Genomic DNA, 72,089 nt, shown 5'->3' on the forward strand with positions numbered 1-72,089 from the left:
AGATACGTCCATTCCTCGTCCCTGACGATCCTTTCCGGTATCCTTCACACTAGAGTCCTCATAGTCCCTGACTACGGACTCATCAACCCTATTGATCATCCACATATGGTAAACGGGAAGCTCTCACGTCCTCTCACGGGTTGGTTACCGGTCTTGAGCGCCCATGAGCCCAAGTCTAACCATATGGAACCCTACCAATAAATGGCCCCCACAATGTGATTCCTGTCCTCTCACGGGTTGGTTACCGGTCTTGAGCGCCCATGAATCCCCATTGCTACCACGGGTCGTTCGGTCTCAATACCCCTCCGATTAGGGTCTGACATAACGGGACATCCTAGCCAAACACTACTAGACAGTCCTAGATATGCCATCCAACAGTTTAGGAAGGTGTCCAGAGGGCATCTCCGGAAACATCCCATAATTTTCCCATAGTAGTCCAAGGACAGAAGTGTCAAAAGGACACCTCTCCTTTCCAAACCATACTTAAGCATACACATGCATCAATTCATATCATCACATATATGGTAAGTTCATATATGGAAAGAAATCAATAATTACAATCACTTTGTATATAATTGGTAAGTAAATCATACATGAGTCAATTCAATATGAATAAGTAATGCTACTGATATCAAGATAGTACCACAGTAGTATAACATTATAAGAATCTAATTAGAGAAATAAATTAACAAGATTCAAATATAGAAACTAAGGTATGCAATTTATGTTGTTAAAGAAGTAACCATCCTTACCTTTTATAACTCGCAAAGGAATCCTAAGAAATCAAGTAAGATCTTGGCAAACTTGAGAAGAAGGTCCTAAACAAGTGTATACAACATATTAGGAAAGATCCCTAACAGAAAAGATACCAAAACATCCAACACAGACCAATTCTGGAGTTGCTGTACTCATTGGTCGAGTGGATTGGTCGACTGGTCCAGTCAACCAATCGATCGACCAATGCGACGAAGAGCCTAAAAAAAACAGAGTTTTAAGATATAAAATCCGAATTTGGTGGTTCAAAAGGGTACTAATCAAGGGGTAAACTACATCAGTAGTATCCTAACATATAGGGGACCTCAAAACACTAATCGAATCAAGCCATCAAGATCCAAATTAGGAAACAAAAAGTTACCATAATTAGATCAACCATGGATCTTGAAGAATTCAAGATAGAAATCAAAGACAAAAACAATAGGAGAATGGATCATTGCTTCAGGTAAAGGTATCATGAAAAGCATACTTAGATCTTCAAGGAAATAGGCTTAAAAGCATAAATCTAAATAAGGAAACAAAACCTACCATATATGTAACCATCATGATTCATGAAGAGAACATGGTATGGTAGAAGAGAAACAACTAGAGATTGATAGATCATGGATCATGAAAAGAAAACACAGCAATTGACTACTAACATGATCAATATAGAAGATCCAAGGAGATCAGAATTCAAATCAGAAGTTAAACAAAGACTAGATCATGGTTTGATCATGATTCCTTCAAAAGCTTGCAATGATTATGGTTAAGATCATTGTTTTAGCCATTAATCCTTAGGATGATCATGAGAGACAAGTTCAGAGATGTTTGCAATAGAGAATGCAGCATCTCCTCTACTGTCTCAACTCAAAAAGGAAAGAAAAACAGAGATGGAGAAGAAGAAGAGAGTGTAGACATACCTTTGATGCAAAAGAAAGAGTTTTGACGAAGATCCGTCAAGAAAATCACCAAGGATGCAAGGGAGATGACTTGCAGAGGTCTTTGGTTCGTTCCAAAGAGTTTGGAGGCAGCAAATACGAAGTAGACTCGAGATTGGACTTAAATAGAGCAAGCAAGACCTAATTGCCAAAGACAGCACCCATTGGTCGAGTGGATTGGTCGACTGGTCCAGTCAACCAATCAGTCGACCAATGCAGACAGCAATTCCAAAACAGGGGATTGAAGGCCCAGATCAAATCCAATCCTAAAGGGGTTTTGCACACATATCAAGTGACTTACCTAATAGGTAGAAATGCCTTCAAACCAAGATAGAGAGCACTCCAAGTCCATCAACTAATCCGATCTTCATCAAGATTCAGTTTCCATAAATAGAACTTCATCATCAACTCTCATGGATTCAAAGCCAGACACCAAGTCCTCCACTGGGATGGCCCAAAGCTGACTTCTCACTTTACTTCGGGTCACTGGACCTACAAATAACAAGGTTTCCGGGTCAAGGTTAGGGCTGGGTTTTACAGGAATTGAGACCGCGTGACCCAAGCAGCAATGAGGATTTGTGAGCACTCAACATCGGTAACCAATCCATGAGAGGATATGAATCACATTATGAGGGGCCATTCATTGGTGGGGTCGCATTTAATAGACTTGGGCATGCAGGCGCTTAAGACTGGTAACCAACCTGTGAGAGGACATGAGAGCTTCCCGTTTATCATTTGTGGATGACCAATAGGGTTAAGAGTCTGTAGTCTGAGTTGGTTGGAGCCATTGGATATGATAACTCTAGGGGGAAGGATACCAAAAAAGATCACGAGAGGCGAGGAATGGAAGTATTTAACCCTAAGTTGATATGACTAAGTAGATGACTTGCATTGGGCTAAGATTTTACCCTGACATGTTACTTAGGCAAATGGTGGTGAGCAATAGTGTTGAGCTAAACCCCAGCCATGGAATGTCCGAGAGGGATGTAGGACCCAATTACCACCGGAGAACCCAAGATACCAAGACTATTGAGGGTGAGTGATTTGAGACTTACCTAGAGGAGTATGGTGTTTTAATTTAAAGCATGTTTTCCAATAGTGACTAGCATATATAGAGTTAGCTGCATATATGCATAACTGTCTCATATCATATTGCATCCTGTATGTTTCTGAAATCATGTATTATGTTGTTTGTGAATGAACTACTTGCTAAGTTCTTTTGAACTCATTCCTTTTTGAACAATGTTTGTTAGATCTTTTTATAGGTACTGATGACTATGAGAACCCGTACTACGAGATTGAGTCGGATGACTCATACAGTTCCCAAGGTGCTGGTTGTTATGACTATGACGGTGAAGACTACCAGTGTGATGTTGGAGCATATTAGGATCAGTCAGATTCTAGTGCTTGTGTGTTTGCGCTGAGATACTAAAGTCTTTACTTTTAGACATACCCTTTTTAGATTTGAAGAGACTTATGTTTAGTCTAGCTTTATTATTAGTTTGATTTAGTTGTAATTCCTTTTGAGATTGATCCACTTTTCCGTTGTTGTTATAGAGTGATTTTCCGCTACACGCTATAATCTAATATTTCTCTTGGTATCTTATTTCCGCACTCTGATTTAATTGTAATCTTTCTAAGAATCTTTATTTGATTACTTCATTAATGATATTTAAATATTGATTTAGTCTCATTCTTAATTATGTTATTGTGAATGTGGGAGGATGATTGCTATGAACTACTCTTCGGGGTTGTGGATCACACACTCGGGTACTAAAACCAGCATGGCACACATAGACTATACCATGAGTTATCAGAGGTAAGGAAGATGACTATTCAAATCAGGTCACCACCACTTGTAGAGTAGTGGTTAAGGGGCTGGGAGCCTCCTAATGGACATATCATAAAGATTAACACTGACGCGTCACTTAAACCTAAGGCCCAAAACGGTTGATTGGGTTGGATTTGTAGAAATAGCTTGGGAGAGTGCGTGCTTGTGGTTTCTAAGCCCAACCAACTTCAATCCATTCTAGAAGGTGAGGCCTTGGCGGTTCGGGATGCACTCCTATGTGCTTAGGAGAGATCTTTGAAGAAATGTAGCTAGAATGTGATAGTTCTAAGGTGGTTAATCTGGTGAATGATCCATCTTGCAATGGGCCTTTTGAAGTGGCAAATATTATTGCGGATGTGTGTTAATTAATGACGATGTTTGTTGGATATTCTATCCATTTTATTTGTAGGGAACAGAACATAGTGGTTGATGATTCCCTAGCTAGGTGGCAGTGTCTTCCCCATGTGAGACATCTTGGCATTTCCACTCCTTGGATCATCAAGTTATGTAACCGGGATCTCTTAGTTTTTCATCATGGTTTAAATGAATAAATCGGCTTTTAACCAAACAAAAAAAGCTAGCTTCACGGAATATTGCAAGCCATCTAAGTTCCCGTCATCCTCCATACACTCACTTCAAATCAGAAACAACTAGTACAATTTTACGGATTCTAAAACATATTAAATATCATGAATCTTATAGAAACCCTTGCATCCCAAGTGGTTCTTGATCACTCGGATTCAAAGCCGTTGATTGAGCTGTCTATTGAGGTTGAGAATGCAAAGCTTCGTTCTTTGTCTTCATGTCAGGCTTCCATAGCCATGCCTAATATAGAAGAATTATTTGTTTTGGGAGAAAAAAAGAGATCTTCAAGTGAAGTTTTCGCTTGTACTGATTCTTCTTCATCTATTTGTGTGTGTGTTTTCCCCCTTCCCAATAGAGATGACACATTGACACAACCTCCAAGAGTGTCTCTTGTTGGGAACTGATATGGAGAAATTATGATCAGACCGGGTTCATACCTGGTTCGACTCTCGACCCCGGTCGAGACAGAGGGAACTGACTCGCTCCCGAGTGAACCGGATCCAGAAGATGGCTTGCTAAGGAAGAAAACTTATTCAGCTACAAGCATGCCCTAATCCTACTTACAGATTAGGTTAATTACCCTAATGATGGCAGACTCGAATTGACGGCTGCGGCTAATCATTATCGAAGGGATAATCATCACATAACCTAAAGGTTATCTCAGGAGTCCTCTACTAGTCCAAACTAGTAGAAGTCTATTGCCTAACGGATCTAACTGTTAAGATCCAACGACTACCCGAAGAAGGCTCAAGTGCATCCAACGAAGGAGATTCGAAGGTGTCACATCCACCCAGCCGGTACCCTATCTGGCATACCCGAGTGTGTGATCCACAGTCCACAAGATCCAGTAGTTAGAGAAATCAACCTCCCACATTCACAACAATATAATCAAGAACAAGACTAAATCAATGTTAACAATATTATTCAAATGAATCAAGGTAAAGTAAAGAGATATTCATCAGAGTGCAGAAAAGATACCAATAGATATATAAATCAAAAGTAGAGTGAGGCGGAATCTCACTCCACGAGTACAGCGGAATGTAGTTCGAAAATCAAATGGGATTACAACCGATTCTAAAGACAAGAAAGAAAGATATAATCTAAACTAGTCTTTTCTACTTTATAAAGGATGTCCTCATAGACATAGACTTCATCGATGATGCTCAAACGCTCCCACTCCACAGTAGGGCTAATCCTGGTAACAAGAGAGACCACTCGAAGGATCCTCACAGTAATCTTCGTAGTCCCCAGCACTTTGCGTATGGTACGCTTCTTCATCTTGCGCTTCCTCATATTGCGCTTCATAGCCATCAAATCCTGTAGGATATTCTAACAAAAGATATTGTACAAAAAGGAATGAGTTTCAAAGAAACTCAGCAAGGCAAGTTATTCCATAATAGCATAAATAACATAGTATCACAAATAAAGCATAAGATGATATGATATGAGGCAACAATGTATGTATGAGTCTAACTCTATGTATGCTGGTCTCTATAGGCAGATATGCTTTAAGTCATAGCACCATACTTCTTTGGGTAGGTCTCATCACACAACGCCGGTTGGTAGTGGGTCCTTCATCCATCTTGGACAATCCATGGTTAGGGGTTAAGTCACCTCTCTCTCACATCACCGTTTGGTCTAAGTATTGGCGCATGTCAAGGTAAAGCCTAGCCAATGCAAGTCTTCTACTTACTCATATCAACTTAGATCCAGATACGTCCATTCCTCCCCTCTCGGGATCCTTTCCGGTATCCTTCACACTAGAGTCAGCATATCCGACTCTCTCAAATACGGACTCATCAACCCTATAGGTCATCCACATATAGTAAACGGGAAGCTCTCATGTCCTCTCACGGGTTGGTTACCGGTCTTGAACGCCCATGAGCCCAAGTCTATCCATATGCAACTCTACCCACAAATGGTCCCCACAATGTGATTCATGTCCCCTCACGGATATAACTCACCGGTCTTGAGCACCCATGAATCCCCATTGCTACCACGGGTCGTTCGGTCTCAATACCCTTCCGATTTGGGTCTGATATAACAGGGGTATAACCTAGCCAAACACTGCTAGACAAGTTCTAGGTATGAAAACCAATAATTCAGGAAAGCGTCAAAGGGCAACATTGGAAAAATATCCCATACTACTCGCAATGAGGTCCAAGGACAGAAATGTCAAAAGGACATTCCCCAATCCCAAATCATACCTAAGCAATCACAATCATAATTCAGTCATATCATCCACGACAAATATCACATCATATGAAAGAGTATAATAAAACAATATTAAATGAATAAGGAAACATACATGAGTAAGTATTCATACATAATCAAGTACATAAAGTAAATAAAGAAATAAGATCCTAATGTACTTGCAACATTCATATCATAATAGAAACTAACATAACAGTAGCAAATCTAAGTAGTTCCCAAATTAGAAACTAAATCTATGCAAATCTATGTTAATATGGTAACAAATTTCCTTACCTTAAATAGATCCGAGAATATTCTGGACGAACAAGAGGATGAATCCAAAGTTAGCAAATAATCCCTAAAATAGCATCACACAATCATTAGGAAGTAGTCCTACAAGAATAAGCATAATTTGAATCAAATCAGACGAAGAAAACAGATTATGCTGTTGCGGGTTGATTGGCTGGTAGCATTGACAGTCGACCCAGGCAGTCTGCCCAAGGGCAAATACGAAAATAAAAAGGGTATCTTGATCCGAAACCTATTCTACACAAACCGGAATGCGACGAAACTTGGAGGGATTGTCTAACACAGTAGTCTAAGCCTAGAAAGCATAATTTAGACATCAAACCACCATTAAAACATTACTTCCTAATTTAGAACGATAGTTTCTATTTTGGTAAAAATCATAGTTTTCATTGGAAACATGATATGAATGAAAGAGATGATTAGATCTCATTCTAGTACAAGAACACAGTAGATCAGAGGTATGAATAATCATAGAGAAGCATCTATAATGCTAGAATGAATCAAAATAGGAAATATTATCATAGTTTAAGAAGAAATCATAAGAATCATGTTAAGAATGAATGAGATGATCATAGTACAAGAGAATGAAAAGAGATTGTAAAGATATGACTACATGGTTGCAGCATCTTCATCATAATCTCAGTTCAGAGATGAGAGTGATCATAGAAAGAATAAATCATTAACATAAAAGATAGATTACTAACCTTTAATTGAAGAACAAGAGAGAGAGTTTGCAAGGTTGCAAGATTAGGTCTTCTTCTTCACGCTTGGAGGCTTGGAGATGGTTTCCCTTCGTTCGCTAGGTGTTATGGAGGCTAAGGATACTAAAATCACGAAGTCATGAGGTATATATAGCAAGATTCTCAAAACAAAAGATTCTGTTCGAGTTCAGCAACACTGGGTCGATTGGCTGGGTAGCATTGAGCACTCGACCCAGGTTGACAGCAAAGCCAAAAATAGGGATTTGAGGGTCTTCCACTACTCGGAATCAAACGAAACTTTAAACACATATTCTATAACATACCTAGCATGGAAAAATGGCTTTAAATCATATCCCACCAAGCTCTAAGGTCATCAACTAATCTTCTCTTCATCAAGGAGGAGTCTCTTCTCTATATCCAACACTGACTTCAAGTATGGGGCATTATCTTCAATCTCCATAGGTTCGGAGTCGAACACTATATCATCTACCAATATGGCCCATAGTTGACTTTCACTTCTACTTCGGGTCTTCAGACCTACAATCAAAGAGTATCCGGGTTAAGGTTAGGGCTGGGTTTCACATTCCCCCCTCCTTAAAAGAAATTTCGTCCTCAAAATTGAAAGTATACCTAAACTTCCAAAAAGATGAAGAAACTTCTCCTTCATATCTTCTTCCTTTTCCCAAGACGCTTCTTCAGGGGTATGGTTCTTCCACTAAATCTTCACCAAAGGGATAGTTCGATTCCTTAACTACTTGTCCTTTCTATCCAAGATTTTAACCGGTTCTTCCTTATAAGATAAATCAGCACAAAGTCCTTCAGGTTCTTGTTGTAGTATGTGATCTGGGTTCTCAACATACTTCCGAAGCATTGAAACATGAAATACATTATGAGTCTCAGCGAGTGACGGAGGTAAAGCCAAACGATAAGCAACTGATCCAATTCTTTCAACAATCTCATAAGGTCCAATATAACGAGGACTAAGCTTTCCTTTCACATTAAACCTCATTACACCCTTCATAGGCGATACCTTTAGAAAAACGTTCTCACCAACTTGAAATTCCAAATCTGACCTTCTTCTATCAACATAAGATTTTTGTCTTAACTGAGCAGTCTTAATCCTTTCTCTTATCATATCTACCATCGCACTGGTAGCTTCAATCATTTCAGGTCCTAACACTTTCCTTTCTCCAGTTTCGGTCCAATACAGAGGTGTTCTACAAGTGTTTCCATATAAAGCTTTAAAAGGAGCCATGCCTATTGTAGACTGATAACTATTGTTATAGGCAAACTCAACCAAAGCTAAATGTTCATCCCAATTACCACTCATATCAACAGCACACGATCTAAGCATATCTTCCAAAATCTGAATTGTCTGCTCAGACTGTCCATCAGACTGAGGGTGGTGAGCAGTACTCAAATTCAACTGGGTTCCCAAAGCTTTCTGCAAACTATTCCAAAATCTTGAAGTAAATCTAGGTCACGATCAGACACAATACTCACAGGCACTCCATGCAGACGAACAACATTGTCCACATAAAGTCTAGCTAACTTATCCATAGTGTGAGTGATCTTCATAGGAATAAAATGGGCTGATTTGGTCAATCTATCAACAATTACCCACATAGTGTCATTACCTTTACTTGTTCGGGGCAAACTAGTCACGAAGTCCATAGTAATGTTCTCCCATTTCCAACCAGGCAAGGGTAAGGGCTGCAATAATCCAAATGGAGGTTGTCGAACAGCTTTAACCCGTTGACAAGTCTCGCACTTAGCTACAAAATCTTCCACATCAGACTTCAATCCAATCCACCAAAAATGTTCTTTCAAATCCTTATACATTTTTGTACCTCCTGGATGTACGGTAAAGATTGACTGGTGTGCTTCCTTCAAAATTTTCTTTTTAACTTCTTCAACTGCCGGCACACAAAGTATTCCTCTAAACAATTACGCACCATCCATAGATATACTAAAATCAGGGTCCAAATCAGAATTTAAAGAAATCTTCTCTATCTTCTCTTTCAATTCGATCCCTAAGGGTGGATCTTGCTGTCATGGCTGAAAGCACAACATCTGAACTTTGCGAAACAACTTCCAATTCAAAATCTGAAATTGACTTCAACAACGACTTGCTCATAGCATTCAAATCTAAATCCTTCTTGTTACTTTTCCTACTAAGAGCGTCCATAACGACATTTGCTTTACCAGGATGATCTTGGATATCACAATCATAGTCAGAGACTAATTCCAACCATCTTCTTTGTCTCATATTTAACTCTTTTTGGGTAAAGAAATACTTTAAGCTCTTATGATCTGTGAAAATCGCAATCTTCTCACCATACAAGTAATGTCTCCAAATCTTTAGGGCGAAAACAACGGTTGCAAGTCCAAAATCATGAGTGGGATAATTCCGCTCATAAACCTTCAATTGTCTTGAAGCATAAGCTATCACCTTCCCATGCTGCATTAAAACACAACCCAAACCAATCTTAGACGCATCAGTATAGACTGTCAGACCACCGGAATTATCGGGTATAGTCAAAGCCGGGGCACTTGTCAATCTATCCTTCAATTCTTAAAATTTCTTCTCACATGTGTCAGACCAAACAAACATCTCTTCTTTCCTAGTTAGCTTAGTCATAGGAGCAGCCAACTTGGAAAAGTTCTCAATAAATCTCCTGTAATAACCAGCCAAACCTAAGAAACTTCTTATTTCAGACACCGTCTTCGGTCTTTCCCACTCGGCAACTGTCTTAACCTTGTCGGGATCGACACGAATACCTTCGGCTGAAACAACATGACCAAGAAATACCACTCTTGGAAGCCAGAAATCACACTTACTAAACTTGGCATACAACTTCTTATCTCTTAGTCTTTGCAAAGTAATACCAAGATGCTTCCAATGCTCTTCTTCGCTCTTTGAGTAAATCAAAATGTCATCGATAAAGACAATAACGAACTTATCTAACACATCATGAAATACTCGATTCATCAAGTCCATAAACATTGCAGGAGCATTAGTCAAACCGAAAGGCATAACTCTAAACTCAAAATGACCACATCTTGTCCTAAAAGCTGTCTTACAAATGTCACTAGCTTTTACCTTCAACTGATGATATCCGGATCTCAAATCAATCTTCGAGAACACTGCTACACCTCTTAACTGGTCAAAAAGATCATCAATCTGAGGCAGCGGATACCTATTCTTAATGGTCAATTTGTTCAACTCACGGTAATCAATGCACATACGCATACTACCATCCTTCTTCTTAACAAACAAAACCGGGGCTCCCCAAGGCGATACACTAGGCTGTATATAACCTTTATCTGAGAGTTCATTCAGCTTGTCTTGTAGTTCTTTCAACTCGGTAGGCGCCATTCTATATGGAGCTTTAGATACTGGAGCGGCTCCAAGAATTAATTCAATCGAAAATTCCAACTCTCTATCCGGAGGTAATCCTGATAAATCATCCGGAAAGACATCCTTGAAATCACAAACAACTTCAACTTCTTCAAGCTTCTTTTTCACTTCCTTGACTTCACTTTCAGCTGCAGCACTTTCCACTAATGCACAGACTTGCATCAAAGCAGAAAAAGTCTTCTTACTAATTCTTCCTTTATCAACTTGAAATTCAAAGGCTGAATTTCTACTAATCTGAAATTGAATTTTCCTCAAAGAACAAACAATTACAGCCTTATGGGCTGTCAACCAATCAATTCCAAGAATTACATCAAAATCTTTCATGTCAAGAATCACTAAATTGGCTTTCAAATTCTTCTCACAAATCATAACGGGACAATCTTCTATCACTTTATCTAGTTTCACAACTGATCTAGTAGGAGTACTAATCATTAAACAACTAGACAAATTCTTAGGTATCAGGTCAGTCTTCCTAATGAATGCAGACGAAATGAACGAATGAGATGCACCCGTATCAAACAATACAAATGCAGGAATAGAAGCGATTAACAAAGTACCTGTCACAAATTTATGACTTGCATCTTGTTCAGTACTAGATATACTAAACATTTTTCCAGGCACAGGGGCAGATACACTCTTTGCTACAGGAACATAGGGCTGATTAGGCTTCTTGGGACAAGTACAAGCAAAATGACCGGGCTACTTACAAAAGAAACAAACTGGCGGTCCAACTGAAGGTACTACTACTGGAGACTTCGGACCCATAGGTCGAGGATTCACATTCACTGACATGGCACTTGGAATATTCGCAATTTGTCTGTTCCCACTGAATTGACGCTGCTGTCCAGCTGGTGAAAAACTAGCATTTTGGCTCACACTTCTAGGCTGAAAACTACGAGTAGGATACGGAGTAGGCCTAACGAATCTTCTTTTTGAATGGTCAACCAAACCATTATTCCTTGGCTGCCACGTCCTTTGCACACGTGCACTCTCTTTTTCAGTTTCTTCAATCTTCTTCGAAACTTGAACTACCTGAGCGTAACTCTCAATCGGAATCACAGTCAAATAAGCCTTGATTGCAGGACGCAATCCCTTGAAAAACTTCTTTGCCTTGGCACGATCAGGTCTTACAGATTCAGTGGCTAAGTAAAATAATTCCTCAAACTTCGTTGATATTCCAAAACAGAGACAAAAGTCCTTGAGTAAGGGCCATGAACTCGGCTTCCTTTGCATCAGTCCATCGCTCGGGGAAATAGTTCTTACAAAATGCATCCTTGAAAATTTCCCAGGTTATTCCACCAACATGCAAGGTTTCCAAAATAGGACGAGTGGAGGTCCACCAAGCATCTGCTTCTTGCTGAAGCTTCTGTTCGGCAAACAAGATCATCTGTGCTTCAGAACACTACAAGTGACGGAATGCCTTCTTTAATTCCCTCAGCCACTTGTTAGGAAACAAAGTGTCCTTAGTAACACCAATGAAAGAAGGCACTTGCATCTTCAGGAAACTTTCCATCAGACGAGCATGAGGAGTTCCAGCTAACCTTTCTGCATTAGGAAATGCGGTAAGAGGAGTCCCATTCACACCAGTACGAGTCTCAGTATGAAGAGTCATGAAACCCGTCATCATCTGGTTGAACTGATTCGACTGCTGCTGCATGATGTTGCCCATGATGTTGGCAATATCACGAAAACTGTTCACTTCCGGAGCATTAGTTATACCGGTCGTATTGTCACCATCCACATTAGTGTGCTGACCAGTACTGTCACACCCACCCAGCTGGTACCCTATCTGGCATACCCGAGTGTGTGATCCACAGTCCACAAGATCCAGTAGTTAGAGAAATCAACCTCCCACATTCACAACAATATAATCAAGAACAAGACTAAATCAATGTTAACAATATTATTCAATGAATCAAGGTAAAGTGACGAGATATTCATCAGAGTGCGGAAAAGATACCAATAGATATATAAATCAAAAGTAGAGTGAGGCGGAATCTCACTCCACGAGTACAGTGGAATTAGTTCGAAAATCAAATGGGATTACAACTGATTCAAAAGACAAGAAAGAAAGATATAATCTAAACTAGAGTCTTCTCTACTTTATAAAGGATGTCCTCATAGACATAGACTTCATTGATGATGCTCAAACGCTCCCACTTCACAGTAGGGCTAATCCTGGTAACCAGAGAGACCACTCGAGGAATCCTCACAGTATTCTTCGTAGTCGCCAGCACTTTGCGTATGGTACGCTTCTTCATCTTGCGCTTCCTCATATTGCGCTTCATAGCCATCAAATCCAGTAGAATAGTCTAACAAAAGATATTGTACAAAAAGGAATGAGTTTCAAAGAAACTCAACAAGGCAAGTTATTCCATAATAGCATAAATAACATAGTATCACAAACAAAGCATAAGATGATATGATATGAGGCAACAATGTATGTATGAGTCTAACTCTATGTATGCTGGTCTCTATAGGCAGACATGCTTTAAGTCATAGCACCATACTTCTTTGGGTAGGTCTCATCACACAACGCCGGTTGGTAGTGGGTCCTTCATCCATCTCGGACAATCCATGGTTAGGGGTTAAGTCACCTCTCTCTCACATCACCGTTTGGTCTAAGTATTGGCGCATGTCAAGGTAAAGCCTAGCCCAATGCAAGTCTTCTACTTAGTCATATCAACTCAGATCCAGATACGTCCATTCCTCCCCTCTCGGGATCCTTTCCGGTATCCTTCACACTAGAGTCAGCGTATCCGACTCTCTCAAATACGGACTCATCAACCCTATAGGTCATCCACATATAGTAAACGGGAAGCTCTCATGTCCTCTCACGGGTTGGTTACCGGTCTTGAAAGCCCATGAGCCCAAGTCTATCCATAAGCAACTCTACGTACAAATGGTCTCCACAATGTGATTCATGTCCCCTCACGGATATAACTCACCGGTCTTGAGTACCCATGAATCCCCATTGCTACCACGGGTCGTTGGGTCTCAATACCCTTCCGATTCGGGTCTGATATAACAGGGGTATAACCTAGCCAAACATTGCTAGACAAGTCCTAGGTATGAAAACCAATAATCCGGGAAAGCGTCAAAGGGCAACATTGGAAATATCCCATACTACTCCCAATGAGGTCCAAGGACAGAAATGTCAAAAGGACATTCCCCAATCCCAAATCATACCTAAGCAATCACAATCATAATTCAGTCATATCATCCACGACAAATATCACATCATATGAAAGAGTATAATAAAACAAGATTAAATAAATAAGGAAACATACATGAGTAAGTATTCATACAAAATCAAGTATATAAAGTAAATCAAGAAATAAGATCCTAATGTACTTGCAGCATTCATATCATAATAGAAACTAACATAACAATAGCAAATCTAAGTAGTTCCCAAATTAGAAACTAAATCTATGCAAATCTATGTTAATATGGTACAACTTTCCTTACCTTAAATAAATCCGAGAATATTCCGGACGAACAAGAGGATGAATCCAAAGTTAGCAAATAATCCCTAAAATAGCATCACACAATCATTAGGAAGTAGTCCTAAAAGAATAAGCATGATTCGAATCAAATCGGACGAAGAAAATAGATTCTGCTATTGCGGGTTGATTGGCTGGGTAGCATTGGCAGTCGACCCAGGCAGTCTACCCAAAGGCAAATCCGAAAATAAAAAAGGTATTTTGATCCGAAACCTATGCTACACAAACCGGAATGCGACGAAACTTTGAGGGATTGTCTAACACAGTAGTCTAAGCCTAGAAAGCATAATTTAGACATCAAACCACCATTAAAACATTACTTCCTAATTTAGAACCATAGTTTCTATTTTGGTAAAAATCATAGTTTTCATTGGAAACATACTATGAATGAAAGAGATGAACTAGAGATGATTAGATCTCATTCTAGTACAAGAACACAGTAGATCAGAGGTATGAATAATCATAGAGAAGAATCTATAATGCTAGAATGAATCAAAATAGGAAAATTTATCATAGTTTAAGAAGAAATCATAAGAATCATGTTAAGAATGAATGAGATGATCATAGTACAAGAGAATGAAAAGAGATTGTAAAGATATGACTACATGGTTGCAGCATCTTCATCATAATCTCAGTTCAGAGATGAGAGTGATCATAGAAAGAATAAATCATTAACATAAAAGATAGATTACTAACCTTTAATTGAAGAACAACAGAGAGAGTTTGCAAGGTTGCAAGATTAGGTCTTCTTCTTCACTCTTGGAGGCTTGGAGATGGTTTCCCTTCGTTCTCTAGGTGTTATGGAGGCTAGGGATACTAAAATCACGAAGTCATGAGGTATATATAGCAAGATTCTCAAAACAGAAGATTTTGTTCGAGTTCAACAACACTGGGTCGATTGGCTGGGTAGCATTGAGCACTCGACCCAAGCTGACGGTAAAGCCAAAAATAGGGATTTGAGGGTCTTCCACTACTCGGAATCAAACGAAACTTTAAACACATATTCTATAACATACCTAGCATGGAAAAATGGCTTTAAATCATATCCCACCAAGCTCTAAGGTCATCAACTAATCTTCTCTTCATCAAGGTGCAGTCTTTTCTATATCCAACACTGACTTCAAGTATGGGGCATTATCTTCAATCTCCATAGGTTCGAAGTCGAACACTATATCATCTACCAGTATGGCCCATAGTTGACTTTCACTTCTACTTCGGGTCTTCGGACCTACAATCAAAGAGTATCTGGGTTAAGGTTAGGGCCGGGTTTCACATTCCCCCCTCCTTAAATAAAATTTCGTCCTCGAAATTGAAAGTATACCTGAACTTCCAAAAAGATGAGGAAACTTCTCTTTCATATCTTCTTCCTTTTCCCAAGACGCTTCTTCAGGGGTATGGTTCTTCCACTGAATTTTCACCAAAGGGATGGTTCGATTCCTTAACTGCTTGTCCTTTCTATCCAAGATTTTAACCGTTTCTTCCTTATAAGATAAATCAGCACAAAGTCCTTCAGGTTCTTGTTGTAGTATGTGATCTGGGTTCTCAACATACTTCCGAAGCATTGAAACATGAAATACATTATGAATATAACGAGGACTAAGCTTTCCTTTCACATTAAACCTCATTACACCCTTCATAGGCGATACCTTTAGAAAAATGTTCTCACCAACTTGAAATTCCAAATCTGACCTTCTTCTATTAGCATAAGATTTTTGTCTTGACTGAGCAGTCTTAATCCTTTCTCTTATCATATCTACCATCGCATTGGTAGCTTCAATCATTTCAGGTCCTAACACTTTCCTTTCTCTAGTTTCGGTCCAATACAGAGGTGTTCTACAAGTGTTTCCATATAAAGCTTTAAAAGGAGCCATGCCTATTGTAGACTGATAATTATTGTTATAGGCAAACTCAACCAAAGCTAAATGTTCATCCCAATTACCACTCATATCAACAACACACGATCTAAGCATATCTTCCAAAATCTAAATTGTCCGCTCAGACTGTCCATCGGACTGCGTATGGTGTGCAGTACTCAAATTCAACTGGGTTCCCAAGGCTTTCTGCAAACTATTCCAAAATCTCGAAGTAAATCTAGGGCACGATCAGACACAATACTCACAGGCACTCCATGCAGACGAACAACATTGTCCACATAAAGCCTAGCTAACTTATCCATAGTGTGAGTAATCTTCATAGGAATAAAATGGGCTGATTTGGTCAATCTATCAACAATTACCCACACATTGTCATTACCTTTACTTGTTCGGGGCAAACTAGTCACGAAGTCCATAGTAATGTTCTCCCATTTCCAACCAGGCAAGGGTAAGGGCTGCAATAATCCAGATGGAGGTTGTCGAACAGCTTTAACACGTTGACAAGTCTCGCACTTAGCTACAAAATCTTCCACATCAGACTTCAATCCAATCCACCAAAAATGTTCTTTCAAATCCTTATACATTTTTGTACCTCCTGGATGTACGGTAAAGATTGACTGGTGTTCTTCTTTCAAAATTTCCTTTTTAACTTCTTCAATTGCAGGCACACAAAGTCTTCCTCTAAACAATAACGCACCATCCATAGATATACTAAAATCAGGGTCCAAATAAAAATTTAAAGAAATCTTCTCTATCTTCTCTTTCAATTCCGGATCCGAATCTTGCAAGCAAAAATTCGATCCCTAAGGGTGGATCTTGCTGTCATGGCTGAAAGAACAACATCTGAACCTTGCGAAACAACTTCCAATTCAAAATCTGAAATTGACTTCAACAACGACTTGCTCATAGCATTCAAATCTAAACCCTTCTTGTTACTTTTCCTACTAAGAGCGTCCGCAACGACATTTGCTTTACCAGGATGATACTGGATATCACAATCATAGTCAGAGACTAATTCCAACCATCTTCTTTGTCTCATATTTAACTCCTTTTGGGTAAAGAAATACTTTAAGCTCTTATGATCCGTGAAAATCGCAATCTTCTCACCATACAAGTAATGTCTCCAAATCTTTAGGGCAAAAACAACGGCTGTAAGTTCCAAATCATGAGTGGGATAATTCTGCTCATAAACATTCAATTGTCTTGAAGCATAAGCTATCAGCTTCCCATGTTGCATTAAAACACAACCCAAACCAATCTTAGACGCATCAGTATAGACTGTCAGACCACCGGAATTATCGGATATAGTCAAAACCGGAACACTTGTCAATCTATCCTTCAATTCTTGAAAATTCTTCTCACATGCGTCAGACCAAACAAACTTCTCTTCTTTCCTAGTTAGCTTAGTCATAGGAGCAGCCAACTTAGAAAAGTTCTCAATAAATCTCCTATAATAACCAGCCAAACCTAATAAACTTCTTATTTCAGACACCGTCTTCGGTCTTTCCCACTCGGCAACTGTCTTAACCTTGTCGGGATCGACACGAATACCTTCGGCTGAAACAACATGACCAAGAAATACCACTCTTGGAAGCCAGAATCACACTTACTAAACTTGGCATACAACTTCTTATATCTTAGTCTTTGCAAAGTAATACAAAGATGCTTCCGATGCTCTTCTTCGCTCTTTGAGTAAATCAAAATGTCATCGATAAATACAATAACGAACTTATCTAATACATCATGAAATACTCGATTCATCAAGTCCATAAACACTACAGGAGCATTAGTCAAACCGAAAGGCATAACTCTAAACTCAAAATGACCATATCTTGTCCTGAAAGCTGTCTTACAAATGTCACTAGCTTTTACCTTCAACTGAAGATATCCGGATCTCAAATCAATCTTCGAGAACACCACTGCATCTCTTAACTGGTCAAAAAGATCATCAATCCGAGGCAGCGGATACCTATTTTTAATGGTCAATTTGTTCAACTCACGGTAATCAATGCACATACGCATACTACCATCCTTCTTCTAACAAACAAAACCGGGGCTCCCCAAGGCGATACACTAGGCTGTATATAACCTTTATCTGAGAGTTCATTCAGCTGGTCTTGTAGTTCTTTCAACTCGGTAGGCGCCATTCTATATGGAGCTTTAGATACCGGAGCGGCTCCTGGAATTAATTCAATCGAAAATTCCAACTCTCTATCCGGAGGTAATCCTGATAAATCATCCGGAAAGACATCCTTGAAATCACAAACAACTTCAACTTCTTCAAGCTTCTTTTTCACTTCCTTGACATCACTTTCAGCTACAGCACTTTCCACTAATGCACAAACTTGCATCAAAGCAGACAAAGTCTTCTTACTAATTCTTCCTTTATCACCTTGAAATTCGAAGGCTGAATTTCTACTAATCTGAAATTGAATTTTCCTCAAAGAACAAACAATTACAGCCTTATGGGCTGTCAACCAATCAATTCCAAGAATTACATCAAAGTCTTTCATGTCAAGAATCACTAAATTGGCTTTCAATTTCTTCTCACAAATCATAACGGGACAATCTTCTATCACTTTATCTAGTTTCACAACTGATCTAGTAGGAGTACTAATCATTAAATAACTAGACAAATTCTTAGGTATCAAGTCAGTCTTCCTAATGAATGCAGACGAAATGAATGAATGAGATGCACCCATATCAAACAATACAAATGCAGGAATAGAAGCGATTAACAAAGTACCTGTCACAACTTCATGACTTGCATCTTGTTCAGTACTAGATATACTAAAAACCTTTCCAGGCACAGGGGCAGATACACTCTTCGCTACAGGAACATAGGGCTGATTAGGCTTCTTGGGACAAGTACGAGCAAAATGACCGGGCTGCTTACAAAAGAAACAAACTGGCGGTCCAACTGAAGGTACTACTACTAAAGACTTTGGACGCATAGGTCGAGGATTCACATTCACTGACTTCGCTCTTGGAACATTCGCAATTTGTCTGTTCCCACTGAATTGACGCTGCTGTCCAGCTGGTGAAAAACTAGCATTTTGGCTCACACTTCTAGGCTGAAAACTAGGAGTAGGATACGGAGTAGGCCTAACGAATCTTCTTTCCGAACGGTCAATCAAACCATTATTCCTTGGCTGCCACGTCCTTTGCACACGTGCACTCTCTTTTTCAGTTTCTTCAATCTTCTTCGAAACTTGAACTACCTGAGCGTAGCTCTCAATTGGAATCACAGTCAAATAAGCCTTGATTGCAGGACGCAATCCTTTGAAAAACTTCTTTGCCTTGGCACGATCAGGTCTTACAGATTCAGGGGCTAAGTAAAATAATTCCTCAAACTTCTGTTGATATTCCAAAACAAACAAAAGTCCTTGAGTAAGGGCCATGAACTCAGCTTCCTTTGCATCAGTCACTACTTCAGGGAAATAGTTCTTACAAAATGCATCCTTCAGGTTATTCCACCAACATGCAAGGTTTCAAAAATAGGACGAGTGGAGGTCCACCAAGCATCTGCTTCTTGCTGAAGCTTCTGTTTGGCAAACAAGATCTTCTATGCTTCAGAACACTGCAAGTGACGGAATGCCTTCTCTAATTCCCTCAGCCACTTGTTAGGAAACAAAGTGTCCTTAGTAACACCAGTGAAAGAAGGCACTTACATCTTCAGAAAACTTTCCATCAGACGAGTATGAGGAGTTCCAGCTAACCTTTCCGCATTAGGAACTGCGGTAAGAGGAGTCCCATTCACACCAGTACTAGTCTCAGTATGCAGAGTCATGAAACCCATCATCATTTGGTTCAATTGATTCGACTGCTGCTGCATGATGTTGGCAATATCACGAATACTGTTCACTTCCGGAGCATTAGGTATACCGGTCGTATTGTCACCATCCACATTATTGTGCTGACAAGTACTACCATTAGGAGTATCTCCATGAAGTATTTCTTCCTCGTTTCCAGTACTATTAGAACCAATATTGCGATTCCTTAGTACAACCATTCTGCAAAATCAACGTAAGTCAAAAACATCGAAAATTTCCAACATACCATCAATAACCACTTAACCTTAGTCTTAGCATATCCAAATAAGACTAAAAATCATCATTTTAATCATTAAAAAGTCACCCAAGAATTATATATCAAAATCCCAAAATTATCCCAAATTTCCAAAAATTTTCACCTTGGGTCGAGTGGCTGGGTCAAGTCTTCAATCCGACCCAAGCAGTCGACCGACGCAAACAGTGCGCGAAAAACACCTTAAAAATCACATTTTTCATTTCATTCTCACTTCAAAACACCAAGCTTCGTGGGAGAGCTCTAGGGCTAGGTTCTCTAAAATCTTCAAGAGTCATTCTAGGCCATCTAACTTCAAGAACAAGTCTTCAACATTCTTACAACACCATCTAAGGTAAAATCTCTCATTTCCTTGCTTTACAACTTCTAAACTGAGATGCATTCTTCCAAATATCATGATTTACTTGTTAGGATTGCTAGGAAACATGTCTAGGAATGTATAGGAATGTGTTCTAGGTGATCTTAATACAATGCCATGTCTTTACAACGCTTGCTATCGATCTCATGGTTTCTTGCTAACGATTTCTCAATCGAAAACCCTCTTTTGAAAATCTTCTTTCATTTTCAAACCACAAAGAGTTTCGCCTTCAAATCAATTCCTACATTCTTGCTATGATATGATGAACATGCGTATCTAAATCGATTAAGCCAATTCCAAACTTCAAAAATCGCATTTTGACCTAATTTGAGAATTTCCCCCCTTTCTATGCTTGCTGAATTTTGTCCTTTAGATCATCAAATTGATAAGTTTTTCTCCAATAAAACATGCTGACCTACTATTCTAAGTATCATGCACATGCTAGCATGCTCAAACTGAAATTTCGCCAAAATCGAAAATTTCCAAAAAATTACGAAAATACCCTTCATGCTGAAATTTTGAAATTCTACTAATGTCAATTCTCTTCTTGTCTTCTTTACAGCTATATTGACATCATGCCTCCTCGCGGACGACAGGGTGGGAGGAGAGGCAGAGCTAGAGGTCAGGTTCCACTTTTGGAGCCGAGAGACGAAGTTAACCGCATAGATCTATTCAGTACACCCCGAGCGGAGTACTTATTTGAGGCCTTCTTCGAGCGGTGCCGCATTGAGTATGGCAGATTACTCAGGCTACGACAGCTTACCACATTTCGGATCCGTCAAGGATTCGATACGATGGAGTGGACGCATCTTTTCACTGAGGATCTTCCAGTTTATCCAGATTTAGTGAAGTTGTTCTATTGTGCAACCTTACATCAGTCGAGGAGGGTCGGAGACAAGGTCCATTCGAGTTGATCTTTGAGAGTCGAGTTCGACAGACACGGATTCGATTTTCTACTAGCACATTGGCCGAGATCTTCAGAGTACCACACTATCCTCATGAGTGTGTATGGATACTGGCAGGGGCAGAGATAGATGGTTTCTTACTACCACATGGGCTTCATGAGATTTGCACCACACTCTGGAGAGATGACAGATGCTATATGCCACGGACCAGTGCACATATGACTGATTAGGGTAGAATCATCGGTCGCATTGTAGGCCGCAACATCATCCCAAAGGCAGGGCATCACGAGAGAGTATCAATGATGGATGCTCTACTGATTTACCGCATATATCAGGGTTTCGAGATTGATCTTTCCTTCATCATCCAGAACGTCCTACTAGAGGTCATGATGTCACCAGGTGTAAGGAACCTTTGCTTCGGTCGTCTACTCACACTTGTCTTCCGGCATTTCGGTGTGAGGCTGGAGGATACACCGATGCAGAGACACCTACTTGGCTATGCCATCGGAACCAGGACTATTCGGCAGATGCAGAATACTCAGACCGAGAGGTTAGATGATGATGATGGTCTTGAGACTGATGAGGATGATGATGAGTGAAATGATGGTGATCAGGATACAGGTCCAGATACAGATGACCAGGCAGAAGATGACATTGAGATGCGTGAGGCAGATCAGGGTCATCAGAATATTCCCACATCATCACACTTTGAGACCGGAGGCCCTTCGCTAGCAGTTCCAGAGACTGTAGAGCTGTGTGCACAGATGCGCTCTATGACTTCCATGTTAGAGAGGATGGAGTCACAGTTGACTCAGGTTGTAGAGGATGTTAGAGCACTGAGAGAGCAGAGACTGTAGTCTTAGATAGATTGTACTAGGATTTCCTTTTATGTTTCTCAAATGTAACTTGTTGTAGAACTTTCCTAAAATTAATGAAGTTCACTTTTGTTTCACCATCTTATTGTACATTATGCATTTCCTTTGTTGTATTAAGTGATGTTTGTTAAATCAGAATTATTGTGTATTATTTAGAGTATATTATTCTTCACTTTTAAGTTTCTAATTCAAGTGGTCTATTATTCAATTCTAAGAATACTTGAGTCACTTTTGGATTTATGACTCGGGAATGTTCTATCATTGTTTCTGTGGTTAGGATTTCGCTTGGAACTGTGGGCTCTGATACCACTCTGTCACATCCACCCAGCCGGTACCCTATCTGGCATACCCGAGTGTGTGATCCACAGTCCACAAGATCCAGTAGTTAGAGAAATCAACCTCCCACATTCACAACAATATAATCAAGAACAAGACTAAATCAATGTTAACAATATTATTCAATGAATCAAGGTAAAGTAACGAGACATTCATTAGAGTACGGAAAAGATACCAATAGATATATAAATCAAAAGTAGAGTGAGGCGGAATCTCACTCCACGAGTACAGCGGAATGTAGTTCGAAAATCAAATGGGATTACAACCGATTCTAAAGACAAGAAAGAAAGATATAATCTAAACTAGAGTCTTTTCTACTTTATAAAGGATGTCCTCATAGACGTAGACTTCATCGATGATGCTCAAATGCTCCCACTCCATAGTAGGGCTAATCCTGGTAACCAGAGAGACCACTCGAGGGATCCTCACAGTAATCTTCGTAGTCGCCAACACTTTGCGTATGGTACGCTTCTTCATCTTGCGCTTCCTCATATTGCGCTTCATAGCCATCAAATCCTGTAGGATATTCTAACAAAAGATATTGTACAAAAAGGAATGAGTTTCAAAGAAACTCAGCAAGGCAAGTTATTCCATAATAGCATAAATAACATAGTATCACAAACAAAGCATAAGATGATATGATATGAGGCAACAATGTATGTATGAGTCTAACTCTATGTATGTGGTCTCTATAGGCAGACATGCTTTAAGTCATAGCACCATACTTCTTTGGGTAGGTCTCATCACACAACGCCGGTTGGTAGTGGGTCCTTCATCCATCTCGGACAATCCATGGTTAGGGGTTAAGTCACCGCTCTCTCACATCACCGTTTGGTCTAAGTATTGGCGCATTACAAGGTAAAGCCTAGCCCAATGCAAGTCTTCTACTTAGTCATATCAACTCAGATCCAGATACGTCCATTCCTCCCCTCTCGGGATCCTTTCCAGTATCCTTCACACTAGAGTCAGCATATCCGACTCTCTCAAATACGGACTCATCAACCCTATAGGTCATCCACATATAGTAAACGGGAAGCTCTCATGTCCTCTCACGGGTTGGTTACCGGTCTTGAACGCCCATGAGCCCAAGTCTACCCATATGCAACTCTACCCACAAATGGTCCCCACAATGTGATTCATGTCCCCTCACGGATATAACTCACCGGTCTTGAGCACCCATGAATCCCCATTGCTACCACGGGTCGTTCGGTCTCAATACCCTTCCGATTCGGGTCTGATATAACAGGGGTATAACCTAGCCAAACACTGCTAGACAAGTCCTAGGTATGAAAACCAATAATCTGGGAAAGCGTCAAAGGGCAACAATGAAAATATCCCATACTACTCCCAATGAGGTCCTAGGACAGAAATGTCAAAAGGACATTCCCCAATCCCAAATCATACCTAAGCAATCACAATCATAATTCAGTCATATCATCCACGACAAATATCACATCATATGAAAGAGTATAATAAAACAAGATTAAATGAATAAGGAAACATACATGAGTAAGTATTCATACAAAATCAAGTACATAAAGTAAATAAAGAAATAAGATCCTAATGTACTTACAGCATTCATATCATAATAGAAACTAACATAACAGTAGCAAATCTAAGTAGTTCCCAAATTAGAAACTAAATCTATGCAAATCTATGTTAATATGGTAACAACTTTCCTTACCTTAAATAGATCCGAGAATATTCCGGACGAACAAGAGGATGAATCCAAAGTTAGCAAATAATCCCTAAAATAACATCACACATTCATTAGGAAGTAGTCCTAAAAGAATAAACATGATTCGAATCAAATTGGACGAAGAAAACAGATTCTGCTGTTGCGGGTTGATTGGTGGGTAGCATTGGCGATCGACCAGGCGATCTGCCCAAGGGCAAATCCGAAAATAAAAAGGGTATCTTGATCCGAAACCTATGCTACACAAACCCGAATGCGACAAAACTTGGAGGGATTGTCTAACACAGTAGTCTAAGCCTAGAAAGCATAATTTAGACATCAAACCACCATTAAAACATTACTTCCTAATTTAGAACCATAGTTTCTATTTTGGTAAAAATCATAGTTTTCATTGGAAACATGCTATGAATGAAAGAGATGAACTAGACATGATTAGATCTCGTTCTAGTACAAGAACACAGTAGATTAGAGGTATGAATAATCATAGAGAAGCATCTATAATGCTAGAATGAATCAAAATAGGAAATATTATCATAGTTTAAGAAGAAATCAAAAGAATCATGTTAAGAATGAATAAGATGATCATACTACAAGAGATTGTAAAGATATGACTACATGGTTGCAGCATCTTCATCATAATCTCAGTTCAGAGATGAGAGTGATCATAGAAAGAATAAATCATTAACATAAAAGATAGATTACTAACCTTTAATTGAAGAACAAGAGAGAGAGTTTGCAAGATTGCAAGATTAGGTCTTCTTCTTCACTCTTGGAGGCTTGGAGATGGTTTCCCTTTGTTCTCTAGGTGTTATGGAGGCTAGGGATACTAAAATCACGAAGTCATGGGGTATATATAGCAAGATTCTCAAAACAGAAGATTCTGTTCGAGTTCAGCAACACTAGGTCGATTGGCTGGGTAGCATTGAGCACTCGACCCAAGCACTCGACCCAGGCTGACAGCAAAGCCAAAAATAGGGATTTGATGGTCTTCCACTACTCGGAATCAAACGAAACTTTAAACACATATTCTATAACATACCTAGCATGGGAAAATGGCTTTAAATCATATCCCACCAAGCTCTAAGGTCATCAACTAATCTTCTCTTCATCAAGGTGCAGTCTCTTCTCTATAGCCAACACTGACTTCAAGTATGGGGCATTATCTTCAATCTCCATAGGTTCGGAGTCGAACACTATATCATCTACCAATATGGCCCATAGTTGACTTTCACTTCTACTTCGGGTCTTCGGACCTACAATCAAAGAGTATCCGGGTTTAGGTTAGGGCCGGGTTTCACAAATACTACCATTAGGAGTATCTCCATGAAGTATTTCTTCCTCATTTCCAGTACTATTAGAACCAATATTGCGATTTCTTAGTACAACCATTCTGCAAAAATCAAAGTAAGTCCAAAAAAACATCGAAATTTTCCAAATAAGACTAAAAATAATCATTTTAATCATTAAAAGGTCACCCAAGAATTATATATCAAAATCCCAAATTAATCCCAAATTTCCAAAATTTTTCATCTTGGGTCAAGTGGCTGGGTCGAGTCTTCAATCCGACCCAAGCAGTCGACCCACGCAAACAGTGCGCGAAAAACACCTTAAAAATCACATTTTTCATTTCATTCTCACTTCATAACACCAAGCTTCGTGCGAGAGCTCTAGGGCAAGGTTCTCTAAAGTCTTCAAGAGTCATTCTAGGCCATCTAACTTCAAGAACAAGTCTTCAACATTCTTACAACACCATCTAAGGTAAAATCTCTCATTTCCTTGCTTTACAACTTCTAAACTGAGATGCATTCTTCCAAATATCATGATTTACTTGTTAGGATTGCTAGGAAACATGCCTAGGAATGTATAGGAATGTGTTCTAGGTGATCTTAATACAATGCCATGTCTTTACAACGCTTGCGATCGATCTCATGGTTTCTTGCTAACGATTTCTCAACCGAAAACCCTCTTTTGAAAATCTTCTTTCATTTTCAAACCACAAAGAGTTTCGCCTTCAAATCAATTCCTACATTCTTGCAATGATATGATGAACATGCGTATCTAAATCGATTAAGCCAATTCCAAACTTCAAAAATCGCATTTTGACCTAATTTGAGAATTTTCCCTCTTTCTATGCTTGCTGAATTTTGTCCTTTAGATCATCAAATTGATAAGTTTTTCTCCAATAAAACATGCTAACCTACTATTCTAAGTATCATGCACATGCTAGCATGCTCAAACTGAAATTTCGCCAAAATCGAAAATTTCCGAAAAATTACGAAAATACCCTTCATGCTGAAATTTTGAAATTCTACTAATGTCAATTCTCTTCTTGTCTTCTTTACAGCTATATTGACATCATGCCTCCTCGCGGACGATAGGGTGGGAGGAGAGGCAGAGCTAGAGGTCAGATCCACTTTTGGAGCCGAGAGACGAAGTTAACCGCAGAGATCTATTCAGTACACTCCGAGCGGAGTACTTATATGAGGCCTTCTTCGAGCGGTGCCGCATTGAGTATGGCAGATTACTCAGGCTACGGCAGCTTACCACATTTCGGATCCGTCAGAGATTCGATACGATGGAGTGGACGCATCTTTTCACTGAGGATCTTCCAGTTTATCCGGATTTAGTGAAGTTGTTCTATAGCAACCTTACATCAGTCGAGGAGGGTCGGAGACGAGGTCCATTCGAGTTGATCTTAGAGAGTCGAGTTCTAGACACACGGATTCGATTTTCTACTAGCACATTGGCCGAGATCTTCCGAGTACCACACTATCCTCATGAGTGTGTATGGATACCGGCAGGGGCAGAGATAGATGCTTTCTTACTACCACATGAGCTTCATGAGATTTGCACCACACTCTGGAGAGATGACAGATGCTATATGCCACGGACTAGTGCACAGATGACTGATTCGGCTAGAATCATCGGTCGCATTGTAGGCCGCAAATCATCCCAAAGGCAGGGCATCACTAGAGAGTATCAGTGATGGATGCTCTACTGATTTACCGCATATATCAGGGTTTCGAGATTGATCTTTCCTTCATCATCCAGAACGTCATGCTAGAGGTCGTGACGTCACCGAGCGGAAGGAACCTTTGCTTCAGTCGTCTACTCACACTTGTCTTTCGGCATTTCGGTGTGAGGCTAGAGGATGCACCGACGCAGAGACGACTGCTTGGTTATGCCATCGGAACGAGGACTATTCGGCAAATGCAGATTACTCAGACCGAGATGTCAGATCATGATGATGGTCTTGAGACTGATGAGGATGATGATGAGTCAGATGATGGTGATCAGGATGCAGGTCCAGATACAGATGACCAGGCAAGAGATGACATCGAGATGCGTGAGGCAGATCAGGGTCATCAGAATATTCCCACATCATCACACTTTGAGACCGGAGGCCCTTCGCTAGCAGTTCCAGAGACTACGGAGTTGTGTGCACAAATGCGCTCTATGACTTCCATGTTAGGGAGGATAGAGGCGAGACAGGAGAGGATGGAGTCACAGTTGACTCAGGTTGTAGAGGATGTTAGAGCACTGAGAGAGCAGAGACAGTAGTCTTAGATAGATTGTACTAGGATTTCCATTTATGTTTCTCAAAATGTAACTTGTTGTAGAACTTTCCTAAAATTATTGAAGTTCACTTTTGTTTCACCATCTTATTGTACATTATGCATTTCCTTTGTTGTATTAAGTGATGTTTGTTAAATCAGAATTATTGTGTATTATTCAGAGTATATTATTCTTCACTTTTAAGTTTCTAATTCAAGTGTTCTATTATTAAATTCTAAGAATACTTGAGTCACTTTTGGATTTATGATTCGGGAATGTTCTATCATTGTTTCTGTAAAACCCAGCCCTAACCTTGACCCAGAAACCTTGTTATTTGTAGGTCCAGTGACCCGAAGTAAAGTAAGAAGTCAGCTTTGGGCCATCCCAGTGGAGGACTTGGTGTCTGGCTTTGAATCCATGAGAGTTGATGATGAAGTTCTATTTATGGAAACTGAATCTTGATGAAGATCGGATTAGTTGATGGACTTGGAGTGCTCTCTATCATGGTTTGAAGGCATTTCTACCTATTAGGTAAGTCACTTGATATGTGTGCAAAACCCCTTTAGGATTGGATTTGATCTGGGTCTTCAGTTCCCTGTTTTAGAATTGCTGCTTGCATTGGTCGACTGGACCAGTCGACCAATCCACTCGACCAATGGGTGCTGTCTTTGGCAATTAGGTCTTGCTTGCTCTATTTAAGTCCAATCTCGAGTCTACTTCGTATTTTCTGCCTCAAAACACTTTGGAACGAACCAAAGACCTCTGCAAGTCATCTCCCTTGCATCCTTGGTGTTTTTCTTGACGGATCTTCGTCAAAACTCTTCCTTTTGCATCAAAGATATGTCTACACTCTCTTCTTCTTCTCCATCTCTGTTTTTCTTTCCTTTTTGAGTTGAGACAGTAGAGGAGATGCTGCATTCTCTGTTGCAAACATCTCTGGACTTGTCTCTCATGATTTTCCTAAGGATTAATGGCTAATGCAATGATCTTAACCATGATCATTGCAAGCTTTTGAAGGAATCATGATCAAACCATGATCTAGTCTTTGTTTATCTTTTGATTTGAATTCTGATCTCCTTAGATCTACTATATTGATCATGTTAGTAGTCAATTGCTGTGTTTTCTTTTCATGATCCATGACCTATCAATCTCTAATTGTTTCTCTTCTACCATACCATGTTTTCTTCATGAATCATGATAATTACATATATGGTAGGTTTTGTTTCCTTATTTAGATTTATGCTCTTAGGTCTATTTTCTTGAAGATCTAAGTATGCTTTTCATGATACCTTTACTTGAATCAATGATTCATTCTCCTATTGTTCTTGCCTTTGATTTCTATCTTGAATTCTTCAAGAACCATGATTGATCTAATTATGGTAACTTTTTGTTTCCTAATTTGTATCTTGATGACTTGATTTGATTAGTGTTTTGAGATCCCCTATATGTTAGGATACTACTAATGTAGTTTACCCCTTGATTAGTACCCTTTTGAACCACCAAATTCGGATTTTATATCTCAAAACTCTGATTTTATAGGCTACTGTCTGCATTGGTCGAGTGGATTGGTCGACTGGTCTACCAATGAGTACAGCAACTCCAGAATTGGTTTGTTTTGGATGTTTTGGTATCTTTTCTGTTAGGGATCTTTCCTAATATGTTGTATACACTTGTTTAGGACCTTCTTCTCAAGTTTGTCAAGATCTTACTTGATTTCTTAGGATTCCTTTGCGAGTTATAAAAGGTAAGGATGGTTACTTCTTTAACAACATAAATTGCATATCTTAGTTTCTATATTTGAATCTTGTTAAGTTATTTCTTTAATTAGATTCTTATAATGTTATACTACTGTGGTACTGTCTTGATATCAATAGCATTACTTATTTATATTGAATTGACTCATGTATGATTTACTTACCAGTTATATACAAAGTGATTGTAATTATGGATTTCTTTCCATATATGAAGTTACCATATATGTGATGTTATGAATTGATGCTTGTGTATGCTTAAGTATGGTTTGGAAAGGAGAGGTGTCCTTTTGACACTTCTGTCCTTGGACAACTACGGGAATATTATGGGATGTTTCCGGAGATGCCCTCTGGACACCTTCCTAAACTGTTGGATGACATATCTAGGACTGTCTAGTAGTGTTGGGCTAGGATGTCCCGTTATGTCAGACCCTAATCGGAGGGGTATTGAGACCGAACGACCCGTGGTAGCAATGGGGATTCATGGGCGCTCAAGACCGGTAACCAACCCGTGAGGGGACGTGAGAGCTTCCCGTTTACCATATGTGGATAACTAATAGGGTTGATGAGTCCGTAGTCAGGGACTATGAATGGACGTATCTGGATCTGACTTGATGTAACTAAGTAGAAGACTTGCATTTGGCTAGGCTTTACCCTGACATGCGCCGGTACTTAGACCAATGGTTATGTGAGAGAGTGGTGACCTATACCCCCAACCATGGAATGTCCCGAGGGATGCCAGACCCATTACCAACTGATGATGAGTGATTGAGACTTTCCTAAAGAAGTACGGTGCTATGACTTAAAGCATGTCTGCCAATAGAGACCAGCATACATAGAGTTAGATTCATACATTCATTGTTTGTTTCATACCATATTGGATTTACGTTTGTTCTCAAATCCTGCCATTTATGTTATTATGGATTTAACTGCCTTACTGAGTTTCTTTGAAACTCATTCCTTTATTGTACAATGTTTGTTAGACTATTCTACAGGTACTGAATATCATGACGGCCCATATGAAGAAGTGCAAGGAGAAGAGGCATATCTCCAGGAAGGTGATTGCGGTTACAACAATTACACTGAAGATCCCGCGAGTGGTTATGCTCCGTACGATGCTTAGTCCGACTATAGAGTGGAAGCGTCCTTGTGCTGTTTATGAGATTTATACTTATAGGGATGTTGTCTATAAAGTTGAGAACAATTTAGTTACCTATTGTACCTGCTATTGGGATTAGATTTTATCTTGCTTATTCTCTTTAGAACTACTTTTCCGCTGGTTGTAGAGTGGGATTTCGCCTCACTTTACTTATCTGATTTAGACACTCTGATTATATCTAGTACTCTGATTTATATATGATTCATTCTTTTCTTATTTGGATCTATGGTTTATCTTCCGCATTTTATTATTATTATTCATGATTATGTTATTGTTTATGTGGGAGGTTGATTACTCGATACCTGATCTTCGGGCTGTGGATCACACTCTCGGGTATGCCAGATAGGGTACCGGCTGGGAGGATGTGATAGATTGGTATCAGAGCCCAAGGTTTGAGGAAATCCTAACCACAAAAGACAATAACTGAACATTCCTGAGTCATTGATCGGAAATGACTCCTCTACTCTTAGAAGTGAATAATAGAACACTTGGATTAGAAACTTAACCTATGAAGCATAACAGAACATTTCCGAATAACATACCATAATTATACTTAATCAAATGTCACTAATGCAAATAAAAGAAAGGTGCATAATATACAATAACCAAGTGAAACAAAATGAACTTCATTAATTTCAAAAGCTTTTACAACGATTACATCTAAAATGCATAAATGAAAATCCTAGGGTACAGTCTATCTAGGTGATCTTCTCGATCTCTCGTATGCTCCGAACTCCTCCGCTAGCCGAGTCACCCGATGCTCTATCCTATCCTATCGTGACTCCATCCTCTCATACATCTGCTCCTGTCTGACCTCCATCCTCTCTAGCATGGAAGTCATCGATCTCATCTGTGCCGCAAGATCTGAAGTCTCTGGAACTGCATGTGAAGGGCCACCTGCCTCGAAGTGTGATGAAGGAAACTCGTGATGCACTGGCTTAGCCTCGTGCATCTCTGTATCGTCTCCAACCTGATCATCACTATCAGGACCAATATCCTCTCCTCCATCCTCTGACTCCTCATCATCCTCACCCTCCGGACCAGGAGATCTCTCAGACTGCTGCAGTCTCATCTAACGAATGGTCCGAGTCCCGATGACGTATCCCTGTGAACCAGTGTCCACTGGTGTATCCTCGAAACTCACCCCGAAATGCCTAAAGATCAAGGTCAGTTGTAAAATCTAGCTTTTACCTAACCTTGACCCGACCCGGTCATTGTTATGTTTGTAGGTCCAAAGACCCGAAGTGGTGGTAGGAGGGACTTATGGGCCCTACTGGTTGATGACGTAATGTCGGAATTCCAGTTTATGGACATTGATGATGCTGCTCCTTCCTTGAGCACCTTACCAGTGTTAAGTTAGAATCTGCGCACTGATGAAGAGCGAGACAGTTGAAATAGCAAACGGACTCCTGTGCATAATCCGAAGGTACTCCCTGAAACTAGACCTCTTGAGTGAACTGTAGGAGAAAACCCCATGCAATTTGACCTTTTATAGCCCTCCAAGTCCGCACCTAAAGTTGCTGAACTATTCTGTAAAAATTCTACAGAGTTTGTTTTGGTCGATACTATTGGTCGATACCATCGACCAAAGGTATCGACCAACAAGTCCTTGGTGAGCCCGCATTTAAAGATTCTTAGAATATTCTTTTCTATTTATTTATTCCTCGAGACTGGAGCCCTATTCTCGCGTCTTTAACTTCTGGGAACGTGAGAGAGCCTCCCAAGAACTCCTCCTTGGTAGTGGTGAAGCATCTTCTTCATCAATCATTGCCAACCACTTATTCCTACCTTCTTGTTCCACTTTAAAGGTATGACTCTCTCTCCTAATCACTTTCTCACTCATCTTTTCTCTATTTTACTGTTGGGACCATGGTCAAGGTGCTGCAACCTTGCATACACCTTGCCATGAACCTTCTAAACCCCATACAATGATGTTTTCACCGATATGATTATGATTGATTCACCTCATGATCATTGACTACACATTTCCATGATTTATTGCTTACCAACTTGCTTTATTTACCAAAACTGAGATGAAGCTCGTGATTTACCTAATCTATACCTTGCATATGTGCTCCATGTTACTTCTAAACGATTCCCTACCTAATCCCCCATGTTTTCCCCTAATTTGCATTGAGTTATAGCCAATGCTATGATCTACAACTCTTAACCTTAATATGTCAATTTGGGGATTTCCAAATGGACCATTGGATTATGAAAGTTTCTTGATAATTAGTGTCCCCATGTTGTGCTTAGACTATCCTCCAAGTTTCATGTCAATCCGAGACCCGGAAGACCAAATCTGGGCAAGAATCCGAAAAGCCAGCTTGCTATCCTGGAATTGATTTGGTCGATACTATTGGTCGATACTATCGACCAAATGTATCGACCAATAGAGTTGCTGTCAGCAACTTTTGCCCAGTTCTGATTCGTTTGATCTCTGATTGTTCTAATCTCTTCTCTAACCTTTCATATATGCTTGTTTAGGACTTTAAGACTATTTGGGGCACTGCTTGTGATCTTGGACCATTCTCTTCTCCGATTCAAGGTAAGGATAGTTATCGATGTAATTACCTAGGATATGGAAATCTTGACTTGGTATTCCTAACCTAGTAAATATAGTTTCTATTTCATATTCTTATCATGTTAGACTTGCTACATATGTCTTTTAACAGTAGCTTTGTGTTTACATTATGTTACTTCAATGTTTTATTATGTTTATCAATTTCAATATATGATGACTTATGTCAATGTCATGAATCGAATGTTATTATGACGTTGTATCTTGTGAACTGATATGATGAACTTGGGCATGTGATTGCTTAAGTATAACTTGGGATTGAGGGGTACCCTACTGGTGCTTCTGTCCTTGGACATCCGAGGGAATAGTATGGGATGTTCTCCGAAGGTGTCCATTGACGCTTTCCCGGGTTATTGAATGACATGCATAGGATTTGTCTAGATGTATGGCTAGGATGTCCCTATCATATCAGACCCGATTCGGAAGGGCATTGAGACCGAACAACCCGTGGTAGTAGTGTGGATTTGTGGGCGCTCAAGACCGGTATCCACTCCGTGAGAGGACATAAATTGCATTACGGTTACCCGAAAGGGGCCATTTATTGGTAGGGTTACAAATGGCTAGACTTGGGCTCACGGGCACTCAAGACCGGTGAAATGATCCGTGAGAGGGACGTGAGAGCTTCCCATTTACCATTTGTGGATGACCAATAGGGTTGATGAGTCCGGTGAGTAATATCCGTGACTCTAGTGTGAAGGATACCGGAAAGGATCCCGAGAGGGGAGGAATGGAAGTATCTGGAATCTGGCATGATATGATTAAGTAGATGACTTGCATTGGGCTAGGCTATACCCCGACATGCGCCAATACTTAGACCAAACGGTGATGTGAGAGAGCGGTGACCGAAACCCCAACCATGGATTTGTCCGAGAGGGATGCAGGGACCCAATTCCCCCGGTGATGAGTGATCGAGACTACCTAAAGAAGTATGGTGCTATGACTTAAAGCATGTCTACCATAGATGACCAGCATACTTAGAATAAAGTCATATTGCATTATATGCCTCATATCATCTGCATCATTTTATGATTATCTTGTGGTTTATGTGTGGTGGGATAACTTCCTTTGCTGAGTTCTTTTGAACTCATTCCTTTTTTGTTGCAATATTTTGTTAGGCTATTCTACATGGTGATTACTTCGATGGCACCCTCGCCGAGGCGGACCCGGATACCTCATACTACCATCCGGGAGGCTCGACGTTGAAGACTCCGGTGACCATACCGAAGAAGATTACCGAAGGCGTGCGGGGTTAGCCCCGGAGTTGTATGGGAGCAGTCATGTTGGGTCTCCATGGTCCTCAACTTTGAAGAAGATATATTTATTATGGAGGAGACTTATGAGTAGTTACCCCTTTTTTTTGTAACAGTATACTTAGAAGAATTGTAATAATTTTAACATACCTTTATAACTTGAGACATGTACTTAACTAAATTTTGACCTCACTTCCGTTTGGTGAAGGAGTGGATTCCGCCCACTGCCTTCTTAATTTATCTGATTTGATATTTATTTCCGCACTCTGATTATGTCTGACTCCTTATTTCTGAATTCCATGATCATTCATTGTTAGTTTATGATTATTATCTGTTCATGATTGTATTATCGTCGATGTGGATTATGTGGTCCCCGAACTATGGATCTTCGGTCGTGGATCACATCCCCGATGGTATGCCAGATAGGGTACCGGCTGGGTGGATGTGACATCAGTAGCCTCCCATAGCAAAGGTTCCGCATGCTAGGCCGCAGAACCAAGTCCAGCATGACCTGCTGAATGATGTAGGAGAGATCGATCTCGAAGCCCATGTAGATGCGGTAGATGACTAAGGCCTCCATCACTGTGACCCGATGGTGATGTCCGGCTTTCGGCATAATGTTTCAGCCGACTATGCAACCGAAAACCCGGGCGGAACCACCACCCGCCCGCGGGGGGGGCGGAGGGGGGAAGCATCGACGACTATCCTATAGCGTAGAGCATATCTCGCGAAGCTCGTACGGCATCGATGGCTGTCCAAATCTGCTCCGCAGTATCCACACACACCGCCGTGGATAGTAAGGAAACCGCAAGATCTCAGCCAAGGTGCTCGGGTGGAAAAGCGAATCCGAGTCCGGAAGACCCCGCTCCTTAGGACAAGTCTAAGTGGATGTCCTTGACCTCGAGCCTCCTCTCGTGTAGGTAAGGTTACCGAAGAACAACCTCACTAGCTCCGGGTATACCGGCAGATCCTCGGTGAAGAGATGAGTCCACTGCAACGTGTCGAATCTCTGCCGAATCCTAAAAACTCTGAGCTGGCGTAGGTGAAGTAGACGTCCCAACTCGATGTTACAGTAACTGAAGTAGGCCTCATACAAAAACTCGGCCTGAGGTGTGTCGAACATGTCCGGTCTCCGAACCTCCCCGTCTAGGCTCGGAAGGAACCCGACCTCTGCCCCTAAGTGCCCCTACAATGCGACCACTACCTCTACCTCGTCCTCGCCCTCCCCCTCGCATAGTGTGTATCCGTGAAAGAGACAAGAGACATTTCCAGTTAGTGCTACTTTAAGATTTGAGCCAAAAGGGTATTTTGTAATTTTTCGAAAAATTTTAAATTTGGGGGAAATTTGATTTGAACATACTATCATGTGCGCAATACTTGGAATTTCATGTCTATGAAGTTTGTTTGAAGAAAATCGATCGAAAACTTGAATTAAAGCGAAAAATTCAGCAAGAAGGAAAATTTGGGGATTTTGCAATTTAGGTCAAAATTGGATTTTTGAAAAGTTGAAATTGGTTAAATCAAATTTTATGGACCTATCTACAATATCATCTTGAGCATGTAGCATTTGATTTCGTGCAAAAATTTCAAGCGGTTTGTGAGAAAACGAAAATTTTCTAAAGATAACGATTTCGGTATGAAAACGTTGCGAGATGAACACCAATATGTTAGAACTTGTTGTCTATGCATGGCATTGTGTTTGAAACCTAAGGAATATGTTTCTAAGCATTCCTAAGCATGATTTCTAGCATTGGATACAAGCAAAGCATGGTTTTGATTGAAATGCAAGCATGAGAAGATGAAAATGGAAGAAAGAATGAGAGATTTACCTTGTTTGTGATGGTTGTGTGTTGATGTGTTGTTGTTGAAGCACCAAAACACCTCAAGAACACTTGTGAGAACCTTTGGAGACTTTCCCTAGAGCTCTCTCACCTTTGAAAGAGGATAAAATGAAGTTGGAATGTGGAAATGAGGCTTATAATGCGAATTTTCGCATTCTGTCTTGATTGGTCGACTCATTGGTCGACTGGGTCAGTCGACCAATCCACTCGACCAATGGTCACAGAGACCTCTTTTGCTGTTGAATTTTTGGAAAATGTGATTTTTGCCTTATGGATTATTGTTTGATGACTATATGGATATATTTAAGCATGATTTAAGTTTTCAAATCATTTAGACTTGTGGTTTATGTTGAAACTTCAAATTCGGTATTCTGATGTTCTCAGTTTTGCAGAATGGTTACTCTGAGAAGTGGGCGTGGTGAATCCATTGGTCAAGGAGGTGGTGAAATACCTCAGGGAGGTGGTGAAATACCTCATGGAGGTGGTGAGATACCTAATGTTGATCAGGGTACCCATGAGATACCCGGTGCCCCAAATGTTGGAAGCTTCCGTGATATTGCCAATATTATGGGCAATATGATGCAGCAGCAAGCAGCTCAGTTCAACCAGATGTTGGTGGGTTTCATGACTCTGCATAATGAGACTCGAACCGGTGCTAATGTGAATCCTCATGCCGCAGTCCTGAATGCGGGAGGTTTAGCTGGAACTCCTCATACTCGCCTGATGGAGAGTTTTCTGAAGATGCAAGTACCCACTTTCACTGGAGTTACCAAGGATCCCTTGTTTCCTAACAAGTGGCTTCGTGAGTTGGAGAAGGCTTTCCGACATCCGCAATGCTCGGAAGCTCGAAGATTCTCGTTTGCCGAACGAAGTTGCAACAAGAAGCCGATGCATGGTGGACCTCCACTCGGCCTGTTTTGGAAGGTTTGCATGCAGGAGTTGTAACTTGGGAGTTATTCAAAGAGGCTTTTTGTATGAATTATTTCCCCGAGGCGGTGAAAGATGCGAAGGAAGCTGAGTTTATGGTTCTCACACAAGGATCTTTGTCTGTGTTGGAGTACCAACAAGTTTGAGGAGCTTCATTTCTTTGCTCCGCATTCTCTCGAAGGTCGATCTCGCCAAAGCGAAGAAGTTCTTCAAAGGACTGCGCCCGCCATTAAAGCTTACCTCACAAGTCCAGCCTATAGTGAGCTATGCTCAAGTGGTGCAGAACTCGAAGAAGTTGGAAGAAACAAAGAAGGAAAGTGCACGTGTGCAAAGGCCCCGGCAGCCAAGGAACCCCGGGTTGGTGGATCGTAATGATCGGCGTTTTGTGAGACCTACACCCTACCCCACTCCTACCTTTCAGCCTAAGAGTGTAGGTCGAACACGGGTTTTCAGCAGCCCGGCCAGTTTAGACAAAGATGGCGGAAACCAACCACCGAGTGAGTGCAAGTGCTAGGCCTTTTGTTCGGAAGCCCCTCTGTTGCAGCCTACCCCCGCTTGGACCCAACAATCCCGTTTGCTTTTACCGCAAGCAAGCTGGTCATTTCGCTCGTGCTCGTCCGAAGCGGCCCGTCCAAAGCAGCCTCCGCTCCAGTGGTGAAGAGTGCTCCTACTCCTCCCTCTCGGTAGAGTGTTCAGTATTTCCAGTGGCCGAGCAGGATCCAAGCCATGAAGTGATTACGGTGTACATTGTTAGTTGCTTCTATTTCTGCATTTGTCTTATTTGATACGGGTGCATCTCATTCGTTCATGTCATCTCGCATTCATCAAGAAGACCTGACCTAATCCCCGAGAAGTTGTCTAGTTGTTTATTGATTAGTACACCTACTGGTCCTGTTGTGAAACTAGATAAGGGGTTATCTAAATGTCCCGTGTTGATTGGTGAGAAGAACTTGGAAGCCAATTTTGTACTTCTTGATATGAAGGACTTCGATGTTATTTTGGGAATTGATTGGTTAACAGCCCACAAAGCCGTGTTTCTTTGTTCCTCAAAGAAGATTCAGTTCCATATTTGTGGAAGTCCGGTCTTAGAATTTCATGGTGAGAAGAGAAGGGTTTGTAAGAAGGTGCTGTCGTCGCACCGATGCAAGTCTCTATGCCCTAGTGGATGATGCTTCATCCGAAGGCAAGGGTAAAGTGGAGAAAAGAGTCGATGAAGTCGTGGTTGTCTCGTGACTTTGTTGATGTCTTCCCCGATGATCTATCGGGAGTGCCTCCAGACAGGGGATGTCGAGTTTTCTATTGATCTCGTCCCCGGTGCCGCTCCGGTATCTAAAGCTCCGTATAGGATGGCTCCTACTGAGTTGAAAGAGTTGCAAAACCAGTTGAATGAGCTCATTGATAGAGGTTTCATACAACCTAGTGTATCACCTTGGGGAGCTCCGGTCTTGTTTGTCAAGAAGAAAGACGGTAGTATGCGCTCGTGCATCGACTACCGTGAGTTGAATAAGCCGACTATCAAGAATAGATACCCGCTGCCCAGAATAGATGATCTCTTCGATCAGTTAAAGGGTGCAGTTGTGTTCTCAAAGATTGACTTAAGATCCGGATATCACCAATTGAAAGTGAAGTCTAGTGATATCTTCAAGACAGCTTTCCGAACACGGTATGGTCACTACGAGTTTAGGGTCATGCCCTTCGGATTGACTAATGCTCCTATGGTGTTCATGGACCTCATGAACCGAGTATTTCACGATGTGCTTGATAAGTTTGTGATTGTATTCATCGATGACATCTTGATCTATTCGAAGAGCGAAGAAGAGCATGCGAGCCATCTAAGTTTCACTTTGCAAAGGTTGCGAGAAAAGAAGTTGTACGCTAAGTTTAGCAAGTGTGATTTCTGGCTTAAGAGAGTAGTATTCCTTGGCCATGTGGTTTCAGCCGAAGGTATTCGTGTCGATCCTGAAAAAGTTCAAGCTGTGGCTGATTGGGAAAGACCGAAGTCGGTAACGGAAATAAGAAGTTTTCTTGGATTGGCGGGTTACTACAGAAGGTTTATTGAGAACTTTTCTCGGTTGGCTGCTCCTATGACTAAGTTGACCAGGAAAGAAGAAAAGTTTGTTTGGTCTGACGCCTGTGAGAAGAATTTCCAAGAGTTGAAAGATAGATTGACAAGTGCCCCGGTTTTGACTATACCCGATAGTTCCGGTGGTATGACAAGTTTATACCGATGCGCCAAAGATTGGATTGGGTTGCGTATCGATGCAACATGGCAAGGTCGTAGCCTATGCTTCTCGGCAATTGAAAGATTATGAGCGGAATTACCCCACTCACGATCTAGAACTTGCCGCTGTTGTCTTTGCTTTGAAGATTTGGAGACATTACCTCTACGGTGAGAAGATTGCCATTTTCACGGATCATAAGAGTTTGAAATACTTCTTTACCCAAAAGGAGTTGAACATGAGACAAAGGAGATGGTTGGAACTAGTCTCTCGATTATGATTGTGATATTCAAGATCACCCCCGGGAAGGCAAACGTTGTTGCCGATGCTCTTAGTAGGAAGAACCGAAGAAGACTTTGGATTTGAATGCTTTGAGTTTACCATTGTGGTCTTCTATTGAGAGTTTTGATTTGGAAATTGTCCCCGAGAATTCTGATTTTATTCTTTTCGCCATGATGGCAAGATCTGGCCTTAGAGATAAAATTGTTGCTCACAGAGTTCTCGATCAAGAACTTTTGATCAAAGTTGAGAAGATTTCTTCGAATCCCGAGTCGGACCCCGACTTTGGTATATCCATGGATGGTGCTTTATTGTTTAGAGGAAGACTGTGCGTGCTCGCAAACGAAGAAATTAAGAAGGAAATATTGAAGGAAGCACACCAATCGTCTTTTACTATACACCCGGGAAGCACCAAGATGTACAAGGACTTGAAGGAACATTTTTGGTGGATTGGTTTGAAGGCTGATGTTGATGATTTTGTTGCCAAGTGTGAGACTTGCCAACGTGTGAAAGCCGTTCGACAACCCCCATCCTGGATTACTTCAACCTCTTCCTATTCCTAGTTGGAAGTGGGAGGATATCTCTATGGACTTTGTGACTAGCTTGCCTCGGACAAGTAAAGGCAATGACACCGTGTGGGTGATTGTTGATAGGTTGACCAAATCAGCCCACTTCATTCCTATGAAGATCACTCATACTGGATAAGCTAGCAAGGCTTTACGTGGATAATGTGGTTCGCCCGCATGGTGTGCCATTGAGTATTGTTTCGATCGTGATCCTAGGTTCACCTCAAGGTTTTGGAATAGTTTGCAAAAGGCCTTGGGAACCCAATTGAACTTGAGTACAGCTCATCATCCATAGCTCGATGGACAATCCGAGCGGACAATTCAGACATTGGAAGACATGCTCGGATCTTGTGTGGTGGATATGGGTGGTAATTGGGATGAACACCTAGCTTTGGTTGAGTTTGCCTATAACAACAGCTTATCAAGCAACAATAGGCATGGCTCCATTCAAGGCTTTGTATGGCAAGACTTGTAGGACACCTTTGTACTGGATCGAGACAGTGAAAGAAAAGTCTTAGGTCCTGAGATGATTGAAGCTACGAGTGCTATGGTAGATATGATAAGAGAAAGGATTAAGTCTTCCCACCAAGACATAAATCTTATGCCGATAAGAGAAGGACCGATTTGGAATTTCAAGTTGGAGAGAAAGTTTTTCTGAAGGTTTCACCAATGAAGGGTGTGATGAGATTTAATGTTAAGGGAAAGCTTAGCCCTCGTTTCATTGGACCTTTCGAGATTTTGGAAAAGGTTGGACCCGTTGCGTATCGATTAGCATTACCTCCGCCTCTTGCTGGTGTTCACAATGTGTTTCATATTTCGATGCTCCGGAAATACATAGAGAATCCGGAACACATTTTGCAGCAAGCACCCGAAGGACTTAGTGCTGATTTGACCTACGATGAAGAACCGGCCGAAATCTTGGATAGGAAGGACAAGCAACATGGAATCGCACCATTCCTTTGGTGAAGATTCGGTGGAAGAACCATACCCCCGAAGAAGCTTCTTGGGAGAAGGAAGAAGACATGAAGGAGAAGTTTCCTTACCTCTTTGGAAGCACAGGTACGCTTTCAATTTCGAGGACGAAATTTCTTTAAGGGGGGGAGAATGTAAAACCCAGCCCTAACCTTGACCCGGAAACCTTGTTATTTGTAGGTCCAAGTGACCCAAGTAAAGTAAGAAGTCAGCTTTGGGCCATCCAATGGAGGACTTGGTGTCCGGCTTTGAATCCATGAGAGTTGATGATGAAGTTCTATTTATGGAAACTGAATCTTGATGAAGATCGGATTAGTTGATGGACTTGGAGTGCTCTCTATCATGGTTTGAAGGCATTTCTACCTATTAGGTAAGTCACTTGATATGTGTGCAAAACCCCTTTAGGATTGGATTTGATCCGGGTCTTCAATTCCCTGTTTTGGAATTGTTGTCGCATTGGTCGACCGATTGGTCGATCTGGACCAGTCGACCAATCCACTCGACCAATGGGTGCTGTCTTTGGCAATTAGGTCTTGCTTGCTCTATTTAAGTCCAATCTCGAGTCTACTTCGTATTTTCTGCCTCCAAACTCTTTGGAACGAACCAAAGACCTCTCGCAAGTCATCTCCCTTGCATCCTTGGTGTTTTTCTTGACGGATCTTCGTCAAAACTCTTCCTTTTGCATCAAAGGTATGTCTACACTCTCTTCTTCTCCTCCATCTCTGTTTTTCTTTCCTTTTTGAGTTGAGACAGAGAGGAGATGCTGCATTCTCTGTTGCAAACATCTCCTGGACTTGTCTCTCATGATTTTCCTAAGGATTAATGGCTAATGCAATGATCTTAACCATGATCATTGCAAGCTTTTGAAGGAATCATGATCAAACCATGATCTAGTCTTTGTTTATCTTTTGATTTGAATTCTGATCTCCTTAGATCTACTATATTGATCATGTTAGTAGTCAATTGCTGTGTTTTCTTTTCATGATCCATGATCTATCAATCTCTAGTTGTTTCTCTTCTACCATACCATGTTTTCTTCATGAATCATGATAATTACATATATGGTAGGTTTTGTTTCCTTATTTAGATTTATGCTCTTAGGTCTATTTTCTTGAAGATCTAAGTATGCTTTTCATGATACCTTTACTCCGAATCAATGATTCATTCTCCTATTGTTCTTGCCTTTGATTTCTATCTTGAATTCTTCAAGAACCATGATTGATCTAATTATGGTAACTTTTTGTTTCCTAATTTGTATCTTGATGACTTGATTTGATTAGTGTTTTGAGATCCCCTATATGTTAGGATACTACTAATGTAGTTTACCCCTTGATTAGTACCCTTTTGAACCACCAAATTCGGATTTTATATCTCAAAACTCTGATTTTATAGGCTACTGTCTGCATTGGTCGACTGAACCAGTCGACCAATCCACTCGACCAATGAGTACAGCAACTCAAGAATTGGTCTGTTTTGGATGTTTTGGTGTCTTTTCTGTTAGGGATTCTTCCTAATATGTTGTATACACTTGTTTAGGACCTTCTTCTCAAGTTTGTCAAGATCTTACTTGATTTCTTAGGATTCCTTTGCAAGTTATAAAAGGTAAGGATGGTTACTTCTTTAACAACATAAATTGCATATCTTAGTTTCTATATTTGAATCTTGTTAAGTTATTTCTTTAATTAGATTCTTATAATGTTATACTACTGTGGTACTGTCTTGATATCAGTAGCATTACTTATTTATATTGAATTGACTCATGTATGATTTACTTACCAGTTATATACAAAGTGATTGTAATTATGGATTTCTTTCCATATATGAAGTTACCATATATGTGATGTTATGAATTGATGCTTGTGTATGCTTAAGTATGGTTTGGAAAGGAGAGGTGTCCTTTTGACACTTCTGTCCTTGGACAACTATGGGAATATTATGGGATGTTTCCGGAGATGCCCTCTGGACACCTTCCTAAACTGTTGGATGACATATCTAGGACTGTCTAGTAGTGTTGGGCTAGGATGTCCCGTTATGTCAAACCCTAATTGGAGGGGTATTGAGACCGAACGACCCATGGTAGCAATGGGGATTCATGGGCGCTCAAGACCGGTAACCAACCCGTGAGAGGACAGGAATCACATTGTGGGGGCCATTTATTGGAGGGTTGCATATGGATAGACTTGGGCTCACGGGCGCTCAAGACCGGTAACCAACCCGTGAGGGGACGTGAGAGCTTCCCGTTTACCATATGCGGATAACCAATAGGGTTGATTAGTCCGTAGTCAGGGACTATGAGGACTCTAGTGTGAAGGATACCGGAAAGGATCGTCAGGGACGAGGAATGGACGTATCTAGATCTGACTTGATGTAACTAAGTATAAGACTTGCATTTGGCTAGGCTTTACCCTGACATGCGCCGGTACTTAGACCAATGGTTATGTGAGAGAGTGGTGACCTATACCCCCAGCCATGGAATGTCCCGAGGGATGCCGGACCCATTACCAACTGATGATGAGTGATTGAGACTTTCCTAAAAGAAGTACGGTGCTATGACTTAAAGCATGTCTGCCAATAGAGACCAGCATACATAGAGTTAGATTCATACATTCATTTTTGTTTCATACCATATTGCATTTACGTTTGTTCTGAAATCCTGCCATTTATGTTATTATGGATTTAACTGCCTTACTGAGTTTCTTTGAAACTCATTCCTTTATTGTACAATGTTTGTTAGACTATTCTACAAGTACTGAATATCATGACGGCCCGTATGAAGAAGCGCAAGGAGAAGAGGCATATCTCCAGGAAGGTGATTGCGGTTACAACAATTACACTGAAGATCCCGCGAGTGGTTATGTTCCGTACGATGCTTAGTCCGACTATAGAGTGGAAGCGTCCTTATGCTGTTTATGAGATTTATACTAATAGGGATGTTGTCTATAAAGTTGAGAACAATTTAGTTACCTATTGTACCTGCTATTGGGATTAGATTTTATCTTGCTTATTCTCTTTAGAACTACTTTTCCGCTGGTTGTAGAGTGGGATTTCGCCTCACTTTACTTATCTGATTTAGACACTCTGATTATATCTAGTACTCTGATTTATATATGATTCATTCTTTCCGTATTTGGATCTATGGTTTATCTTCTGCACTTTTATTATTATTATTCATGATTATGTTATTGTTTATGTGGGAGCTTGATTACTCGATACCTGATCTTCGGGCTGTGGATCACACTCTCGGGTATGACAGATAGGGTACCGGCTGGGAGGATGTGACAGTTTCTATGGTTAGGATTTCACTTGGAACTGTGGGCTATGATACCACTCTGTCACATCCACCCAGCCGTTACCCTATCTGGCATACCCGAGTGTGTGATCCACAGTCCACAAGATCCAGTAGTTAGAAAAATCAACCTCCCACATTCACAACAGTATAATCAAGAACAAGACTAAATCAATGTTAACAGTATTATTCAAATGAATCAAGGTAAAGTAACGAGATATTCATCAGAGTGCGGAAAAGATACCAATAGATATATAAATCAAAAGTAGAGTGAGGCGGAATCTCACTCCACGAGTACAGCGGAATGTAGTTCGAAAATCAAATGGGATTACAACCGATTCTAAAGACAAGAAAGAAAGATATAATCTAAACTAGAGTCTTTTCTACTTTATAAAGGATGTCCTCATAGACATAGACTTCATCGATGATGCTCAAACGCTCCCACTCCATAGTAGGGTACTCCTGGTAACCAGAGAGACCACTCGAGGGATCCTCACAGTAATCTTCGTAGTCGCCAACACTTTGCGTATGGTACGCTTCTTCATCTTGCGCTTCCTCATATTGCGCTTCATAGCCATCAAATCCTGTCGGATATTCTAACAAAAGATATTGTACAAAAAGGAATGAGTTTCAAAGAAACTCAGCAAGGCAAGTTATTCCATAATACAATAAATAACATATTATCACAAACAAAGCGTAAGATGATATGATATGAGGCAACAATGTATGTATGAGTCTAACTCTATGTATGCTGGTCTCTATAGACAGACATGCTTTAAGTCATAGCACCATACTTCTTTCGGTAGGTCTCATCACACAACGCCGGTTGGTAGTGGGTCCTTCATCCATCTCGGACAATCCATGGTTAGGGGTTAAGTCACCGCTCTCTCACATCACCGTTTGGTCTAAGTATCTGCGCATGTCAAGGTAAAGCCTAGCCCAATGCAAGTCTTCTACTTAGTCATATCAACTCAGATACAGATACGTCCATTCCTCCCCTCTCGGGATCCTTTCCGGTATCCTTCACACTAGAGTCAGCGTATCCGACTCTCTCAAATACGTACTCATCAACCCTATAGGTCATCCACATATAGTAAACGGGAAGCTCTCATGTCCTCTCACAGGTTGGTTACCGGTCTTGAACGCCCATGAGCCCAAGTCTATCCATATGCAACTCTACCCACAAATGGTCCCCACAATGTGATTCATGTCCCCTCACGGATATAACTTACCGGTCTTGAGCACCCATGAATCCCCATTGCTACCACGGGTCGGTCTCAATACCCTTCCGATTCGGTTCTGATATAACAGGGGTATAACCTAGCCAAACACTGCTAGACAAGTCCTAGGTATGGAAACCAATAATTCGGGAAAGCGTCAAAGGGCAACATTGGAAATATCCCATACTACTCCCAATGAGGTCCAAGGACAGAAATGTCAAAAGGACATTCCCCAATCCCAAATCATACCTAAGCAATCACAATCATAATTCAGTCATATCATCCACGAAAAATATCACATCATATGAAAGAGTATAATAAAACAAGATTAAATGAATAAGGAAACATACATGAGTAAGTATTCATACATAATCAAGTACATAAAGTAAATAAAGAAATAAGATCCTAATGTACTTGCAGCATTCATATCATAATAGAAACTAACATAACAGTAGCAAATCTAAGTACTTCCCAAATTATAAACTAAATCTATGCAAATCTATGTTAATATGGTAACAACTTTCCTTTCCTTAAATAGATCTGAGAATATTCCGGACGAACAAGAGGATGAATCCAAAGTTAGCAAATAATCCCTAAAATAGCATCACACAATCATTAGGAAGTAGTCCTAAAAGAATAAGCATGATTTGAATCAAATCGGATGAAGAAAACAGATTCTGCTGTTGCGGGTTGATTGGCTGGGTAGCATTGGCAGTCGACCCAGGCAGTCTGCCCAAGGGCAAATCCGAAAATAAAAAGGGTATCTTGATCCGAAACCTATGCTACACAAACCCGAATGCGACGAAACTTGGAGGGATTGTCTAACACAGTAGTCTAAGCCTAGAAAGCATAATTTAGACATCAAACCACCATTAAAACGTTACTTCCTAATTTAGAACCATAGTTTCTATTTTGGTAAAAAACATAGTTTTCATTGGAAACATGCTATGAATGAAAGAGATGAACTAGAGATGATTAGATCTCATTCTAGTACGAGAACACAGTAGATCAGAGGTATGAATAATCATAGAGAAGCATCTATAATGCTAGAATGATTCAAAATAGGAAATATTATCATAGTTTAAGAAGAAATCATAAGAATCATGTTAAGAATGAATGAGATGATCATAGTACAAGAGAATGAAAAGAGATTGTAAAGATATGACTACATGGTTGCAGCATCTTCATCATAATCTCAGTTCAGAGATGAGAGTGATCATAAAAAGAATAAATCATTAACATAAAAGATAGATTACTAACCTTTAATTGAAGAACAAGAGAGAGAGTTTGCAAGGTTGCAAGATTAGGTCTTCTTCTTCACTCTTGGAGGCTTGGAGATGGTTTCCCTTCGTTCTCTAGGTGTTATGGAGGCTAGGGATACTAAAATCACGAAGTCATGGGGTATATATAGCAAGATTCTCAAAACAGAAGATTCTGTTCGAGTTCAGCAACACTGGGTCAATTGGCTGGGTAGCATTCAGCACTTGACCCAATCACTCGACCCAGGCTGACAGCAAAGCCAAAAATAGGGATTTGAGGGTCTTCCACTACTCGGAATAAAACGAAACTTTAAACACATATTCTATAACATACCTAGCATGGAAAAATGGCTTTAAATCATATCCCACCAAGCTCTAAGGTCATCAACTAATCTTCTCTTCATCAAGGTGCAGTCTCTTCTCTATATCCAACACTGACTTCAAGTATGGGGCATTATCTTCAATCTCAATAGGTTCGGAGTCGAACACTATATCATCTACCAATATGGCCCATAGTTGACTTTCACTTCTACTTCGGGTCTTCGGACCTACAATCAAAGAGTATCCGGGTTAAGGTTAGGGCCTGGTTTCACAGAACGTACACTCTATATAAACCTCACCACCATACGAGGTGAGGAGATCGAAAACACACACAATCTAAGACTCGGGCTCAGATCGAGATACATACTGTTAGATGTAAACTATCAGCGGCTTACGATCTAGATCACCTTTTCCAGTTCTTTATTCCTTAGCTCTGTGCTTCTAGCAGAGCCGTTTGTGATTAAGTTCATCAACTGACTTAGCCTTCGGAGGTGGACTCCCGACCAACGCGGTCGGGCCACATCTGACGCTTTCGTTTTGCAGGTCATCACGAGGAGATCTAAGGGCTGAGCAGATTTTGGACACATCATTTGGCACCGTCTGTGGGAAACGACTTGAAAAGCCATGGTGGCTAGATTAGCAGCACCGCCTGCACAGCGCAATTCCGGTGTTCAGATCCCTGGAGTGAATAATCCAGATATTCCCCAGGGAAGCCAAAATTGTGAAACCCAGCCCTAACCTTGACCCGGAAACTTTATTATTTGTAGGTCCAATGACCCGAAGTAAAGCAAGAAGTCAGCTTTGGGCCATCCCAGTGGAGGACTTGGTGTCTGGCTTTGAATCCATGAGTGTTGATGATGAGGTTCTATTTATGGAAACTTAATCTTGATGAAAATCGGATTAGTTGATGGACTTGGAGTGCTCTCTATCATGGTTTGAAGGCATTTCTACCTATTAGGTAAGTCACTTGGTATGTGTGCAAAACCCCTTTACGTTTGGATTTGATATGGGCCTTTATTTCCCTGTTTAGAGGTTGCTGAACTGATTGGTCGACTCATTGGTCGACTGGACCAGTCGACCAATCCAATCGACCAATGGGTTCTGTCTTTGGTAATTAGGTCTTCCTTGCTCTATTGAAGTCCAATCTCGAGTCTAATTCGTATTTTTTGCCTCCAAACTCTTTGGAACGAACCAAAGACCTCTGCAAGTCATCTCCCTTGCGTCCTTGGTGTTTATCTTGACGGATCTTCGTCAAAACTCGTGTTCTTACACAAAAAGGTATGTTTACACTCTCTTCTTCTTCCTCATCCTTGTTTTCTTTCCTTTTTGAGTTGAGACAGTAGAGGAGATGCTGCATTCTCTGTTGCAAACATCTCTGAACTTGTCTCTCATGATCTTCCTAAGGATTAATGGCTAATGCGATGATCTTAACCATGATCATTGCAAGCTTTTGAAGGAATCATGATCAAATCATGATCTTGTCTTTGTTCATCTTTTGATTTAAATTATGATCTTCTTAGATCTACTATATTGATCATGTTAGTAGTCAATCGCTGTGTTTTCTTTACATGATCCATGATCTATCAATCTCTAGTTGTTTCTCTTCTACCATACCATGCTTTCTTCAAGAATCATGACTGATACATCTATGGTAGGTTTTGTTTCCTTCTTTAGATTTATGTTCTTAGATCTATTTTCTTGAAGATCTATGTATGCCTTCCATGATATCTTTATCAAAATCAATGATTCATTCTCCTATTGTTCTTGTCTATGATTTGTATCTTGAACTCTTCAAGAACCATGATTGATCTAATTATGGTAACTTTTTGTTTCCTAATTTGTAACTTGAAACTTGATTCGGTTAGTGTTTTGAGGTCCTCTATATGTTAGGATACTACTAATGTAGTTTACCCCTTGTTTAGTACCCTTTTGAACCACCAAATTCGGTTCTTTATTCTTAAAACTCTGATTTTGTAGGCCACTGTCTCCATTGGTCGACTGGGACAGTAGACCAATCCAATCGACCAATGAGTACAGCAACTCCAGATTTGGTCTGTTTTGAATGTTTTGATATCTTTTCTGTTAGGGATCTTTCCTAATATGTTGTATACACTTGTTTAGGACCTTCTTCTCAAGTTTGTCAAGATCTTACTTGATTTCTTAGGATTCCTTTGCAAGTTATAAAAGGTAAGGATGGTTACTTCCTTAACAACATAAATTGCATATCTTAGTTTCTATATTTGAATCTTGTTAATTTATTTCTTTAATTAGATTCTTACAATGTTATACTACTATGGTACTCTCTTAATATCAGTAACATTACTTGTTTATATTAAATTGACTCATGTATGATTTACTTACCAGTTATATACAAGTTGATTGTAATTATTGATTTCTTTCCATATATGAAGTTACCATATATGTGATGTTATGAATTGATGCTTGTGTATGCTTAAGTATGGTTTGGAAAGGAGAGGTGTCCTTTTGACACTTCTGTCCTGGGACTACTACGGGAATATTATGGGATGTTTCCGGAGATGCCCTCTGGACACCTTCCTAAACTGTTGGATGACATATTTAGGACTGTCTAGTAGTGTTTGGCTAGGATGTCCCGTTATGTCAGACCCTAATTGGAGGGGTATTGAGACCGAACGACCTGTGGTAGCAATGGGGATTCGTGGGCGCTAAAGACCGGTAACCAACCCGTGAGAGGACAGGAATCACATTGTGGGGGCCATTTATCGGTAGGGTTGCATATGGTTAGACTTGGGCTCAGGGGCGCTCAAGACCGGTAACCAACCCGTGAGAGGACGTGAGAGCTTCCCGTTTACCATATGTGGATGACCAATAGGGTTGATGAGTCCGTAGTCAGGGACTATGAGGACTCTAGTGTGAAGGATACCGGAAAGGATCACCAGGGGCGAGGAATGGACGTATCTGATCTGACTTGATGTAACTAAGTAGAAGACTTGCATTTGGCTAGGCTTTAACCCTGACATGCGCCGGTACTTAGACCAATGGTGATGTGAGAGAGTGGTGACCTATACCCCAGCCATGGAATGTCCTGAGGGATGAAGGACCCATTACCAACTGATGATGAGTGAATGAGACTTTCCTAAAGAAGTACGGTGCAATGACTTAAAGCATGTCTGCCATTAGAGACCAGCATACATAGAGTTAGATTCATACATTCATTGTTTGTCTCATACCACATTGCATTTATGTTTGTTCTGTAATCCTGCCATTTATGTTATTATGGATTTAACTGCTTTACTGAGTTTCTTTGAAACTCATTCCTTTTGTACAATGTTTTGTTAGATTACTCTACAGGTTTTGAGTATCATGACTGCTCGTATGAAGAAGCGCAAGGAGATGAGGCATATATCCAGGAAGGTGATTGCGGTTACGAAAATTACAATGAAGATTCTGCGGGTGGTTATGCTCCGTACGATGCTTAGTCAAACCATAGATTGGAAGCGCCCTTGTGCCATTTATGAGATTTATACTTATAAGGATATTGTTTATAAGATTGAGAACAATTTAGTTACCTATTGTACCTGCTAATGGGATTAGATTCTATTCTGTTTCTTCTCTTCTAGAACTACATTTCCGCTGGTTGTAGAGTGGGATTTCGCCTCACTTTACTTATTTGATTTAGACACTCTGATTATATTTAGTACTTTGATTTATATATATGATTCATTCTTTCCTTATTTGGATCTATGGTTTATCTTTCGCACATCGATTATTATTGTTCATGATTATGTTATTGTTTATGTGGGAGGTTGATTACTCGATACCTGATCTTCGGGCTGTGGATCACACTCTCGGGTATGCCAGATTGGGTACCGGTTGGGAGGATGTGACAGATTGGTATCAGAGCCCAAGGTTCGAGGAAATCCTAACCACAAAAGACAATAACGGAACATTCCTGAGTCATAGATCTGAAATGACTCCTCTACTCTTAGAAGTGAATAATAGAACACTTGGATTAGAAACTTAACCTATGAAGCATAACAGAACATTTCCGAATAACATACCATAATTATACTTAAACAAATGTCACTAATGCAAATAAAAGAAAGGTGCATAATATACAATAACCAAGTGAAACAAAATGAACTTCATTAATTTCAAAAGCTTTTACAACGATTACATCTGAAATGCATAAATGAAAACCCTAGTGTACAGTCTATCTAGGTGATCTCCTCTCGATCTCTCGTATGCTCGAACTCCTCCGCTAGCCGAGTCACCCGATGCTCTATCCTATCCCGTCGTGACTCCATCCTCTCATACATCTGCTCCTGTCTGACCTCCATCCTCTCTAGCATGGAAGTCATCGATCTCATCTGTGCCCCAAGATCTTAAGTCTCTAGAACTGCATGAGAGGGGCCACCTGCCTCGAAGTGCGATGAAGGAAACTCGTGATGCACTGGCCCAGCCTCGTGCATCTCTGTATCGTCTCCAACCTGATCATCACTATCAGGACCGATATCCTCTCCTCCATCCTCTGACTCCTGATCCTCATCCTCTGTCTCCTCATCATCCTCACCCTCCAGACCAGGAGATCTCACAGTCTGCTGCAGTCTCATCTAACGAATGGTCCGAGTCCCGATGACATATCCCTGTGAACCAGTGTCCACTAGTGTATCCTCGAAACTCACCCCGAAATTCCTGAAGATCAAGGTCAGTAGCCTCCCATAGCAAAGGTTCCGCATGCTAAGCCGCAGAACCAAGTCCAGCATGACCTACTGAATGATGTAGGAGAGATCGATCTCGAAGCCCATGTAGATGCGGTAAATGACTAAGGCCTCCATCACTGTAACCCGATGGTGATGTCCGGCCTTCGGCATAATGTTTCGGCCGACTATGCGACCGATAATCCGTGCAGAATCTGTCATCCGTCCGCTGGTCCACGGAGTGAAGCATCGACGACTATCCCATAGTTTGGAGCATATCTCGCGTAGCTCATACGGCATCAGATAGCTGTCCAAATCTGCTCCCGCAGGTATCCACACACACTGCTGTGGATAGTAAGGAACCCGCAAGATCTCAGCCAGTGATCGGGTGGAAAAGCGAGTCTGAGTCTAGAAGACCCTGCTCCTGAGGACAAGTCTAAGTGGATGTCCTTGACCTCGAGCCCCCTCTGTGTAAGTAAGGTTGCTGAAGAACAACCTCACTAGCTCCGAGTATACCGGTAGATCCTCAGTGAAGAGATGTGTCCACTGCAACGTGTCGAATCTCTGCCGAATCCTAAAGACTCTGAGCTGGCGTAGGTGAAGCAGACGTCCCAGCTCGATGTTGCAGTAGCGAAGTAGGCCTCGTACAAAAACTCGGCCTGAGGTGTGTCGAACATGTCCGGTCTCCGAACCTCCTGTCTAGGCTCTGAAGGAACCTGACCTCTGCCCCTAAGTGCCCCTAAAATACGACCACGACCTCTACCTCGTCCTCGCCCTCCCCTCTGCATAGTTTGTATCTGTGAAAGAGACAAGAGACATTTCCAGTTAGTGCTACTTTAAGATTTAAGCCAAAAGGGTATTTTCGTAATTTTTTGAAAATTTTCAAATTTGGGGAAAATTTGATTTGAACATACTAGCATGTGCGCAATACTTGGAATTTCATGTCTATGAAGTTTGTTTGAAGAAAATCGATCGAAAACTTGAATTAAAGCGAAAAATTCAGCAAGAAGGAAAATTTGGGGATTTTGCAATTTAGGTCAAAATTGGATTTTTAAAAAGTTGAAATTTGTTAAATCAAATTTTATGGACCTATCTACAATATTATCTTGAGCATGTAGCATTTGATTTCGTGCGAAAATTTCAAGCGGTTTGTGAGAAAACGAAAATTTTCTAAAGTTACAAATTTCGGTACGAAAACGTTGCGAGATGACCACCAATATGTTAGAACTTGTTGTCTATGCATGGCATTCTGTTTAAAACCTATGGAATATGTTTCTAAGTATTCCTAAGCATGATTTCTAGCATTGGATACAAGCAAAACATGGTTTTGTTGAAATGCAAGCATGAGAAGATGAAAATGGAAGAAAGAATGAAAGATTTACCTTGTATGTGATGGTTGTGTGTTGAAGTGTTGTTGTTGAAGCACCAAAACACCTCAAGAGCACCTGGAAGAACCTTTGGAGACTTTCCCTAGAGCTCTCTCCCCTTTGAAAGAGGATAAAATGAAGTTGGAATGTGGAAATGAGGCTTATAATGCGAATTTTCGTATTCTGTCTTGATTGGTCGACTCATTGGTCGACCGGGTCAGTCGACCAATCACTCGACCAATGGACACAGAGACCTCATTTTCTGCTGAATTTTTGGAAAATGTGATTTTTGCCTTATGGATTATTGTTTGATGACTATATGGATATATTTAAGCATGATTTAAGTTTTCAAATCATTTGGACTTGTGGTTTATGTTGAAACTTCGAAATTCGGTATTTTGATGTTCTCAGTTTTTTCAGAATGGTTACTCTAAGAAGTGGGCGTGGTGAATCCAGTGGTCAGGGAGATGGTGAAATACCTCATGGAGGTGGTGAGATACCTAATGTTGATCAGGGTACCCATGAGATACCCGGTGCCCCGAATGTTGGAAGCTTTCGTGATATTGCCAATATTATGGGCAATATGATGCAGCAGCAAGCAGCTCAGTTCAACCAGATGTTGGCGGGTTTCATGACTCTGCATAATGAGACTCGAACTGGTGCTAATGTGAATCCACATGCCGCAGTCCTGAATGCGGGAGATTTAGCTGGAACTCCTCATACTCGCCTGATGGAGAGTTTTCTGAAGATGCAAGTGCCCACTTTCACTGGAGTTACCAAGGATCCCTTTTTTCCTAACAAGTGGCTTCGTGAGTTGCAGAAGGCTTTCTGACACCTGCAATGCTCGGAAGCTCAGAAGATTTTGTTTGCTGAACAGAAGTTGCAACAAGAAGCTGATGCATGGTGGACCTCCACTCGACCTATTTTGGAAGGTTTGCATGCAGGAGTTGTAACTTGGGAGTCGTTCAAAGAAGCTTTTTGCTTGAATTATTTCCCCGAGGCGGTGAAAGATGCGAAGGAAGCCGAGTTTATGGTTCTCACACAAGGATCTTTGTCTGTGTTGGAGTACCAACAGAAGTTTGAGGAGCTTCATTTCTTTGCTCCAGATTCTTTGAAGGTCGATCTCGCCAAAGTGAAGAAGTTCTTCAAAGGACTGCGCCCTGCCATTAAAGCTTACATCACAGTCCAGCCTATAGTGAGCTATGCTCAAGTGGTGCAGAACTCGAAGAAGTTGGAAGAAACAGAGAAGGAGAATGCACGTATGCAAAGGCCCTGATAGCCAAGGAACCCTGGGTTGGTGGATCATAATGATCGGCATTTTGTGAGACCTACACCCTACCCCACTCCTGCTTTTCAGCCTAGGAGTGTAGGTCAGAACTCGGGTTTTCAGCAGCCCGGCCAATTTAGACAGTATGGAGGAAAACGACCACCAGTGAGTGTAAGTGCTAGGCCTGTGAATGCGAATCCTAGGCCTTTTGTTCAGAAGCCCCCTGTTGCAGCTACCCCAGTTGGACCCAGCAATCCTGTTTGCTTTTACTGCAAGCAAGCTGGTCATTTCGCTCGTGCCTGTCCGAAGCGGCCTGTCCAGCAGCCTGCTCCAGTGGTGAAGAGTGCTCCTACTCCTCCCTCTGGTAAAGTGTTCTGTATTTCCAGTGCTGAGCAGGATCCAAGCCATGAAGTGATTACAGGTACATTGTTAGTTGCTTCTATTTCTGCATTTGTCTTATTTGATACGGGTGCATCTCATTCGTTCATGTCATCTGCATTCATCAAGAAGACTGGCCTAATCCCTGAGAAGTTGTCTAGTTGTTTATTGATTAGTACACTTACTAGTCCTGTTGTGAAACTAGATAAAGGGTTAGTTAAATGTCCTGTGTTGATTGGTGAGAGAATTTGGAAGCCAATTTTGTACTTCTTGATATGAAGGACTTCGATGTTATTTTGGGAATTGATTGGTTAACAGCCCACAAAGCTATGTTTCTTTGTTCCTCAAAGAAGATCAGTTCCATATTTGTGGAAGTCCAGTCTTTGAATTTCTTGGTGAGAAAAGAAGGGTTTGTAAGAAGGTGTTGTCTGCACTGATGCAAGTCTATGCCCTAGTGGATGATGCTTCATCTGAAGGCAAGGGTAAAGTGGAGAAAAGAGTCGATGAAGTCAGGGTTGTCTGTGACTTTGTTGATGTCTTCCCTGATGATCTATCGGGAGTGCCTACAGACAGGGATGTCGAGTTTTCTATTGATCTCGTCCCAGGTGCCGCTCCGGTATCTAAGGCTCCGTATAGGATGGCTCCTACTGAGTTGAAAGAGTTGCAAAACCAGTTGAATGAGCTCATTGATAGAGGTTTCGTACAACCTAGTGTATCACCTTGGGGAGCTCTGGTCTTGTTTGTCAAGAAGAAAGACGGTAGTATGCGCCTGTGCATCGACTACCGTGAGTTGAATAAGCTGACTATCAAGAACAGATACCCGCTGCCCAGAATTGATGATCTCTTCGATCAGTTAAAAGGTGCAGTTGTGTTCTCAAAGATTGACTTAAGATTCGGATATCACCAATTGAAAGTGAAGTCTAGTGATATCTTCAAGACAGCTTTCCGAACACGGTATGGCCACTACGAGTTTAGGGTCATGCCTTTCGGATTGACCAATGCTCCTGCGGTGTTCATAGACCTCATGAACTGAGTATTTCATGAAGTGCTTGATAAGTTTGTGATTGTTTTCATCGACGACATCTTGATCTATTCGAAGAGCGAAGAAGAGCATGCGAGCCATCTAAGTTTCACTTTGCAAAGGTTGCGAGAAAAGAAGTTGTACACCAAGTTTAGCAAGTGTGATTTCTGGCTTAAGAGAGTAGTATTCCTTGGCCATGTGGTTTCAGCTGAAGGTATTCGTGTCGATCCTGAAAAAGTCCAAGCTGTGGCTGATTGGGAAAGACCGAAGTCGGTAACGGAAATAAGAAGTTTTCTTGGATTGGCGGGTTACTACAGAAGGTTTATTGAGAACTTTTCTCGGTTGGCTGCTCCTATGACTATGTTGACCAGGAAAGAAGAGAAGTTTGTTTGGTCTGACGCCTGTGAGAAGAATTTCCAAGAGTTGAAAGATAGATTGACAAGTGCCCCGGTTTTGACTATACCTGATAGTTCCGGTGGTATGACAGTTTTTACTGATGCGTCAAAGATTGGATTGGGTTGTATACTGATGCAACATGGCAAGGTCGTAGCCTATGCTTCTCGGTAATTGAAAGATTATGAGCGGAATTACCCCACTCACAATCTAGAACTTGCCGTTGTTGTCTTTGCTTTGAAGATTTGGAGACATTACCTCTACGGTGAGAAGATTGCCATTTTCACTGATCATAAGAGTTTGAAATACTTCTTTACCCAAAAGGAGTTGAACATGAGACAAAGAAGATGGTTGGAACTAGTCTCTGATTATGATTGTGATATTCAGTATCACCATGGGAAGGCAAACGTTGTTGCTGATGCTCTTAGTAGGTAGAACCAGAAGAAGACTTTGGATTTGAATGCTTTGAGTCTACCATTGTGGTCTTCTATTGAGAGTTTTGATTTGGAAATTGTCCCTGAGAATTCTGATTTTATTCTTTCTGCCATGACGGCAAGATCTGGCCTTAGAGATAAGATTGTTGCTCTGCAGAGTTCTGATCAAGAACTTTTGATCAAAGTTGAGAAGATTTCTTCGAATCCTGAGTCGGACCCCGACTTTGGTATATCCATGGATGGTGCTTTATTGTTTAGAGGAAGACTGTGCGTACCTGCAAACGAAGAAATTAAAAAGGAAATATTGAAGGAAGCACATCAGTCAGTCTTTACTATACACCCGGGAAGCACCAAGATGTACAAGGACTTGAAGGAACATTTTTGGTGGATTGGTTTGAAGGCTGATGTTGATAATTTTGTTGCTAAGTGTGAGACTTGCCAACGTGTAAAAGCCGTTCGTCAACCCCCATCTGGATTACTTCAACCCCTTCGTATTCCTAGTTGGAAGTGGGAGGATATCTCTATGGACTTTGTGACTAGCTTGCCTCGGACAAGTAAAGGCAATGACACCGTGTGGGTGATTGTTGATAGGTTGACCAAATCAGCCCACTTCATTCCTATGAAGATCACTCATACTCTGGATAAGCTAGGAAGGCTTTATGTGGATAATGTGGTTCGCCTGCATGGTGTGCCAATGAGTATTGTTTCTGATCGTGATCCTAGGTTCACCTCAAGGTTTTGGAATAGTTTGCAGAAGGCCTTGGGAACCCAATTGAACTTGAGTACAGCTCATCATCCACGGTCGATGGACAATCCGAGCGGACAATTCAGACATTGGAAGACATGCTCGGATCTTGTGTGGTGGATATGGGTGGTAATTGGGATGAACACCTAGCTTTGGTTGAGTTTGCCTATAACAACAGTTATCAAGCAACAATAGGCATGGCTCCATTCAAGGCTTTGTTTGGCAGTACTTGTAGGACACCTTTGTACTGGTGAGACGAGTGAAAGAAAAGTCTTAGGTCCTGAGATGATTGAAGCTACGAGTGCTATGGTTGATATGATAAGAGAAAGGATTAAGTCTACTCAATCAAGACAGAAATCTTATGCTGATAAGAGGAGGACCGATTTGGAATTTCAAGTTGGAGAGAAAGTTTTCCTGAAGGTTTCACCAATGAAGGGTGTGATGAGATTCAATGTTAAGGGAAAGCTTAACCCTCATTTCATTGGACCTTTCGAGATTTTGGAAAAGGTTGGACCTGTTGCGTATCGATTAGCATTACCTCCGCCTCTTGCTGGTGTTCACAATGTGTTTCATATTTTGATGCTCCAGAAATACATAGAGAATCCGGAACACATTTTGCAACAAGCACCTGAAGGACTTAGTGCTGATTTGACCTACGATGAAGAACCGGCCGAAATCTTGGATAAGAAGGACAAGCAGCTGCGGAATCACACCATCCCTTTGGTAAAGATTCGGTGGAAGAACCATACCCCTGAAGAAACTTCTTGGGAGAAGGAAGAAGATATGAAGGAGAAGTTTCCTCACCTCTTTGGAAGCACAGGTACGCTTTCAATTTCGAGGACGAAATTTCTTTAGGGGGGGAGAATGTGAAACCCAGCCCTAACCTTGACCCGGAAACTTTGTTATTTGTAGGTCCAGTGACCTGAAGTAAAGCAAGAAGTCAGCTTTGGGCCATCCCAGTGGAGGACTTGGTGTCTGGCTTTGAATCCATGAGAGTTGATGATGAGGTTCTATTTATGGAAACTGAGTCTTGATGAAGATCGGATTAGTTGATGGACTTGGAGTGCTCTCTATCATGGTTTGAAGGCATTTCTACCTATTAGGTAAGCCACTTGGTATGTGTGCAAAACCCCTTTAGGTTTGGATTTGATCTGGGCCTTCAATTCCCTATTTAGAGGTTGCTGAACTGATTGGTCGACTCATTGGTCGACTGGACTAGTCGACTCATTGGTCGACTGGACCAGTCGACCAATCCAATCGACCAATGGGTTATGTCTTTGGTAATTAGGTCTTCCTTGCTCTATTTAAGTCCAATCTCGAGTCTACTTCGTATTTTCTGCCTCCAAACTCTTTGGAACGAACCAAAGACCTCTGCAAGTCATCTCCCTTGCGTCCTTGGTGTTTATCTTGACGGATCTTCGTCAAAACTCGTGTTCTTACACAAAAAGGTATGTTTACACTCTCTTCTTCTTCATCATCCTTGTTTTCTTTCCTTTTTGAGTTGAGACAGTAGAGGAGATGCTGCATTCTCTATTGCAAACACCTCTGAACTTGTCTCTCATGATCTTCCTAAGGATTAATGGCTAATGCGATGATCTTAACCATGATCATTGCAAGCTTTTGAAGGAATCATGATCAAATCATGATCTTGTCTTTGTTCATCGTTTGATTTAAATTATGATCTTCTTAGATCTACTATATTGATCATGTTAGTAGTCAATCGCTGTGTTTTCTTTACATGATCCATGATCTATCAATCTCTAGTTGTTTCTCTTCTACCATACCATGCTTTCTTCAAGAATCATGACTGATACATCTATGGTAGGTTTTGTTTCCTTATTTAGATTTATGTTCTTAGATCTATTTTCTTGAAGATCTAAGTATGCCTTCCATGATATCTTTATCAAAATCAATGATTCATTCTCCTATTGTTCTTGTCTATGATTTGTATCTTGAACTCTTCAAGAACCATGATTGATCTAATTATGGTAACTTTTTGTTTCCTAATTTGTAACTTGAAACTTGATTCAATTAGTGTTTTGAGGTCCTCTATATGTTAGGATACTACCAATGTAGTTTACCCCTTGTTTAGTACCTTTTTGAACCACCAAATTCGGTTCTTTATTCTTAAAACTCTGATTTTGTAGGCCACTGTCTCCATTGGTCGACTGATTGGTCGACTGGGACAGTAGACCAATCCAATCGACCAATGAGTACAGCAACTCCAGATTTGGTCTGTTTTGGATGTTTTGATATCTTTTCTGTTAGGGATCTTTCCTAATATGTTGTATACACTTGTTTAGGACCTTCTTCTCAAGTTTGTCAAGATCTTACTTGATTTCTTAGGATTCCTTTGCAAGTTATAAAAGGTAGGGATGGTTACTTCCTTAACAACATAAATTGCATATCTTAGTTTCTATATTTGAATCTTGTTAATTTATTTCTTTAATTAGATTCTTACAATGTTATACTACTGTGGTACTGTCTTAATATCAGTAACATTACTTGTTTATATTAAATTGACTCATGTATGATTTACTTACCAGTTATATACAAGTTGATTGTAATTATTGATTTCTTTCCATATATGAAGTTACCATATATGTGATGTTATGAATTGATGCTTGTGTATGCTTAAGTATGGTTTGGAAAGGAGAGGTGTCCTTTTGACACTTCTGTCCTAGGACTACTACGGGAATATTATGGGATGTTTCCGGAGATGCCCTCTGGACACCTTCCTAAACTGTTGGATGACATATTTAGGACTGTCTAGTAGTGTTTGGCTAGGATGTCCCGTTATGTCAGACCCTAATCGGAGGGGTATTGAGACCGAACGACCCGTGGTAGCAATGGGGATTCGTGGGCGCTCAAGACCGGTAACCAACCCGTGAGAGGACAGGAATCACATTGTGGGGGCCATTTGTCGGTAGGGTTGCATATGGTTAGACTTGGGCTCAGGGGCGCTCAAGACCGGTAACCAACTCGTGAGAGGACATGAGAGCTTCCCGTTTACCATATGTGGATGACCAATAGGGTTGATGAGTCCGTAGTCAGGGACTATGAGGACTCTAGTGTGAAGGATACCGGAAAGGATCGCCAGGGGCGAGGAATGGACGTATCTGGATCTGACTTGATGTAACTGAGTAGAAGACTTGCATTTGGCTAGGCTTTAACCCTGACATGCGCCGGTACTTAGACCAATGATGATGTGAGAGAGTGGTGACCTATACCCCAGCCATGGAATGTCCTGAGGGATGAAGGACCCATTACCAACTGATGATGAGTGAATGAGACTTTCCTAAAGAAGTACGGTGCTATGACTTAAAGCATGTCTGCAATTAGAGACCAGCATACATAGAGTTAGATTCATACATTCATTGTTTGTCTCATACCACATTGCATTTATGTTTGTTTTGTAATCCTGCCATTTATGTTATTATGGATTTAACTGCTTTACTGAGTTTCTTTGAAACTTATTCCTTTTGTACAATGTTTGTTAGACTACTCTACAGGTTCTGAGTATCATGACTGCTCGTATGAAGAAGCGCAAGGAGAAGAGGCATATCTCCAGGAAAGTGATTGCGGTTACGACAATTACACTGAAGATCCCGCGAGTGGTTATGCTCCGTACGATGCTTAGTCCGACCATAGAGTGGAAGCGCCCTTGTGCCATTTATGAGATTTATACTTATAAGGATATTGTTTATAAGATTGAGAACAATATAGTTACCTATTGTACCTGCTAATGGGATTAGATTCTATTTTGTTTCTTCTCTTCTAGAACTACATTTCCGCTTGTTGTAGAGTGGGATTTCGCCTCACTCTACTTATTTTATTTAGACACTCTGATTATATTTAGTACTCTGATTTATATATATATATATGATTCATTCTTTCCTTATTTGGATCTATGGTTTATCTTTCGCACATCGATTATTATTGTTCATGATTATGTTATTGTTTATGTGGGAGGTTGATTACTCGATACCTGATCTTCGGGTTGTGGATCACACTCTCGGGTATGCCAGATTGGGTACCGGCAGGGAGGATGTGACAAAAATCCTATCAAGGTAGATGTTGGTCAGGGAGGACGTAATCCTCCTGATACATTCCAAGATCAATTGGATCAGGTAAAGATTCAACTTTTGGAGGTGAGCCAAGCACTCCGCATGCTCACCAGACGAGTGGTTTTACCACAAGAACCTAATCAACACGATTCAGGGAGACGTGCGTTGCCACGTGATCAAAGATTGGCTGAAAACCGGAATATCGGTCAGAATTTTCGTGAAGGAGACCGAGGACCTAGGAGTATTGATGATCAACCTAGGTGAGACGATCGGTTCGACAGACCGCAAGAGAGTATAACTGATTCAAATATAAGGTTTGATACAGGGGTAAGAACTCACTCACCAACTATCAGAAGAACCGATCGCGATGATCAAGCAGTTCGCGACGAGCGGAATGTTCGGGAAGGACGGGCTGTTCGTGATGATCGAATAGCACGGGATGATCGTGTTAATCGAGGTCGTGATCATATTGCTGAAGATCACCCGACCCAGATTGGTCAGGAATCGGCCAACATCAATGAGAAATTAGGGCAGTTGGCTAAGAGAAGGATAACTGGGGATATTTACTCAGTCATTCAGAAGACCCCCTTTGCCGAGCCAATTGCGGGATATCAGTTTCCCCATAACTTTCGTTTGCCTACCTTTTCTACATTCGATGGCTATGGAGATCCAACAGCTCACATTGGCTATTACCAACAGACCATGGCAGTTTCAGGTAATTCTGATGAAATTTTATGCAGGGTTTTTGGTTCATCTCTAATTGGAGCAGCACAAAAGTGGTTTGCGAACCTCCCCTCTGGAAGGATCGTAAACTTTGATGAATTGGCGCGCAAATTCATAGGGCGATTCCAAAGTGGAATACTGGTCAAAAAGATAGAGGAAACTTTGTTTACTGTCAGACAAGGAAAAAACGAATCAATCAGAGAGTTTCTGAAAAGATTCAACAAAGTAACGATGGAGATAGAAAATTTGGATGAGCAAGTAGCCAAAACTGCTCTATTCACGGGACTCACTAATCGGAAACTCCTGGAGGTATTACTACAGGATATGCCTGCGACTTGTGCTGAGTTGGTACAGAGGTGCCAGAAGCAGGCTGAAGTCATGGAGATTCTAGATGCGCGCCAAGGAGATAATAAAGTCTCCAATAAGGAACAGAAGGCTCCTGAGCAGAAGCAGAAGCCAAAGAAAAATGTCCGTGATCGGGTTGGAAAATCTCAGGCTTGGCGCCAAAGGTCTCTCGGTAAAAGTGAGTACACTCCATTGAATGTTCCTCGGGCTGATATTTTAAATATCATAAAAAGAAAAAATATTTTGAAGTGGCCGCCTAAAATTCTTTTGAAACCCGGAGAGCAGCAGGATCGAGAAAAGTATTGCTGATTCCACAAGGACAATGGTCATTATACAAATGACTCTCGTCATCTGAAAGCAGATATTGAGAGATTAATATCTCAGGGACACTTGTCCAGTTTTGTTAGCAGAAGGAGGGAGGAGCCACATGAGCCACGCGCGGCTGCTCCTAAAAGGGATCGTTCGGTTAGTTCGGAACGATCAAGGGAGGCTCCAAAGTCTAAAAAGGGCAAGGAGGTGATTGAAGCTACTCGGTCACCGATCCTTACCATCTTCGGGGGACCAGAGCCCGAATCACTCCGGAGTTTGAAAACAAAATCCAAATTTGTCGGAACCGGAGAGACGCAGAAGCGAAAAAAGCTGAATGGTGAAGATTCTATCACCTTTAGCGAGGAAGACGAAAGAGGCGTTTGTTTACCTCATGATGACGCCATAGTCATCAAGGTAGAGATTGCACGTCGGGAAGTGCATAGAGTTTTGGTTGATACAGGGTCTGCAGCTGACCTAATTTCTTATGAAGTGTATCAAAAATTGAAGGTGGATCAGGACTTGATGGAACCTTCATCCACACATCTATATGGTTTTGCAGGGTCATCGGCGGTGGCTGAAGGATATTATCCTCGGGCGACCATCTTTATCCAAGATAGGTGCTATTGTTTCGACAAAGCACCTGAAGATAAAATTCCCGACTGATATGGGAATTGGTCAAGTCTCCTCTGACCAGAGGATCTCTCGGCAATGTTACGTTGCCTATTTAAAAGACAAGGAGGGCCCGAGGAAGGTAACTGCCCTACCTATAGAAGTTCGAGATGATCGGGAAGAAGCAGAGATGCAAAGACCTGAACCAGTGGAGAAGCTGGAACAAATCCAGCTATGTACCGAGGATGAGAAAAAGATTACTTATGTCGGGTCTGAACAGCTGGAGGAATTTAAAGATGAGTTGAAGTTATTTCTTCAACGAGAATAAAGACGTATTTGCATGGTCTGCTCTGAAGACATGCCGAGGAATCGATCGGGCTGTCGCAGAGCACAAACTCTGGATAGATCCTAAGGTGAAACCAGTGATACAGAAAAGGAGAAATTTCTCCATTGAAAAGTATGAAGCCGTTCGTAGTGAAGTTGAAAAACTAAAGAATTCTGGTTTCATAAAACCAATTGAATGCCCAACTTGGTTGGCCAACGTGGTAATGGTAAAAAAGGCAAATGGGAAGTGGAGGATGTGTACAGACTACACAGATCTTAACAAGGCTTGCCCTAAAGATTGTTATCCGTTGCCTCGGATTGGCCTCTTGATAGATGCGACTGCAGGATATGAAACTCTAAGTTTCATGGATGCCTACTCAGGGTATAATCAGATCCTTATGAATAAGGAGGATGAGAAGTTTACAGCTTTCATGACTGATCGTGAAAGCTATTATTATAAGGTCATGCCTTTTGGCCTGAAGAACACAGGAGCAACATATCAGAGGGCCGTCAACAAGATTTTTAAAGATCTGATAGGAAAGAATGTTGAAGCTTATGTTGACGACATGCTAGTGAAGAGCTTTACAAAAGCAAATCATATTGCAGATTTGACTGAGGTATTCTCAATACTGCGAAAGTATCAAATGAAGCTGAACCCAGAAAAGTGCGCCTTTGGAGTCTCCTCGGGCAAATTTTTGGGCTTCATGGTATCACAGAGAGGAATTGAGGCTAATCCTACCAAAATACAAGCTCTGGTTGATATGGAGGCTCCCAAAACTGTTCGTGATGTGCAGTGTTTAACAGGGAGAGTTGCTGCTTTGAATCGATTCATCTCCAAGTCTGGAGAAAAATGTTTGCCTTTCTTCAAGGCACTCAAAGACTTGAAGGGCAGCAAAGAAGCAAAATGGACCGAAGAATGCCAGAAAGCTTTCGAGGAGTTAAAAGAAGCACTTAGACAACCACCGATCTTGTCCAGACCAGAGAAGGGGGAAATATTACAGCTATATCTAGTGACGTCCCTTTCAGTGGTCAGTGCAGTACTTGTTCGTGAAAAAGATAAAAAACAGTGGCTGATTTACTATGTAAGCCACGTGTTGCTAGATGCAGAGACAAGATATTCGCAGATTGAGAAGCAGGCTCTGGCTCTCATGATGGCCGTCAGGAAGCTAAGGCCATATTTTTAGGCTCATCCAATTGATGTATTTACAACTTTTCCTCTTAGTAAAGTTCTTAATAAACCTGATTTATCTGGAAGGATGGTGTCCTGGTCCGTTGAACTCATCGAGTTCCAAGTGAGCTTTAAACCCAGAACTGCAATCAAGGCTCAGGCATTAGCCGATTTTGTAGTAGAAACTACTGCACCGGTGGAATCCACCATCGAGGATCCCATTATACCAACCACTTGGGAGGTATATGTGGATGGTTCGAGTAATAAAGATGGAGCAGGAGCTGGAATTCTATTAAAAAGTCCAGCAGGATTTATTATTCGATATGCTTTGAGATTTGCATTTGAAGCAAGTAATAACGAAGCGGAATATGAGGCTCTGATAGCTGGACTTCGTTTGTCAAAAGCATTGTCTATTGCAGATGTTACTATTTATAGTGACTCTCAACTTATAGTCAACCAAGTCCAGGGGGAGTATGGTATTAAAGAACCACGCTTGCAGAAATATCAAGAGATAGTGCAGGCATTTCAAAACCAATTTCGGAATTTGAAGATATCTCAGATTTCGAGGAATGAAAATTCAATGGCAGATGAGCTATCCCGACTAGCCAATGCCAAAGAAAAGAATCTAGACCCTTCGGTCTATATTGAAGAAATAACTTTTCAAAGTTATCATGAGAAAGAAATTTCTTATATTGAAGTAGAGCGTTGCTGGATGGATCCGATAATCGAGTATCTGAGAGATGACAAATTACCTGAGGATCCGAAAGAGGCAAAGTTGATCAAGATACGATCAGCTAGATTTGTCATTCAGAATGGGAGACTATACAAAAGATCTTATTCTGCACCCCTTATGAGATGTATAGGCCCTAAAAGAGCAAAATCAGCTTTGGCTGAGGTTCATGAAGGAATTTGTGGAGCTCACATGGGTGGACGAGCCCTGGCCCACAAAATTCTAAGACTTGGGTTATATTGGCCTAAGGTCCAAGAGGCTGCTATGGAATATGTTTGTCGGTGTGGTAACTGTCAAATTCATGCTACAGTATCGAAGCGCCCAGCTGAAACCATGACTTCAATTCTAGATCCCATTCCCTTTGCGATGTGGGGAATTGATATCATGGGCAAATTCACCAAGGCGTCAGGCGGATGGGAATATCTGATAGTAACAATTGATTACTTCACAAAATGGGTTGAAGCCAGTGCACTGGCAGCAATTACTAAGAAAAAAGTGGAGAAATTCATGCTTGAGTCAATCATATATCGCTTTGGGATTCCAAAGATTATCGTCACTGACCATGGTACTCAGTTCGACTGTCCGCAATTTGAGCAATTTTGCGGAATGTATATGATCGAGCATCGTATGTCCTCAGTGGCATACCCCCAGAGCAATAGACAGGTAGAGGTTACTAACCGAACGCTACTGGAAGGAATAAAGAGAAGACTCGAAGCCGACAAAGCTTCTTGGGTCGAAGAACTTCATAATGTACTGTGGGCCTATAGAACTACGGTTCGAACACCCACAGGAGAAACTCCATTCAGGTTGGCATATGGATCCGAAGCATTGGCACCAGTGGAGATAATGGCGGGGACATTACGGGATCGAGAGTTCGAGGAAAAAGCAAATGAGCAAGGACTGCTTGATAGTCTTGATCTGTTGGACGAAGTTCGGGCAAAGGCAATAGCACGAACTCAACATTATCAAAGAAGGATAGCGTCTCATTATAATACTCGAGTGAAGAATCATCGGTACTTAGCCGGAGATTTGGTGTTGAGAAACACCTTAGCTTCCGACCCGCGTCACCAAAGAAAATTGGACCCTTCTTGGGAAGGACCTTATATGGTTGTAAAAACAGTTGGTTCAGGAGCTTACAGGCTGAAGAACATCAACACCCAGAAAGAGTTGGATCGGTCGTGGAATGCCAGGCATCTCAAAAAGTTTTATCCTTGATGATGATTTCAATTTTGTTCGCGATGTAAGCATTTTCAACTCAATCAATGCAATTTTTGGCTTTCAACAAATTATCTTTTGATTGGGGGGCATCATACACCACATTCAAGAACAAGATCCAACTATAAGGCATCGGATGAAAATCCGTGTGGGTCCTTCAACACTTATGGAATTATTTCGGATCTTCTTAAGTCGAGGCATCGGATGAAAATCCGAGTGAGTTCCTTTTGCAAGGCACCGGTTTGAAACCCGAGTAAGTTCCTTCAAGACTTATTGAATTTTCGAATTATCCATAAGTAAAGGCATCGGTTTAAAACCCGAGTGAGTTCCTTCTCAGACTTATTGTATTTCTCCGGAAATCCTTAAGTAAAGGCATCGGTTTAAAACCCGAGTGAGTTCCTTCTCAGACTTATTGTATTTCTCCGGAAATCCTTAAGTAAAGGCATCGGTTTAAAACCCGAGTGAGTTCCTTCTCAGACTTATTGTATTTCTCCGGAAATCCTTAAGTAAAGGCATCGGCTTAAAACCCGAGTGAGTTCCTTCTCAGACTTATTGTATTTCTCCGGAAATCTTTAAGTAAAGGCATTGTTTCAAACAACTAAGACCTAATTCAACAGCGATTCAAGGGGCTAGCAAAGTTCAAGATGAAGTTAATTTCTTATTTCTTCAAAAGATCGAAAGAGGCCAGTATCAAAACAATTACAAGAGCTGGATACAATCTTCGGTCAAAAAAGAAAGTCATCATCGGTGATTATTAAGAAGTTATACAAGATCGACACAACTTTGCTAGAACAAACATATGAGTCAACCATTGGTGTGGATTCAAGGAAAAGAAGAGGAGAAATGAGGATTACAAAAAATGTCTTGGTATGCATAAGGTCCTCCGCAATTTCATACTCTTTGTCCAGCTTGTCCAGGAGAAGTATGGTCCTCGACCAAACTTGCATTCAAGACGAGCTCGTCATAATTGACTCCTTCCAGGGGAGAATAAACAGGAGAATCTTCCAGATAATGCATAATATCTAGATCGGAAGGTGGAGGATCAATCTTATCTTTGGTCCAGTCAGGAGGAGGAATACCCAGGTCGGTAAATACTTCAAGATGGCAAACAGCACTGTAGGGAGTCGTATCAAAATGAGGATCCTTCCTTACTATTGATTCCCATACTTCGTTCTCACCATCCCGGTACGCCTGCAAGTTATAAGCATTCAGCATATCAACAAAGGGCTTACTACGTAAATACTTGAAGACGCAGGCTCTGCGAACATCAGTTGGAAGGGATTCGGGCAAAGGAACTGCAGCTTGCCTTTGGGGTAATGTTTCAGATCCTTTGGCTCCTGACTTTCCAACTGCTCACTCCAGTTGCCGAATCTTCTCCCTGGCATCATCCAAGTCCGATTGAAGACGACCGATCATCGAATTCTTTTCTCCTACAACCTCCCAAGCTAGTTTCCGAAGGCGAGCAATCTCAGCATCTTTAGCTTCAGAGAATTCCCGGAGCCTAGAAACTTCATTGCTCAACCTATTGAGCCTAGAGGCTGCTTCCACTTGGTTGTGGAAGTTACCAGTAAGACTCCTGCAAATAACTTCCGAGTTAAAAAGGAGCAGAAGAGTAATTTTTCAGAATCAAAAGATAATGAAGAAAGACTTACATCACCGGTGACTTCATAAAGACTTCATCTGAGAGTTTGGAAAGCACTGCGCTCTCAAAAGTCATTCAAGCAGCAGTGCACCATTCCAACGCTCTGTCAAACTCGTTTGACACTAATTCGAGCAAAGGATGAGAAGGATGAGCTACATCAAGAGAAGGATGAGCTGCATCACCTGTCACTCGACGGCGCTTCCTAGTGGCAAAATCCTCCAACTCCAAAGGAGAGGAGGAGGATGCCAAACAAGCACTAGAATTGGAAATAGGAGCAGCACCTGCTGGGACCACACCTTCATCAGACGCCAACATAGTTGCCTCAAATGCCCGAAGAGTCTCCTTCAGGGGTGCACCAACAGTCTCTGCAGCAGGGGTGTCAGCAGCGCCATCAACAACGGAGTGATCAAGATCTTCCTGGGAAAGACGAGCGATCACTTCGGGCAAAAGAGGCATAGAGGCGGCATCAATAGAAATTGTGGGAATCTGACTTGAAGATTCACCAATAGAAGTCGCCTTATGCTTGGAGGATTCACTAGATGAAACCACCTCACTGGCCCCAACCACCACCGACGGAACGATTTTCTTGCTAGACTTCGCTCTGATAAAGTTCGGGTTGATCTTGGGAGCCACTATATAAACAGAATAGCCGTATCAGTACAGATATCCAACGACGACAAAAAAGAGGGAAAACCCTAGTTCTCTAACACTTATGGAAAACCTGATTAACTAAACCCCAAGTACTACTACTGTGCAGTTTACTCAGGGGGGGAAGTGGGGAAAGAGATGAGTAATCAAAAAACTCACTTGTTCAAAAGTTGATAGAGCTATTGTTGGAGTACGAGGAATACGGAAGCAGGCAGAAGGATGGAATGTCGCTTTAGCACTTTAGCAAATCTAACTTGCAGATAGCAGGATAGATGGAGAGTACCCACGAAGGCTTTAAATAGCCTCAGGTATTAAGACGACGATTGAAAGCTAAGGACAACCAATGGCCCAGATCGAAATGACGCTTCGAAATCTGCAGAAAGCAAGATCAACGGTCGGAGGGATGCCACATGGAAACATGTGGAGGCGAGCACCCGATGCAGAGATACCTCCAATCATCGCACCACCATTGTAATAATGGGTGTATTTCCGATTCATTGGAAACAGTGAATAGTATACCAAAGCAAGAAAACGTTTGGACTTCGCAGATACGAGAAGGGAAACGTGTGGACTTTGCAGTACATGAAGTAGTGGGGAAGATTAATGCATCTTTCCGAAACGCATCTTCACAATATCTCTACAAGATTATTATTCGTCGAGGAATGTGAAGTTAAGTGATAAGTTTTATCGTTTATACTTTGATATTCAAGACAAGATTTCAGCAAGAGACAGGGAAATGGAAAGGCCAACATGAAAAAGAAATGTCTATTCATTAGCAAGGAGGTCAATCTTTACAAAAAAAAAAAAAAAGAGATAACTCCCTAAGCCTCTTCTTCATTGTTGCCCGAGGGACCCTGGTCGGGAGGACTTTTCTCAAGATCTTGAGAAGAGTCTTCCTCAAGAATGACATTGTAAGAGTCTTCTTTAGCAGCAGCTTGAGACTCGGTTTGTGACTTCTCCTCTGGAAGCGCCGGCTTGTCAGCCAGGTATGCCTCATATTGAGGGTCAGCTGGAAAAGGATCATTTTCTTCCCGAGCCCAGTCTTGGAGATCCATGCCTAATTTCCCAAAGACCTCTTTATGGCACACCTCACTAAAGGGAGCAGTATTGAAGGAAGGGATTGATGCGAGAATTCGCTCCCAAACGTCATTCTGCCCCAAGCGATAAGCTTGAATGTTGTAGGCACCTAGTAGCTCGGAGAAAGGTACGTTGTTCAGGTATTTCCGAACACACTCCTTCCGAAGCTCTGGCTTGATATGCTCGGGCTTGCTAGGGACCGCCCACTTCAGATATTCTTCGTTCTCCATACATTTAATTTCAAGCTTGTCACCAAACAACGTGGCAGCTTCTTTTTGCTTCCTGGCCTCGCGCTCGGCAGCAGTGACACGAGCCTTCGAAGCATCAAGGGCATCCTTGAGGGAGATCACTTCTTCCTCATGTTTTCTCTGCAGCTCCTCAGCAACTGCAGTTGGCCGGTCTATCTCAGAATTGGCCTTGGCCAAATTCTCTTCATAGGTTTGCAGCAAAGAGCTGTTGTGGCCAACCCCGGCTCAATGCTTCCATGTGTTGATAGAAGCTCAACACAGCATTCTTGGGAAGGCAAAAAATATCAGAAGAAGTCATAAGAAATTATGAAAAAATAAGTAAGCAAGAAGACCGGTACCTTGTGGATTGACTAACAAGGGCAACGTCATCCAGGTTTTCAAATTCCTGGCGATCAGAAGGAACAAGACTGAGGGAGCTCCACTCTACAACTTTCTCAGGGTCCCGAGTCATCCTGTCGGTCAACTTCAGGGTCCACTGCGGGGGGGGTGAAGACCTCCTCACAATCCGTTGAAGTTTTGGATTTTTTATGGGAGGAAGCATCAATTATATCATGCCTCCTTTTGGTTCGGGCGGAGGAGGAGACATTAGACCTCTCCACCATTGGCTTCTTCCCTTTACCCGAAGCATCAGCCACGGGCCTGATATTCCTGATACCCCTATAAGAGGGGTCGGGAGAGGGAACAGAAGCCTTTTGTTCTACGGTCAAGGCTCTGGGTGATCGTTGCTCGGCTGTCGCAACGGCCCTAGCGGCCTTCACTCGCAGGTTCTCGGGGTTCATTCTTGGAGGCACTGCAAAGAAGAACAAGAGTCATAATTAAAGACATATCACTTCAGTAAAATTAAAGGATGATGGTTAGAAGCTCACAATGAGCCAAGCCCCAGTACTGAAGAATGGAGTTATACTCCACCTCAAGTCCATGTATCTCTTGATACCATGGAATGGATTTGATCTTCCTGACGGCCGCCTCGTCTTCTTTGGATAAGGGGAGGCCTCGGTTATTCTCGGAAGAAGAAGTACACCGCCTCCAGGCGGTTGGGAAGTTAAGATCCGATGGAGGCTCTCGACAGAAAAAGTATCGTTCGCGCCATCTTTTGTGATTAGAAGGGCAAGTTCCTTTGGCAAGGATGCTGCCCCTCCAATCAAGT

This window comes from Hakea prostrata, chromosome 6 (assembly GCF_041222555.1).
Source record: "Hakea prostrata isolate BN-2017 chromosome 6, UWA_Hpros_2, whole genome shotgun sequence".
Classification (NCBI taxonomy): domain Eukaryota; kingdom Viridiplantae; phylum Streptophyta; class Magnoliopsida; order Proteales; family Proteaceae; genus Hakea; species Hakea prostrata.